General features: G+C 41.8%; 1 protein-coding gene across 3 annotated transcripts; it reads right to left on the bottom strand.

Moving 5' to 3' along the window:
* Positions 1-42,968: 42,968 nt before the first annotated feature.
* Wat (worker-enriched antennal transcript) lies at positions 42,969-71,080 on the bottom strand. 3 transcript variants are annotated; one of them, XM_031969968.2, is made up of 4 exons: positions 70,731-71,080; positions 55,015-55,144; positions 51,275-51,373; positions 42,969-44,020 (listed from the first exon to the last, which is right to left on the bottom strand). In XM_031969968.2, exons 1-4 carry the CDS (start codon positions 70,737-70,739, stop codon positions 43,995-43,997), a joined length of 264 nt encoding a protein of 87 aa, XP_031825828.1. In that variant the 5' UTR covers positions 70,740-71,080; the 3' UTR covers positions 42,969-43,994. The 3 variants fall into 3 exon arrangements, with proteins under 3 accessions (XP_031825828.1, XP_031825826.1, XP_031825827.1); XM_031969966.2 differs by lacking the exon at positions 70,731-71,080 and adding an exon at positions 69,715-69,987; XM_031969967.2 differs by lacking the exon at positions 70,731-71,080 and adding an exon at positions 69,789-69,987.
* Positions 71,081-72,089: the final 1,009 nt, after the last annotated feature.

The raw sequence follows: 72,089 nt of genomic DNA, 5'->3' as shown, positions 1-72,089 counted from the left end.
TGGTTTTCATCGTAATTTCGGTCAACGGTGTTTCTCGCCCGGCGAGTGGATCGATATGCGATTAAGGGAAAATCAAGGGCGAGCCGGCGAAATGGCCCGGAACTGATAAAAATGTGTCCATTCGGTGGATTAAACTCTTACCACCTTTCTCGCCCGACGATCCCGACCTCCAAGCTCTTTTATTAATTAACGGGATCCGTTCCGCGAGTGGTTCCTGCAACTTCGCGTGCCTTTTAAGGGCGGATTGCGAGAAATTGGGGCGGGATTTTAATCTGCCTGTTTGCGGGACGGTGGAACTTTCCTGATGGCGTTTTACGGATTTCTCTTCTCTTTCTTTCTTTCGTTTTTTAACCCATAACACTAAAACTACCAGACGGATTAAAATGACTCATTTCTAATGTCCTTTTTGTGCAATTATTACAAAGATAATAAATGGTTCTGTGAGAAATTATTAAAAGATCGATTCTGCGCCATGCAAATTGAAATCTAAATCAATGAAAGTCTCAACAGATGCACCCTTGGAGTTTCTATAGAGAAATTTCAGAAACTCTATTTAACTGTTCGGTAGTCTTAGTGTTAACGAAATAATCCCGTCATATAAGCAGCATGGCACTTTTACTTAGTTGGTCCAATGCCTTCATATGGCGGCAAAAGTTATTTTATTATTTTCATCACTGTTATTGTTGTGAGTTTATTGTTAACGCGTTAAGTATTGTGCCAGGTCACTTCTGTGAATTTCTTTCCGCTTGTTATCCATGTTACGGTATTTTCTGGCCGTAGGTAAACTTGAAATACTTTCAGTCCGTTAAGGGTTAATATTGTGTTTTTTGTTAAACGTCGACTTCTGGACTCCTAACGTGATAAACACAAGAACGATCCGTCTTCTTGTACTCAACGTCGTTAACCCTTATCTTATCCCTTATCTCAAATGTCTGCGCTGCCCAACATTTTAGTGTCACAATATTTTTGCGTTCTCCATTTTTCCTTCTATTTTATCTCATTCAGAAAAATGTTTAAAACTAGAAATCCAAAGCAATTTCGTCAAATTTTCAAGAAGAAACAAAATTGCCTAGAAAGTTTCAAAATAGGCGCCCGTTTGTCAGAGTCAACAAACTCTTCGTTAAACAGAGATCGACGAAAAATCTACAACAATAAAAAGGAAAATAAGAGATCGTACTCGTTGAGACGCGAGGATCAAATCAACTCACCCTTCGCGATCAGAAACTTCGGAGACTTCTCGAGAAGCGTCGCCATGCATCGAAACCACCCCGATCTCTCTCAAAAAATGTTCCAGCGAGAAATCTCCGCGACACGAGCGTTTCGCGCGACTCTGTAAGAAAGTGCGTGTCTGACTAACGAGAAATCGTTGTCGTTGGGCCGTATATCTGCGAGGGTCGACATCCGGGAACACGAGGAGAAGATTCCTTGGCTGGAACATCCACTTGCACGGCAGTAGCCCGTGAAAGTGGGTGACGCCACTTTCACCGGAGAGAAGGATATCCGCGATATCCGCGTGGGAAAGGGCCGTACAGCCACCCTCGTGATTTCCGGCCGGCCCTGTCTCTCTCTCCTGGCCTCTCGCGGAAACTCGTAATGCGACGTTGACTACACGACAAGCCGATTGGGACGGCCCCACCCCGCGTCGAATTTATGGCGCGCGGAAAACTCTTAGGCGAAGGGCTCGTAATGGCCGATACACCGGACAATGCACAGGGTGACTTTCCGAAAGTACGAGTTCTTGGTGCAAGGGTATGTACACGTGAAGCTGACGATAAGTGAAGAATATACAATAACATTTCTGTCGTAAGAAGCTTTGTTCCCGAGATAATCGATTTCGAAGTGTAATTGACATTTAGAAAGTGGACGTGGAAGTTATGGATGGATGTATAATTAGATTTGTATTGAATAGTACTATGGCATAATAGTAATCCTTACACACGGTTATCTCGAACATGAAATATTACAAGGAAAACTATTATTGTATATATACAATTTTCAAACAAAGTATATATACTTAATTTTCACTAGTTAACCCTCTGTACTTGAAACTTTTTCGCTAGAGATGTTGAGAATCTGACGGGATACGGACATTTCTCAAAACAAAGTCAATAAGAAATTACACATTAGTTAAGGAATAAATTCATTTCAATGTTCCATATATCAACCCTTAACGGACCGGAAGCATTTCAAGTTTACTTACCGCCAGAAAATATTGTGGCATAGATAACAAGCGGAAAGAAATTCACAGAAGTGACCTAGCACAATACTTAAGGCGTTAATTGTAAATATTACAATAACAGTGATAACAATAATAAAATGATTTCGGCTGGCATATACGCGGCATTGGACCCACTAAGTAAAAGTGCCATGCTTAAGGGCTAATACGCTCCACAAAACTCAGTAGTAATACTAGAACTGCCGAGCATTTAATACGATTAATATGTAATTCCTATAAAAATTGTATTATTTTCAGTTTCTTCAGACATTCATTATAATGTTTAAGGAAAACTATTTATTCCCAATACATTTCGAGTATTCAATGCTTTAAGATATTTTTACTGGTACGAAAGTTCTAGTGTTAAATATCAAACAATCTAATTGTCCCATCCCAAAACAACTGACAACCAAAAGTATCTTCTCAAATACGAACGATGAATATACTACTATTTATATAATACATAATTCCTTATCCGCCACGATTTCGGAAACACCCCGTACATCTCGACCCAGCTCCCTCCGACTGTTATTATATTTTTGCGGGTAACAGTGATTTTATTGGAATACCTTCTCCCCCGACGACGCAACCCCCAGTCCCGATTCTTCTTCGTTTATTTATCGGCGTTCCTTGCGCGGATCCGCAGCCGTAACGGGTATTAATAACTCCCGGAGAATCGATTACCGGATTGATTATCGGTAAGATTGCAGCGACGCGGAAAAATGAGATTCCTGGACGGCGTCGCGTTTCTATTTCGTTTATAGTCACTGTAGGAGGGCGGAGGGGCCCAGGGAGGGACGAGATCCTCCCTGTCCTCGGATTCCACGGGATTATTGGCTGCGGTCTCCCGTACACCGGAATCTCTTGATCAGTTATTCCTTAGTGTTATGGATCGGGGCGGGCTACGGGGCATTCCGAGGCACGGGGGATACGCTGCGGGGAATTTCTTTGCGATTGCGGGAGACTGGGGGCGTTCGGGCGACCCGTTTATCGATAATAAGCGCGACGTGATCTTGCTCCCTTACAAATCGCGGATGAATTGTTTGTAATGGAATTGGGCGTGCAATGAGATCGAGTGGAGGGTGTGATGGGTCAAAGTTTCTGGAACAGTTGCGTAGTTGAGAGGATTTGATTTAAGGGAAGCATGTTTATGTAGTTGTTTTTGTTAGGGATTGAAGATGAATGGAATTGAAGGAGCTTGATGACGAATGATTGAGTAAATTAGATGTGGTTTTGGAATGCTTTGGGGATTTTGTATTTTTACTAGATCTGGGAGAGTGTAACGAGGAGAGAGAGCTTTACGTAAGGAATAATTGAATAAAGATCTTTAGACATTTCTACAAGTTGAGTCACTTTTAAAGATACAGTAAACTCTATATTTCGATAATAAAAGCGAACATAAATTGAAAAGTACTTTAATAAAGACTGATTCGAGAAAACGAAGGTAGTGCTGAAAAATCTTTAAAAGTAATTCTTTCTTAAAGAAGACACTTCGCCAACCCCAATACTCGACCCATAATTTCCTAATAATTACCCGACGGATCAGTTCACCAAGTAACCAAGACCATTCCCAGCCCACAATCATTCGTGCTCCTTGAAAAATAGCTTCTTAATTCAACCGGTGGGGCGTCGCTTTCGACTTTTTTAAGAGACTCCAACCGTTCATAATTCTCCCCACGATTTATTACCGGGAACGTGAGAGAACCGCTTTCTTCCGTATTTCTAGCGAAAAGTAAAATGGCGGGCCGCGGCAGGAGCGTGAGAGTGCAAAGGTGAGGAATGTTTCGGCCGAGTGGCCGAACGTTATCGCCGTCGATCGACGAGAATTAGAACGCTAAACGTTTCCGCGGAAACGGAATTTATTGGTTTGCGTGTTGCCGACAGTTTGAACGCGATTTCCGTCTGCGACAGGGTAAGTAATTAAGGAAACTCGTCTCTCCGCTCGCCCTTCATAGGGGCCCGTTCTTTCAGGGATGCCGGTGACACGAGGTCAATGAGATATTTTCTTCCCTTTAATTATAATTACTAACGCGCGGCGCCAAGAGGGAGAGGATCTCCAAGTTTAATTGAATGAGCTTCACCCTGAGAGATCTCTCGTTGTTGACGCCGCGCGACACCCCTCTTCCTCCCCCGCGTCCGAACAGCAATTAAAGCGAAATTATTAAAAAGGGAAACAATGGTTGCTGCTGTCAAACTTCGGGACGACTGGTGGAGATGCGACGGGACACTCGCGAGATGCAGTTGACTTTTATATTAGGAACTATAATGTTTGCATTCGTTTGAAGATTCGTTTAAACTGTTATGGCTTGGATTGCATTTAGATTCGTGATTAGGGAATAGGAGGAAGGAAAAGGTTTGAAATGGCAATATAATAATTGAGACAGTATTAGATTATATGGATAAGAAGGTGATATGAGAGTAGATGATTAATGTCAAGTTATTAATAATAAGGCAATAGTACGATTTAAAGTATGTATAATAATAGATTTCTATAAATCCATATTTTCAGAGTGTAATTAGATATAAAAGGTTTTGTCAAATTTTCAGGAGCACGTAGCAAATTGCGCAGAAAATAGAAAAATGGGTACTCGAGTATGTAGTTCTTAGCATAAGGATTAAAAAACAGCGAAGATAGGTGTGAAATTTCAGTTGATTCAGTCAAAAAGGAGATGCCAAGGGAACGCGTGCTTCGGGCAACAAAACGAAGCTAAGTGTATCGCGACAGGAGGATTTATCAGTTGCGTGCGGCCGACAGTCGGCGTGATTCAGGACCGGGCCGGGGTAAATAATTAGAGGACTTCTCGGGGGTTGGTTCTTGCCGGATGGCACGAGGTCGAGAAGGCGGACAAAGGTCCAGGCAAACTGCGTTCACCGAAAGACAGAGAGGAAAAGTGCCCTTTTACGAGCTCCTGGTTAAAGAGGGCAAACTGGCTACCGGTGCCGAAGAGGGTATCGACGCTAGGGGGTGTGTTTCCATCCGACGGAAAGAAAAGAAGGCGCAAGGGTGGGAGGAAAATCTTGCTATAACTTTTCTCAGTGGGGCATCGACTGAAAGCTGGAATTGCAGCCCTTTTAGGTGGAACCTTCGCCCGGGGGTTGAATGTGAAAACACTTGAGCCACCCCCGAGTGTCTAAGGCTACTATAAAACCATTAACGCTTTTGCTTAGCCCTTGCGCCGGGACTCTTGCGTCCTGAAGCTGTAAAAATCAACTACACGTTCACAGGAACGTTTTAATTACACGACTCTCGTAACGTTTCAAGAAATATTTCACAAACTGCGCCCCTAAAGTGAATTATATTAATTATCATTTCAATCGAGTTGCTAAAACAGCCCTTAATATAAACCAAATACAAAATCTAACGCGAATCTAGCTTATCCTAACCTGAGAACAGTAAAAGAAATATGAAACTGTTCAGTCAAACGTATTCTACGAATTCGAAAGATAAATGATTACTTCCATAAGGGTGGGACAAGGAAAACTTTCTCTTTTAATCAAAAATTAATTCGATATATACATACTTCATCCCCAAGGGAAGTCGAGGCTCGCGAGATCAGTTTAGGCAACCCCAAACAGATAAATCCTTGTCCCGAAACAATCTTCGGAAAGCGGCTCGCGACGTCTCGTATCGCTCGCGCGTCCACGGCTAAAGAAATATGGGGGTTGCATCGTGGGGTTTCCGTCTAGCAGAAATAATGGCGGGACGCGGCGGAGGGAGAGGGAGAGTGAACGGTCGCGGTCACCGATCGCGTCGCGAAATCTCGCGTAAATCAGCCCCAAGGAGTCGAGGCGAAGTATAAATCTTGACCGCGACCCGCATTCGACCCCTTCGCGCCCCCGATTTCGGGATTTATCGGCGACCGGGTCGCAGGAGTGAATTTTACATATCGATCAGAAGTCCCTGCGAACCCTTCGCACGCTTTGAATACGTTCGAATTCATTCGGGACGCACGGAATCGAATTCTAGAGGGGGCGTATGGTAGAAACGAAGATAGGGGGTTGTTATCTGGCCAGGAATGCCACGGGTTACGTATACAACCGGCCGAATTACATTCATTCGTCAATCTGTCGGCCCCGTAGACCTCCCGGCCGAGACCTAATTCACGTTTAACGCGCCGCGCTGCCACACTTTGCCCTCCGAAATCATTTTTCCAACGGATTTTCGGGACACCCTGGGCCAGGGATGGAACGGTCATTTGCTATCCGCCGACGATAACGCGAATGACTAATGAGAGGATCGATAGCGGACGACGTTAATTATTTCGAGCCAGTGGATGACGGGTCCCGCACGATTAGATGTAGGACATTTTATCTTAAAGGGGATGGTAAATTATGGGGTAGACGTGGTTCATAAAATCAAGCCAATCAAGCGTTCTCTTCTTTGTTACGTGTTACTTCTATATCGTCAATCTAATTCGAATTTCATTTGTTTTTGTCTTTATGATTGAAAATTTGAAACAACCCCTATTTGTACTTTACCCCGATATTATATAAAATATGTACTTTAATTACTCGATTCATTAAATATTCAATTATCGTCTTACATACATAATATTACCAATGATAGTGCCATTTTGTTATCCATCACCAAGGCCGTTACAAAAATAACAAAATCCAAGGTTCCACGAAATTCCGCAGACCAATAACAATCTTCCCGGACACCGAAGGACCGACTAAATGCTGGAAAGATTAATCCGTCGATAAAAAAGGGAAAGGTAGCCTCCATTGTAACGGAAAGGGGGTGGATAGAGCAGCAAAATCTCCCTTTCAGATTCTAAAAACCGAGGTCCCGTCCTCCGACTGTCGGGGGATGCGGCGGAGCGTCCGCTCCCGGCCACCCCTTTATTTCCCCGTATTTCCTATAAACTGGGATAAGCATAAAAAATAGTCTAGACGCATTCTGTATAGTTAGCATAGAGCGGCCGGGCCGGCTCGGTGATCGATACAGGAGAGAAGAGAGACCACCGGACCAGGGCCGTACGTGATTCGAAAGAACGAGTGCCCGATATTCAAAGTCCCAGCCCGACAAAGAAACAATTGGACCGAGGTTGTTGCTATAGGATGGACATCGAGGGTTGTGCATCGATAGCAGAGGGTGTATTCGATGGTCAAAGCATCGTGCGCGCGACTGCTGATCCGACAACGTTTTCATTTTCCCTGTTTTCCCTTTTCGACGATCGGGACCGGTGGTTGGTTCACAGGGACTCTTAAGGGTTGGAAATTTTACTTTCTGACGGATCCGATGACGTTATTGAAACGAAAACAAAGGGTGCAGCTGCATTTCTCTAGAAATTGATTGTCGGTTTCTAGTAGAGTAGAATTATCTCTAATAGCTTGCGATACTCTTTTTACATTGTTCAGATAATATATGATTTCCACTAACTCGTGAGAATAATTTTCTTACATATCTCATAAACTGAGTAACTCGTGAAACTCTGAATTTGTCTAATTATTTGTAATTACCCCAGTTTCTTCAGTTGACTTATGTATTCCCGTCTCCACTGGTCGAGAGGAACGTTGACATTTGCAACCTTTTACACGCGATTGAACGTATTCTCCTTTTTGATGCCTCTCCCGTTTCGTGTTGTTGTTCTTGTAGGGAGGGTAGTCCCCGTCGATGAACAAATAAAACAAGAATTCAGAGCGCAGAGCGTGCGAATGAAGCGCATAAATCAAACGGTCCGCCGATACGGAAAAGGAGTGACGATTTACGGTGTCCGTTCGAACGGAATAAAACTCGCGCAGCGTTACGGGCGCCGTTCGAAAAATATTTCACAAATGACAATTGATTTCACGCGTCCTACGCGCCCGGGGTAATTGATTGCGCTCTCGGAGGCGGTGCCGTGCCGGCCAGCCGGACGCGAGCCGAGAAAAATTGCGCTCGAGGAGAGCGGCACGGAAAATACACGCGTGTGCACCTGTTATGAACAATAACAATTTTCCAGGAAATAAAGCGACGATTCGATGAGCAATGTCAATGACACAGCGCGTGGAGTAATTGAATTTTTCGAAAGCTATCCTCGGAAACGGAAAAAATCACTCGTGGAAGCATGAATTTTGACTTACGTCGAACTGAGTTTACACTCGGATTGTAAGATACATTATACAATTAACTTTGAAGTAAAACTTAGACGTTTCGAGCATTTAACATTAATCAATTTGTGATTTTTTCTGTTACAATTACTGAAAAGTTAAGGATACCTCTTTGAGAAATGATTAAAGAAGCTAATCGATTAATCCCTAAACTGAAATATAAGCCAATTGAAATCTTAACACTATTTCTATCGAAAGTGTACGAAGATACCTTTCGAAATTTTCACTTTATTGGAATCGTCGGAAAGTTAATTTAGAATGTACGACTAAACTTAATAATGTTAACTGAAACTTTCAAAAGCTGTCTTCCGACACCTTTGGTAGAAATAGTGTTAACAAACTCACTCTTGCAGCTTCTATAAAAAAACTTTCATCATTTCAAGTGGCCACTAATTCCACCGTTAACATACACAAAAGTTTCAAGCCGCTTCACCATCTTTCTCCACTGTTTCACCTCCAATCTCCCACCTCTCTCAAATATCACGCAACAAACATTCCCATCCAACAAACCAAACTAATAAAAAGAAGTAATCCTCGAGCACCAATCGTTTAACAAGCAATTCTCATTCCCTAGGGAAATACCAAAGTCAATCGAAAGGAATCTTCTCCAAGAGTAACGAGAGTGTTCTCAGCGAGCGATAGCCGCGCAAAAACTGTTTAATCGTCGTGCCATCGATCACCGTCGCCGGATTAAAAATAAAACCGCCGGCTAGTCGATGAAACCGGGCGACGCGTCCCCCGAACCACCGCCGAAAATGATTCGTCGCTTTTCACCCCGTACCCGGTGTTGTTCCGACGACAACAATAAAAAAAGAGGAAAAAACCGCGCGGACAGAACAAAAAGAAAGAGAATGAACAGGGGGGGGGGGGGGTGGAGGGACGAAAAGAGCCACAGTAAACAAACGCGCCGGCCTTGGCCGTGAAATAATGGAATTTCATCGTGTTTCGGTGGTTTCGGGCTCCGTTGGTCGTCGACGTCGCGGCGAACTCCTAGACGGGGACGAGCAGACGAACGACGGAGAGAGGGAGGGGGGTTTGAATTTCAAATTGCGCCGTCGCTTCCCGTTCTTCCTCTTTTTTCTCCCCCTCTTTCTTCTGCTGCCGCGGACAATGGGCTCTGTTCATTTTCCGTGGGTTCGTTACGATGCCCGGGGAAAACGGTTCGTCGGGGCGGGCCCTCGATGCTTCGAAAACCGTCGCGACGGATCGCCGACGAGCGTGTCCGACACCGACGGATACTCCAGACGTAATTGCGAATATAATGGAGCCGCCGCGGACACCGGAAATTATGGAGTAATATTTTCCGCGTGCCCCGTGTCTGGGTACGGTTTGATGGCTCGTGGATTAATTAAGGAAAATACGCGGAATGTATTCGCGGTAGGCTCGGCGATTCGTCTTAATTGGAAAATTGATTGGTTTCGGTCGTGTGTTCTTTTTGCGACGCGTTTCTTTATGGAAATGAATTTTTCGAGTGGATGTTGGGGTGAGTGTTAGTGCTTGATCGTCGACGGTTGTTTGTAGTTGTAATGAATGTGAAGTGTTGGTGAAGAATCTTTTTTTATGATGACGTCGTTATTCGTAATGTTCATAACCGCAGTTGCCGATCGAATTTATCAATTGTAGATCGTTGGTTTGTAATGACAACGAAGTTATATAGGAATCAATTCGTATTTAAACCTTAATTGTTCAATCAAATTGTTCTATCAAATTTTCTCATCGAATTACTTCAGCGAATTCTTCATTAACCCTTTGCACTCACTTCTTTCCACGTTTACTTTTCCATAATTCTATATTACCTAAAGTACTTTGCTTGAAATGTACTTCGAGAGACAATTAATAGCAAACTGCGTAAACAGTCTTTTCTATCAATACTATTGAAATCAGTATAGCAACGTAATACAATTCAAAAATCTCACACTACCGAACAAATCTACTGTCGAGTCGTATTCGACGTAGAAGCGCAAAGAGTTAATTCACGAAAGTCTACAACATCCTCGCCACTGACCCAAGACACCAGTTCAAGTAGAAATATCCAATAACGCGCAGACACACCGTCCAATCCCGACGACGCATTCCCAAGTTACTTTTCCACTCGCATTCGCCAATGTCCAACTTCCGCCGCAGTGGCAACTGAAATTTTCAGTTCGTTTATCGTTTTTACGAGCCAGGGACCTGTTCGGTTCGCCTGCGTCCGACTGAATTCGAAGTTGGGCGGAAAAGTGGCGTCGCTCGCTTTGCCGCCGGGTTCCGGGCTAAAGTTCATCGATTCTAGGACTCCGGCTTATTATACGAGAGTTGGTGGCGGGCTCACAGTCTGTCCGGATTTTCGCTCTTTTTTCGCCCGGTGTTTGCTCGAAGAATGTCGCCGCTCTCGGCCAGGATCTGTAAGGCAGGTTTAACCTGCCGGCTCTTTCGCCGGTGTTTGCTCTACGATAATTCGGAGCCATATTTGCCCAGACGAGACGAACTCCGAGGCAGGAGAACCCGGCGAATTATTAGTGAGAACAATGCACCTGTTTTCGGGGCGTCTTGATTTTTCGCCCCTTTCACGGCCTGAAAGCCTCGCGGATCTCGGAACGCCTTTCACTGCACTTCGCCGCGTTTGTGAATCGCTTAATCTCTCGTTAATTGCGCGGTCAATGCTCGGAAGTATAAAGTCATGTACATCTTGCTTCAGCCTTTTCTGTTTTATCTTCATTTTATCATTGTGTAACATGTGAAGAAAGGATCATTGAAGTTTACGAAGTACGATAATTTTTGTTTCGAAATGAGAAATATGTAATATACATTTTACAATATTTCATTATATCTAACATAGAATATTAGATTTAGAAATTAAATAAATATTTCTCATTTCAAAAGAAAAATTGTCAATAAATTCTGAAAATAGATAGATTCATAAATTTCGATTATCCTTTCAGTCTTCTAAAGTATCAAAAATAAAGATTGATGTCAGACAAAGTAAAATGCACTGACATTATACCCGAAAGTCATACTCCTCTATAATGAAATTCTGCTAATTAAATATCACGCTGTCAGAGAGGAACTCTCTGCATACATTGTTCCGTCATTAAAATCGCGAAATGTGTTGCATATTCACTAATTGCACTTCGTAATTCATGAAGCTTCAGCTTGAAAGGTGATGTTCATTGTATCGTTCGTATGACGGAATGTTAAATGCATTGAAAAGGAGAACGCAGCTTTTTCTAGGGAGAAAACTCGCGGAAACTCATCACGATGGGGCGGGCAACGATCTATCTTTGGCCAGGTAATTAAGTGGCAGTACGAACAGGCGGACAGGTAAGAAACGGATAGGGGCTCGAGGGTTCGGCGAAGCTCAGCGACCGTTAGAGCATCAACCAGCTAAACGGATACTGTTGCAACCGGCAGTCAGAGCGCAACCGCATTCTCGCCCCTCGGATTGCTCCACGGCCAATCCCTAACCGCTCCGGAATTAATTGCGCCTGCTAATTACCTCACGTCGCCGAAACAACGGAATCCGTGATTAGCCGAGCATACCTTGACCCTTCTGCGAACGAACGAGAATTTAATGGAATTGCCGGGGAAACCGAGTCTATGAGACTACGGGTAGACTCCGTCTTCGGCTCTCCGTGATTAACAAACCGAATCTTGCTCGTTTATCGCTCAGAAAGGTACACGATGAATAATATTATGCGCCTTCACCGAAGTCCATCGTTAATACAGAAAATCTATTTTTCGCTTACTTTAGATTACGAAGAATGTGTTGAGAATTCATTGTTTAACCCCTTGTTCTACAACAACGAGTGAGACTGGTGAAGATTTCCAACATGATTCAACAAATATATATATTACTCAGTTCATTCGGATTTGAAGTAAATATTATTACTCTGTAATCAGTTATTATACCTAAAAGGAAATATAGGCATAACATATGCTCAGAATTTTTCTCTCTTTCCAATAAATTAATGACAAAGTAGCCGTATCGATCAGAGTTGAGAAAGAAATCATAGGCCAAGGGGTTAATGATGAAACGCCATTTTCTATTGTTATAGAATTTTCTGAACAATATTAGAAGATATTGTAAGTTACTATAACAATGATACTATTCAAATATACAAATATTACAGATATTACATTGTCAAATTTACTTATAAGATAAATATTATCTTTATTTTGTAATTCGTTCGATTACATTTGAATTGTTGTTAATAGAAATAATTGATTACATGTATAGGAATTATCCCGTACGAGTCCTCAATGTTGTAGGATATATCCCGTACAAGTCGCAAGGTCTATACAGATTACTAAACGCTCGCTCGCCGATTTCGCAAAGTGTCACCCCGAAAGTCTCGCATTAACGTCTCGCTCAAAAGTCTCGCTGGAATATCACGCACAAAATGTCTCTCTCAACTATCACGCGGCCACGCATTCCCACTCGCTTTTAACGCACACCCCCATTCGCTCTGCCTTTCTTACACTTGCACCCTTCTCACTCGCATCTTTCGTCCATAGTTAAAATTCAGGCAGTCACGTACACGCTTTTCTCACGGCTCAGTCGCTCAGTTCCAGACATTCTTCCTCGTATTCTTTCAGCCACTCGAGATTTTCTAAACGCAGCCACACTATTTTCCAAACATCCCGGCGCCGGTCCATCGCAATATGACCTGACCGCCCGCACGCACGCTCAACAAACTATTCATCCCACACATGTAGATTAATGAAATTATAAATGGTACTTTCGTGGATTGAACAGTTAATCTGATGGATACTGCGACGCGTTTCTAATATCATGGACGAATCAATTGCCTGAAGTTCAAACTGTGAAGTAATTCTGTCGAGTTCCGTGGAATGAAGACGTTTCCTGTCAATGGACTCGAGTAGATAGTCTCGTCCAATTACATAGATTTAATTACCCGTCCCGCAGGATCGCGACGCGGGGAACTAGAAGAGTCTCGTCACGCGTGTCCGCGGAAATAAAAGAAGTACACGGTTCGCGGGGTCGTTAAACAATTTGCATGAAAATGTCCGCGCGGCGTCTACTAGTTTTCCTGGAGTCCATGAATTATTCAGCGACGGAAATTACGTCAAAATTGCTTCCGTCGCGTTCGAGGAGACCGCGCGGATCGAAATGGGATCGAATTCAATTTGCATCCGAGTGATTTCGGAAATCGGTGATTAGCTACCTTGCGCGAAAACTTCGTCCCTCGTGCTACGAAGAAAGAAAGGGGAATGTCCAGGATAACTCCGAAAATTCGTTTGTGACTGTTAATTAATTATTCTTGTTCTTCGGTTTCAACCTATTCGCAGTTGTCATTTCAAAAAGAGGTATTTTTTGTATATTCTTTTCATATTCTTTGTGTATGTAATATGAAAATACTCATCTGATTGGGAAGTAAAAATATTTGAGTCAACCGTTTGTGTATTCTGACAAAGACAAGATTTTAATTAAGAGAGAATAGTAGGTAAATAGGGAATTGTTTGAATTCTACTTAATTAGTAAAAGACAGTAGATAGATAATTAAATTTCTTAATTTTCCTTAATTAGAAAAAGGTAATAGATAAATAGAAAAATTTCTTAACTTTACTTAAGTAGATAAATATAATAAACAAGTAGAACAATTTTTTAATATTACTTAATTAAAAGAATGTAACAGTTAGAACAACGTAAAGTTTCAAGACAATATAACAAAATAGATTTTAAAATCAGCTAACATTCTCCGGCGACATATTTTTTTTTAATCTCGACATCAAACATCCCAAATGAAATTTCTGGCCCGAAGTGTCTCGTGCAATTTTATTCCCGCCTCCCAAAATTTTCGCACGATCGCTGGAACACGCACGAACCGGTCTCCCTTTCACGGACCACCCGCGGAAACGAAATAACTTTCCATCAGCTGGGTCTCGGATTCGCGTCGCGTGCCAGAGATTGGATTTAGCGCTTTACGCGCTCGCAGCTTCAATCTTTGCTGAGAAAACAGGATCTACGAGACACGAGCGGAAGCGAGCTTGTCGTTCAACGTTCCGCAACCTTGTTTGCATAAGAAGACGTCGCGTTTTATCTTCGAACGACCTGTTTTCCTGCCCGCGTTTTCTTCTGATCGATTAATAAACCGTGGAAACTAATTTCCTACTGTTTCTTCTCGCAATACTCCATTAAACCTTGGTCCATTCTTCGTTAGAACATTCTGTGCACTGAAAGTTACAAAGACAACAAAATTGTATGAGATGCATCATTCATTAGCATTTACTTATTATTCACTCACAACATTTTGTCTCGTTTTTAATTTAAAAGAGGCTACGAAAAAGAGTTTCCACGGAAATTAGTTTGTTAGTTATTATAAATATGAACTGTCTTACAATTATTTTCAATTTTCAAAGAAACGTAGTTTGAAATGAGATAATTGTATATGAGTTTGTATAAATGTTTGGGGTTAGAAATAATAACGTTTCGAATTTCGGTCAATGTTTTTTGTGTACGCCTTTGATCGTTGCCCCTGTAATAAAAACGGATTAAAAGTACTATCGTTACTGACGAGAGGATCGCGTGATCAAGGAATTACAGTTCTTCCCGCGGCCGGCTTGCCTGCGTGCGAAACATCGATGAATATTCCATTGCAGGCGCCTGCAACATTCGCCATATGTTGATGATACGCTTGCTACTCTGCATGCACCGTTTGATGCATCCGGTACGTTGAACCGTTCCATTAACCAATTAACCGGGGACGAGTTAATTCGTCGTTCATATTCAAGTGTGTTCCCCGATAACATCGCGTCTCATATTCGTCCATCCGACGATTTTCTGCATTTAATCGCGTTGCATTCATCGCAGTTATGTAAAATTCATACAGAGCACGCAATTTATTGCGAGTCCCGCTTCCGTTTGTTCCTGATAATATTTAAATGCGTAAATATGAAGGTGTATCAACGAGAAGCCGTTGTACTAACAGATTAACGTGTTAACAACAAGTGTTTTGTTGATGTAACATCTCAATCCTGAATATTTCCACTTCATTTCCATGATTAAACTCTGTTTTTTAAATATTGTAACAGTAACAAGGGATGTATAAAGGATTTACTCAATTTTTTCCCTTATCTCTGCCACCCTTTTCTTACAATTTTTCAAATTTCGATGAGCAAATTTATACAAATTACAACTGAAAAATGATTTCTTTATAGAGGACGCTAAAATTGTAAGGAATATATTATTATACCTTATTCTAGATAATCAAAATCACTACCAACACACGGTACCTGCCTCCAGTTCATAATCGAAGGCTCCAACTTTCGTAAACGTCAACAGGAAACAGTTTCTAACTCGATCGATCCATTGAACCCACAGGGTTCCTCGATCGTCCAACCATTAGGTTACGAGGTTATTGGATTGCTGGGTTATTGGAACGCCGAATGGAGTGGTAAATTAATGGTCCGGGGGACTAGGAATTAGTGGGTTAGCGAACTGATTGATCGCGGTAATTCAGAAATGACCGACTTCATCGTCACCGGACGGGTGACAGTATCATCGAATGAATCAGCCATTATCGAGCGATAATTACCATCAGACTTTCAGAAACGATTCACAAACGTTCAAGAAACATCCATGAGAAGTTCGATTATTCCTCGAGCTCTCCGGTAGTCTAAGGTAGGAATAAAAGTTCCGTTTTTCGTATAAACGATTGAATTTTCCAATAATGGTCGGAATATATTTTTCATTTTTCGTAAACCTGCACATTTTGCTCCACCTCCATAATTTTCTTAACGTATACATCGACAAAAATCATCACCCAGCAATATAAATCAAAGCATATACATATTGCTAAAGAAACGCACAATCTTAATATAATTTCTCAACTCGCTATTCAATAACAATTTCCAAGGAACAAGAAAAAAACACGCGACATTTTCTGCTCTCGAACACAAACGAGATCATTGCACAAGTCACAAAAATGCTTGAAATCCAATGAAAACGCTTGCAATGTTTCCTAATACCTGTCTTCACAGAATTCTGCGTTGCAACGAAAAATCAATTGATAAACAAATAATAATTTTCAATTCGGAACTTCTTACCCAGGAGTGTTAACCGACTCCATCCTACTCGTATTTTTATCTCCGACCGTTATTTTTCACCGAACTTCCCTCATTTTCCCCTCGATCTCGAAACAGCCGCGTGATTTATTCGTATAAATTTCCTCGTTAAACTCCCCACAACCCAACCGCGCGAATTCCGTGATGCTTAATTAAGATTCCGTCGGTCCGACGCTCGGATTCGCCGCAACAAAGATGAGACGAACGGAATCTCGTGACCTCGGGTACCGGAGAACGCTCTTTTGTTTCAAGACGGCGTTTACACTTTGCGTTGCATCCTCCGCCCCCTTATTTCCTTTTGTCTAACACCCCCGAAGCCTGGGCCGCTGTCTTCTCTTCCCTTTTTCAGGGCCACCTCGTTTGAATTATCATTCCCCGGCGACGCGACGCGACGCGTCGCGGACACTTCGCTGTTCCTTCTCGCGCTCTCCGCTAAGTGGTTCCACTTGAATTTTTTCGCGACTAATTATCCCGGCGAGCAGCTGCCGCTAGCACGCGGAAACGCGACTTTATTACCACCGCCGCGTTAATCTTCCTCGATAATCTTCAACTCTGCAGCACTCTGCTCGCGGAGAATCCTTAATCTGCGGATGGTTTTTGCTGCTAATGCTGAGACGATTTCTTTGGAGCAGGAGAATCGGCAGGAATTTTTCGGAGATCATTTGATTTAGGTTTTGCGCCGTTTTCTTGCGGCACTGTGAGATCTAAATGTTTCAGGGTATTTTATGTATCTATGGGAACATTTTCTATGTATTTGCAAATGAGATTTTCGAATGAAGGTTTTTAACACTGGAACTACCGAAGCAGTCAAAATGGCGGGTTTTAGTTTGCTTATTTTGTAATTATTGATATTATTGAAATCAAAGCTACACTTTTATACTATAACGAATGTTTCTAGACATATGAAAGAAACCTAATTTTTATAAGAATTACTTACCAACTGTATTAACCCTTTGCAGTCAAAGTCGAATATCGAACTTTATAATTTCACTGCATCAAACTAAATGGTGACCCTAAGTCGCTCCTCGACCACAAAGGATTAAACTCGATAGTCCTACTGTTAAATGAGACTTGATAAAAGAATCTACAAATAAGACCTTTGAATTAGTTTCTCTACCGATCTTCCCAAGCGAGATTTGTAAAAGACATCAAATAAATTAGGACAGAATAGAAAATCGGAAATTATTTTCCGATAGTACTTTCCTCGTTCCACCAGTGTCTTTAAAAGAATTGCAACATAGTCCAAAGAAGCGTAAGGAGATTGACGGAAGATCAAGCGTCTGGCACGTCGCCAGGCTCGCGACGGTTTTCCAGTTTGAAGGAAACGCTTTCACGCAGGGAAACAGAGAGTCGGCGGGTACGCGATCGCCTTACGAAAAGTGTATAAAATTCCATTGGAAATTGCCGTAGCGGGGACCGTTAAAGCGTCCGTGAGACGACGGCCTCTACGCTCTCGCTTTTCTCATCTCGTTCCGATCGTAAAACCAGGGAAGGGGTCGAAGTATCCGGCCGTATCGGAGGATTTCGCGGGCCACGGAGCCGCCGTTCCGCGGTGATAAAATGTGTAACATTAATGACGCAGTAAAAAAAAGTAAATCCGACGGTATCGTCAGCTCGGCTCGCGAACCAGCTGCTGGCGTGCGTGGCCGCCGCCATCGTCTTCGGAGCCGGCTTCCTCCGGCGCGGGAACGCTCGAAGCTCACGAGACCCTCGTTAAATTGGATTATTCAATTTCCGTCGGCCTAAAAACTCCGCCGCGGCCGCCGTATCGGGAATAAAATCGACCTTCCTGGAAGAGTGTCTCTTCGTGCTGGTGTCTGAGGAATCGGACCGTCGCCGAACGACTACTTTAATTTCTCAATTACCCTTGATTGGATTTGTCTCCTTTCCATTGGACGCCACCCTTTTACGAATTTATTTATCGCCGATCCAGGGTAACGGATCGCCGACGGTACTTTAATTTCACGGTGGAAATGAAGTGGATCGACCGATCGATGGACGGTGAAGGGTATTTTTATTTTCGGGGTAAGCTTGTAAATGGTTGGGATAACTAGTGAGAGTTATATGTTTTTGGATTAAGATTCTTAACGGATGGATTGTCTGGATGTGAGTGAGATATGAAATTTTTCAAGGAAGAAAGGAAATTTGTAAATTCGAATTTTTTGTTATTATTATGGTTAGGAGAAGGGAAGGTGTCAGAAAAATATGACAAAGTTTCGAGCACAGTAATAAAAATTGTTTACGATAATAGAGGAATACGATAGAAAAATAAAACTGAATTTCAACTACGATACAAAAATACAACAAAAGGTTTAAACTACAATAGAGGAATAAAACAAAATTTCAATTGCAATAGAAAAATAGAACAGAAGCTTCCAACTACAATAAAAAAGAACACAACAGAAAATTTCAGCTACAATACAAAAATATAACACAAGTGCCAACTACAATCGCTACAACCTCCAAATAACCATAAACTATTTCTATGCTACAGGGGTTGATATTTTCGATTGAATAGTTCTCGATAGTGACAGCGAAAGGGTGGGTACCTCCGGGTCGACTAGCGATAGAGGAAAATTCAGCGGGTCTAGTATTACCGGGAGAATTTACGATGTTAAGCGCGTTGCCTACTTACGAGTCCTCCGCCCCGATGATCGATAACTGTTCGACGAAACATCCGGCGAAGGCAGCGAGCGGAAGCGCCGGATGGAAGGTCGGAGGACGAACGTCGTCGAGATCGCGACGGGGTTTCCGCAGGATTTGGGGTTCACGAGTTCCTCGGTCGCCGCGAGCTCGGGGCGCGCGGAGGGTGGTCCTGTCAAGCGACCCCGTGGAAAACTCGGTGAAGGTTCGTTTCGACGTCCATTATGCCGTTCTTATCGGGCGACACGTAACTTCCCGCAGGGATCCAACCTTGGTCCCCATTCAGCCTTTTTAAATCTGTTTAACCCATTGGCTTTGGGCACACGACACTTCGTGATTTATTTTCTCCTCATATTTCTGCTCTGAGAATGTCTCGAGGAAGATGTTGGACTTGGAAATATTGAAATCAGATGACAACAAGTTCCATCAACACTAGAACTACCCGTCAAAATGAGTTCCAGTTTTCTCATTTCGCAATTATTGGTGTGTTAAACGTATGAGTATTTGAAACGATTGCAAAAATAGTTTCACTTGAATACTATAACCAGCACACGAAGAAACTGAGAAAATCTATTGTTAGAATAGATTTTTGGTTACAACAAATTTGAAAGTTTGTCTTTGATAATTGAGCTATGCTGGCGATGAATTAATTAGTATTAAAAAATCTAAACTGTCTTTTTACTCGAATTAAGGAAACAACTTTTATACAGACACTAAAATCAATTTTCCCAATAAATTGAAGCAGCTATATATCTCCAGACCCGCGATACGCAGGAAAAGCTCCATGAATTTACAACCCCTTTCACCCAAAGAGAACTCGCCGCACCGAGTGTTCCAATAAACGCAAACCTTTCAATACCACCGTATTCAAAAACAAGATCGAGATCGAGCCGTCTAATCTTTTATCAAGAATCGACGCGGGCAGCCGTAAATTCGCACGAACAACCCTAATTCTATTTACGAGGAATTCCGAGAGCGATCCGAGACCGTTTCGCGAGGAGCCTCTTTCGTTATTGAACCCGGCGTCGCCGGAATCCGATGGCTGCCATTAATCAGGGAATTAAGGAAATCTAACAGAATATTACAGAACGGTCGGCGGGGAAGAGGGTGGCTGCTATTGTAAAGCCGAGGAGTGGTATTGATCGTTACAACGGGCGCGCGTAGCTGCAGAAGCCGTACACTTTACGACTTTACACGACGCTGCGGAGGGCCGGGGAGGAGGTAACAAGAGTTTGCATTAATAAAGCGCCCTCCTGGTCGTTCGGGGCGGCTGTTTATGATCGTCCCGCCACCCCCTCGCCGCCCGGTAAACCATGGCCCGATACCGGAACGCTGTAAATCCGTGAACGCCGGATCGAGACAGTTAAGACGATTATTAACGTAAGACTTCGCGCGAACGCGTGTCCGCGCGGCGTTTTATTGGGCCATATAATGGCAACGCGTGGCGTGTTACGCGCGGGATTCCCGGTTACGAGTTTTAATCTCGAATCGAGCCGATGGATTACCGGGCCTCGATATACCGGAGGGATCGAGCGATGATGATGTATGCTGAAACTCATAGTTGGTGTTCACCTATTTGCATTATACGAGATGAATAATGTACCTATGTAGAAATATTTTTCGTTAAATCTGAGGGCAGTAGGATTTTAACCCTTCATACCTGAAAGCTTTTCTCTAGGGACATTCAACATTTTCCGGTGAGAGATAGATGACATTCTTTGAAACTAACCGATGAGAAAACATACATGGACTAAGAAATAAAAGTATTTTACATAAATATTTCATTATTGGTGCATTATGCAAAACTTAGTATTGCATATAACACTTTCTAATTTTGTTATATGAAATTAAATGACTGAGAGTCACCATTCGAGTGGAAAGTGTGGAGAAGTGATTCGTGAAGTATATAAGTAGAGGGAAATATTGATTAATATTTAATTCATTGAATTAATTCATTGAATTAAGTATTGACAAATAATCTATTCTGTTTGTGATTATCAATATTCGTTTGTAATATTAATAGGCTAATTACAGAAAGGGGTAATTGCTTATCGACAACAGACGGGACCACTTGATGGATCGTCTGAGAAGTACTGAGATATTTTGGTTTTTTAGGGTACTGGGGGATAATTGAAGAGAATTGAAAGATGATTACAAAAGATTGTATAATATTCATTGGGGTTTTGATTAATATTTTATCGATTATATGAGGAGAATTTTTAGAGAAAGAATACTGAATTTTCATGTGCTTCCAGGCCTGGCGAATAAGATATATTTGCATAAATTCCGGAAGACTATTAATCAAACGTTATAGGGAAGAAGATACAGAACCGCGTATTTAATTCAGTACAGTGTCGTTCCGCGAGGGGTAATATCCAGTTCGAGCTACGTTTCTGCTGGAATAATGGGGCGCCGTGAAGATGAAAGTCGCAGGGAGGAACATAAATCCCCTCTACACCATTTTTCCTTGCCATTAAAAATAATACTCTGCTTGGTTACCAAAATATATTGAACTTAACGAATAAAATATGAAATACATATTTATGAAACCATCATTTCAAACATAAAACTTCTTCCCCGAGTTCCTCGCTAAACATAAGAAAACCTCTACTAATACCCTCCCACCATAAATTCTTCATTATTCCACCTTCTCTACATTCCACTCTATTACACAATATTTAATCCTTCCACTCAAAATAACCAGCATCTCTTCCAATCCACGGGAGAATTACTTTCGAAATAAACATCAACAACCAAATTCACCGTTGATAACATTCAAACTACCCCATCCCAACCCCCACCGCTCAGACACCTCATAACCTCTATAAAGACCGTTCCACATCGGTCGATCGGTGCGACAAAAGAAAGCGATAAATTATTCGCAAACGATCAAGTCGAAACGATTCGATACCCTCTCCCCTTCGCCACCCATCCACCCACCCCTGTCCCCATCTGTCGTACAAATGACCCGACGGCCCATAACTCCCGCGTGACTGGACACGTCGCCGTAACCGTTCGATGGTGCGTGGCCCGCCACGGTCATCTCCCATGGGCTGGCCAAGACGTTGTAACCAGCGGCGAACGCCTGCACCCCGTTTCACCCCCGGCTTTCACGGTAAACCGGTGATCCCCGAGGCGTCTCTTTATATCAGACCCCCCGTAGGTACGTGACGCAGATGGAGGGACACGACCGCAATATCTTCATCCCTCTGGACGCGGGAACCTGGCTGCCGTTTCCGCGGGAACCGAGGAATTTATATTTGATGGGGGACCAAGGAGAGCCGCGAGGCCAGTGAAAACGTTCGTCCACTCGCGTCGATGACCTTTCCACGGTAAACGCGAGCGTTCCGCGTCGCCACGGGTCCGGGGATCCGGGATCGAACGGGGAAAATTGAATCGGTCCCCTTTCACGACGTTAGAAACGGTTCTAACGTTCGTACCCCGCACGCTCGTTATCGCTTTTGAGTTTCGATGATCGGGACAGAACGACCCTTGCCCCGTTCCTTGTTGGAGTATTTTAGGGAATCAGGGAGAGGATATTTCTGGGCGTCCATTGGTGGAAATTGTTATCGCCGACGATCGAGTGAGTTTCTATTTTTCGGGAGTAGAGGAAGAAGTGATTGGGGGCTGTAGTGATGATCGTGGATTGTAGAAGTGGGGAATATATATTTTCGTAGATATGATTGGAGGAATTGTTATTGAACAGAGTTTGAAGAAGATTATGTTAAATTCTATTGATGTTAGAACTAGTAGTAAATTTGGGGTTCTTAAATTTTTCTGTAGAAACTGCAAGGGTGTCTATTGAGATTTTAATTAATTTATAATTGAGTATACATATTTGTAGATCAGTTTCTTTATTCAGTGATGAGAGAAGTATCAATAATTTAAAAAAGAGGAAAAGAATTTAGGAACGAGTTGTTTTGACCCATTTAGTTCTACTGTTAATCCCATTTGTAGTATAACTCTATAAAAATGTTTAGAATCTACGAATCTATGAACCTTTATATTTACAACCACAATCTAACCAAAATATGTACAGCGGTATCATCCACCAAAACATTTCTCCACTCTTATTACCCCTTAATTCCATAAAATACTCCGCTCCGCGGATTTTCGTTCTCCATCATTCCGGCCATTATCAAGCGTCAGCGGCGAAGAAACGCTCGTAACGCAATTAACCGGTCCCCGAGAGCAACCCTGCACCCTCTGGCCGCGAGAGACCGTCGCGGCTGATTTGTTCCATGCCGTGAATATACGGCCGGGCCGACAAAAGCGTGGCCATAAAAAGAATCTTATCGCGCGGCGAGCCTTATCGCGTGAAAGACGGCACGTTTCGGGAATTCAGCGTCGCAGGAAGAGGGGTCGGCAGCCCCTTAAGACCATAACGTTCATGTAGCCTGTGTGTAGCGAGTTCTCCTCCCGGCTGGAAAGGGACGCGGAGCTGATACGGGACGCAGACGCGGCGTTGTAACGAGAAAACGCGTGCCGAACCATGGACAGCAGCCAGTCGACACGATCTCCGCGCGATGGGGGTGGTTTCTCCACGGTTATTTATTGTTTACGCGGTGGATAACGCCCGCCACGCGCCGTTTATGCAGATACATTCCAGCCCCTTAGCATAACCGTGACTAAATCGACCGTGCGATAAGACGGACCGGATGAGGCTGGCCCACTTGTTACACCCCCTCGCCCTTCATCCCGCAGCGCTTCCGAGAAGAAGTTCATCCCGGAGTCGAAATGTCGAATATCTATTACCTCGCTGTATCTACAATGAAAGGGTCTCTATACGCGGGAAAGTCGAGCCAGATTATCTTTGGTACTTCCTACGGTTGGGGAAAGTCTATGGCTGGCAAACGGTACCGGTTTTCTATACCCTTTTTCTTGAACCAGGCTGAGGATCACCGGGTGTCTTACCAAGTACGAGATAACAGAGAGATTAGTACTAGAAAATTGATGAATATGTAGCGATTTGGAGATTGTGACGTGAAATTTGTTTGAATAGTAATTTTCAAGCGACAGTAATTACTGAGTAAACTTCAAGATTCAAATAGTGACAATCTCGTTCTAAATAGCAATCAGGGAAGCACGATTTTATTATCTAACAGGAATTTGTATAAACTATCGATTATTATCCCCAGCAAAACACGAGGGATTCTCAAAGCCTGGCAACTACAAAAGAACGATCACTCAAGACACCGGGAAGGTATAGAACCAGTTCTATCGATCGTTATCGCGGTAGCCTCGCGAATTATCCGTGGCGGGCGTGTGCACGCGAGGGGGTTGATCGAATAAACGAGCGTGTCACGTTGCCCGGTGGTGTCACGAGCCTGCAGCCCTGACGAGATCCAGTCTCTGTCTTTCTCTGTCTCGCTCGACATCCCGCCCCAGTGTCTTTCTCTCTCTTTCCAGCGGGTTTCGCCCGGTAACGGTGAAAGCGCGCGGCCTAGGTAGCCTCGTGGGGGCGCCACGCGGCGGCGGTCGCGAGGGGGTGAGCGTCAGGGGGGTGCGTTCGTTTCTGGAGCAGACGAATCGATGCTCGTTGCCCGTCCTCCCTTGCAACGAGTTCAATGTCTCGCCCGGGCCGGCCGTAGCCCCCGCGGTCGTGGCCGTGGCCGTCGGACGGCGCCCGACCCCCACCCCGGCGACACCGACGCGCACCCGACACCCCTTTCCGTCTCCCAGCCGGCCGCGCGTGTTTTCTCTCCACCTTTCGGGCGCGGTTCCCGGACGGTTTTTGTTTCCCCTCGCGCGCGGCCCGGGAAAAAATTAATGCGTCTGTGTTTGTACATGGTTTCCTTCGATACTGGGAACATTTGTTTCAGGTAGTCGGAGACGTTCCAGGTTTGGGGGTGGCAAGGTCGAAGATGCGCGAGGTGCCGTCTTCTTTCGAGGGGAATGGGCGGAGGGTTGATACACTGGTTTGTCAGTTTGAAGTTGTTGGAATTGGAAGGGGTTGTTAGAGTGGACGTGTGGAGGGAAATTTTGGTGAATATGTTGCTGGGGGTGTTGGAAATGTTTAGGTTTTGACTCTTTTATAGTTTTAGATTTCTAAATTTCTAGATTTCTAGATTTCTGGATTTCTAGATTGCTAGATTTTTAGTTTTTTAGATTCCTAGATTTCTAGATTGTTAGATCGTTAGATTGTTAGATTGTTAGATTGTTAGATTGTTAGATTGTTAGATTGTTAGATTGTTAGATTGTTAGATTGTTAGATTGTTAGATTGTTAGATTGTTAGATTGTTGGATTGCTAGATTGCTAGATTACTAGATTGCTAGATTGCTACATTTCTAGATTGCTATATTTCTATATTGTTAGATTTCTAGATTTCTAGATTTCCATATTTCCAGATTTCCAGATTTCAAGGTTTCCAGTTTTCGAGATTTAAAAATTTCGAAATTCCAGATTTCTAAATTTACATACATATAGATTTCTAGATTCCTAGATTCCTCAATTTCTAAATTTCCAAATTTCAAAATTCCTATATTGACAATTGACAAGAATTCCGACAGATCCCATTATATCACCCACCCAGATACGATTAATGCGTCTACGTTTGTATTAAACTCCCTCCATTCCCGACGAACTCCTTACCTTGTCACGGTGTCGGCACTTTTCGATTGCACGAGTCTCTCTGTTTGTCTATAATATACTTCACGATCATTCTCAGTCCTTCATCTATCCACCCAGCATCCCTCGGTCTCTAACCCCGCGCTTCAACCCTTCCCCGACATCCCTTTAACCGATCGCTTTCTCGTACCGAGATCACTCTCTCGCTCTATCTCGCTTTCCACGGGATTTCTCTCTCGCCTCGACCTTCCTTTCGCTCTCGTTCCTTACCTCCACCCCGCCTCTCACCTTCGCGCGCGCCGGTTTCCCTTTCACCCCGACTCCCACCCCTATCTCACTGTTTAACCCGGCGCGCAACCGAGTGCCGGCGACCTCTCGCGCTCCGCCACTGTGTTTGCCGGGCGTTTGTCACCGTCGCGAACAAAGTCTCGCCGATATACACAGCCTTCCACCTTCTTTTCCCGTGAAACTTTCTTCCTCCGTCATCCACCCCCTGAGTCTCCCACTCCTTCGCCGCCAATTCTGTCGCGATCTATTTCGCGCACACTTTGTACCACGTACACCGCGCGCGGCTTTCTTTGCCGCCGCTCTCTCACTCGGTTTCTCTCTCTTTCTGTCTACCGCCCGTTTTGAATCGATGGAGCTCCACGCGGGCTTCCGACGGGGGGTCGCTTCTCTACGTTCCCCTCCTTTTTCTGCCAGACGCCCGGTTTTTCGCAGGGATCGGACGGGACTGTTCGAATTTTCAATTCGGCATGGAATAAGGGAGCATTTAGGAATGTTCTTTCTTAGAGAAAGCTGTTGTATAATACAGATTATTAAGACAGACTTCTGTTACGTACATTTTTTAGCAAATAAGGAACTTTGTGTTTCCGAAACTTTCTGGAAAAGTTCAAGTTTATATAAATAGGTATTTTAGGAACGTTGCAGGTTAGATAGAAACTGAAGATGAAGTTCAGAATTGTTTAATAAAGTTCTATTATATCAAAATTCTAACCCGCTTTCTATTCTCAAAATCGAAGTGGCAATATACAAAATAAATGTTAATCTGTAAATCGAAGTGACGTGAAAGCTAATATTATAAAATATTCAGTATTTGAAAAAGTTTGCTTCTTATTTAGGAAAGCTAATCATTTTATTCGACCCTTCTCCAGTCTCACGCGTATCGATCGCAATTCCATGCTATTATTTGGATTCAACTCGATATTTGCGAGTCTCCGTTCAATTATAAATTACAAAAGGGAACGTAAATTTCGAAGGGTTGGGGAAACACGGCCGCGACAGCGTACGGTGCGTCGCGGTTGAGAATTTTGATAACGATACGATCGAAGTTTCGCCGCTACGCGAGACTTTCTTTATAAGGGTCGGCCCGTTGGGGTGGAAGGGACGGGCTGTGGACCTGCAGGAAGTTCGATTCGGTCTATCGACGTGAATAATACATACCATTACGACGGATAGGATTGCCTTTGGTTTTTTTCTGCTCTCCTTTCCCCAGGACACATATTGTTACGATTTCGACAGACCCGTTTCGGACGAGAACTTCTTCACGCAAAATAGACTCTTACGTTGCTCCACTTCCAACCCCCCTGCACCATCAGGTTCTCCGTGGAATTGATTGTATCTTCTACGTGGACTATGTTCAACGATGGCAGATGTTCGGGGACATGAAAACATTCCGATATTGCGAGCTACCCTTTTGGATAAGTCAATTCCTGCGAATCTACTTACTTTAATTGGATATATGAGTCTTATAGAAGAAATATATTACAGGAGAAAATAAGGCTTATTTAGGGTCTATATCGAAATGATCGGTTATTGGTTATTTAACCCTTTGCACTCGAGAGGTTACTCTCTGTCGTTATTTAATTTAACGTAACAAAATCATAAAGTTCCATATTTAATATTGAGTTTTGCAACAAACATCGATGTAAATATTGAAATAAAATATCTTCGTTTCTCTGTTTACGCGTGATTTCTTGATAAGTTAGTTACAAAAATGTTGTCCATGTCCCATTAGAGAGCGTTGAAGATTTGTAGCGAAAAACTTTCGAGCGCAAATGGTTAATTAAATCAGTTATTAGTTATTTTGTAATAGTTTATAATTTATTTAATCTGAATATAAAATATATTCTTGTAAATGTAGTTACTTGGATATGTAGTCTGAAAATATGAAATGATAGAATCAGTCTTTACTGTAAAATAAAATAAGTTTCATTTAATAATAATTTAAAAATTCTGATGTGATGAATATTTATTGTAGAGATGCAACGAGAAAAATGAATAAAAGTGTCCCATAATTTCTGGCGCAACGAGAAAGGGGTGTTTTCTTCGGGAAAAACGATAGAATAAATATACAATACGATAGCGTCTTCTTTGCCGCATTATTTTCTTCGCAAGCCGCTAATAAATTCTCGAAGAGCCCAATATAGTCTGTTTCACGCCCCAAAGTGCTGCTCGTTCGTTCTACACCAAGCACACAGCCCCGTAACGGAGGTGCTCGTTTTTGCAAAATTTCCCGGGCTGCCAATTTGCATAAATAACATCGCGCCGGCTGCTCTAGCTACGGAACGAGCGTCTCGTGAGCCTTCACCCGTTTCGATCTTCATTAGATCTTAATCACGGACTTCGTTAGACGTGGAGCAAGTAGATCCATCCCTTACTACCCCCTTCCAATACTCCCCCTACGATCTCTAATAGTATATTTAATACTAAATTCATTCTAACCGCACCTTTCTTTGATTACGTTTTTATTGCGAGATAAAAGTGTGTATTTCGCAACTTTTAAACATTTGAAATTGAAATTTGAAAATTTCAAATTAGAATATCAAATTCACTCTACAGAAAAATTGAAAAAGATAGAAGAGTTTAAACAATCGTCCCTAGCAAAGGGATGATAACAAGAGAATATAATAATTCAAAAGTTCACAGTTAATAGTATTATATTCCGAAATAAAAGTATAATATATACGATAATAAATCGTTTCTACACAAGCTGCAAATATAATTAATAAAAACATAAAGCAAATGATACACCTTACTTATTTTAGAATGTCAATTAAAATAATGAGAATATCAAATTAGCTACAGTCATGCAAAATTCGTGGTTGCTTTTAAACAGGGTTAGCATTCAAATCAACCCCAAATGTTTCTCGGAATCTGCTCCAAAACCTGAAAGTAGAAATGGACCCCGCTTGACGATCGCAGATTTAAATTAATATCCATCAAGCAAAATAAAACGGAAACGGGCCACTGCGGAAGAGGCTCGACCCCGCATATTTCCCACGGGAAATGGGAACCCGGGGACAATTTCGCCTGCAAAATCCACGTCGAGCCATTTGTCTCGTGAATTAAGTTTACTCTCTTCTTTTCCCATATTCAACGACGCCGTCTGCTTCGACAGGAGACCTAAAGGGGCGAGGCGGCGGAGAGGGAAAGGGTGAACAGAGATGAATTGATATCGGCTGTCCTTTTTTTCTTTTCCCGAGACCGGCCGAGCCACTTTTTTCCACGGAGCAAGTCGAACGAACGAATTATCTTTCCGAATCGTTAATCTCTCCCCGAAACGAGACGACGTACCGAGACGACGAACGGGCGACCCTCTTCCACCCCTTGTTCCCTCCTTGTTACAGGTCGACGTTTACGGCCTGATAAAAATGTCGCGACCGTCCCCTGCCCCCTTCGCCGTCTAATTATTATTTTTCTCGGTTCTCGGGTGAGCAAGAAAGAAATCTCTCAACGATCTCTCTGCATCAGAGTTCTTTCATAGAAATGGAGCAAGAGGATTTCTGAAGGTCGTAATGAAACTAAGTACACTCGTAGATTCGTAATATGGTAACGATTAAATGCGATACGATATAAATGAAATAAATGATGTATCAATTTATAAACCATTTATTGTATAAATCAAACTACTATTTCTACAAGTAAAGTTGATTTATTTCATACCAAATAACTTCCAAACTTTGATAAAACTGTAGTTGATCTATTCGACACCAAATAACTTTCACTCGCGAAACGTTAATAAAAACACGATCGATTTATTTGATATTTAGATAACATTCATTCTGAATATTTCCCTGTATATCGAATATTCTACAGGTAAAGTTAGGTCGCACAGTGAAATAACTCACCCTGTATACTGCCGGGGACGTCGAGATAATTCCTCCGAGCACAGCATTAACGTCCTCGTTAACCCATTAACGCATCGATCATAACTCCGAGGGAGCGACGAGATACGACGCGGCCAATTTTTATCTGGCCCCCTCCAACCCCCGTCGACCGTTTGTTTTTTTTATTATCGCCGGCCCCGGGGGTAGGGAGCGCTCGGCGAAACAAAGAAGTATCGTAAAACCGGCCGTAAAGGTGCTGCAGATAAAACGTTGCTGCAGCGGCCGTATACCGGCGGTGCGCGCCGGAAAATAAAGAACTTCGTTGCGCGATAGAACGCGCGCCGGTATGTTTGAAAACGGAAATAAAGGGAGAAGCAGCGGGAAGATAGGGAAATGCGGGGACGAGAGGGGAAATTTCAAGTCGACGAATCTCCACGGTTTCCGTTCCCCGGGACGAGCGAGCGGTTTTCATCTCGCACTTGTCATGAATATTTTAATAACATTTACTTGTCCCCGGTTACAGTTCCAGTCGGGTTTTGTGTTTGCGATGTTCTCGCGGTCACACCGGGTTTTCGTAGCGTGTTTGAGGAATGATGTTCGCCGGGCTCAGCGGTCTGACCTTCGACCGTCTGCATCTACTTTGCGGGCGGAGCTGTGGCGAACGAGTCCTCCGTTTTGCTGAGTTTATTACAATTTTGGTAGTGGATACGAATAATAAAGTTGTTGATGATTAACCCTTAATCATCGATAATATGACCCATTCCTAACGTCTTCTCTGGGCAATTATTAAAAAGATAAATGTTTCTGTGAGAAAGTATTAAAGAAATTGATTCCGCACCTTGCAGACTGAGATATAAGCCAATGAAAGTTTCAATAGATGCACTATTGGAGTTTCCGCAGAGAAACTTCAAAAACTCAATTTAACTGCTTTAGTTTTAGTGTTAACGGAGCAATGTCACTATATAAGCAGCATGGCACTTTAATTAATAGGTCCAATAACTTCATATGGCGGCAAAAATTATTTTACCATTTTTATCACTGTTATTGTCGTGATATTTACAATTAACACGGTAAGTATTGTGCTAGGTCGCTTTTGTGAACTTCTTTACGCTTGTTACCTATGTTACGATATTTTTTGGCGGTTCTGTATTATAAATAATGCTACCCAATACGATGATGTTCAGCTACACGAACGTGGAATACTATAATAATAATGCTAACCGATCAAACGACTTAATATTATATTTCTTCCATTTTTTCTATTTTCCTCTATGAAACCATGCGGCGTTCAACGTGTTAATCAATAACAATGTAAACTTCTATAAACCCTGCTGGCCCACGATGAAAGCGAATTGTTTTACGCGATAACAGTAACTCAGCTTTATGGGGCAGCGTTCCAAACAGAGGGTTAACGAATGATTTCTCGAAAAACGTCCCGACCGCCGAGACAAGGAACGTTCGGAGCGGCGACTCGCACCGACGTTAACTATCGGCGAGACCGTCGCGTCTCCCGCGGGAGGCCGGCAATAAAAACGTCCGTTCCAGGACTTCAATAACTACATCTCACCGACGAAAGACGCGGACCGCTCCCTTCATCGGCTGTGGCGGGCGTTCCTGTGTGCTCGCCTCTAATCACTTCCAGTGATATTAATAAATTGTCCCCCGAGGGGTGTATTTTCTTTCGTTTTCTCCCCGGGGCTCGGCGACGATGTTATTATTGTTTGCTTACTGCGGGCTTCGGGGCGGCACGGGAAACGGGATCTCCATCGAGAGGAATCCGTGGCGAAAGAAGCGAGAGCGGTACCCACCCCACAGTTTGCGGATGTATTACTTTGCTGCGTAAGTTCTGTCCACTGGAGGAAATGTCTTCCAGAAATTCGATGTTTTTCGTGCTAGTCTGTATCGAGTCTTTGCACTCGAAAGTTTTTTGCTGGAAATATGTAATATTTCATCATGAAATATACATGATATTTGATGAAACTAACACGAAGAGAAATCGCACATAAATTAAAGTGTTTGATGTTAAGTGTTATAATAATGATTAATATTGAATATCGAATTTTATCATTTCGGAGTGTCAGATTAAATGATGACTGAGACTCAACTCTCGAATGCAAAAGTGTTTAATTTAAACGTGTCATTAATAAAAATGTTTCATTTATTCTGAATTTTAAATCTAAATTTTGAAACTAGTTTGAATTCACGTTACTTACACTTTCAAATTCGACCTCCAATTTGAGAATTACTTAGATAATCCATGGAATATTAGAGTGCTTAGCTAATTCACGTAAAAGTTCTTCTATTGATCTTCACAATTTCAATCTTTCTCCCATCAACAAGGCACAAAATATTCCAGGGATTCTTCCAATCTAGCAAACGTCCTATTTCCAACTCTCACTGCACCGACTTCAATTTGTCGACAGAATGAATCACCAGGAACACTCGCATTCACCCCAAAAATAAATTCCCGAATCCTTTCCGCGAACAGGGGACAGTACTTATCCATCGCCGCGACACTTCCACTCCTCGCGACGCAGGAATAACGCCGACACGATTTACGGCTAGGTTTGCTCGACGTAATAACCGATTTAAGCCCTGCCCCGTTCTCCCTAATCCAAAGTTACGAGGAGACCCGGGCCCGACGATTTAGTCAATCGTACCGCCATAATAATGCCGTAATATCGCGACCTGCAGCAGGCCGTGCGCCCGGAGATACCAACAACGGCGGGCCAATAATAAACAAGTTTATTGTTCGAAACACGCTGCTACCATTAACCACTCTGTCGCAAGAGAAACAGCGGGAAGGGGTAGTGACGGAAGAAAGGGTTGCGTTTGGTTCAACGTTTCTCGAAACGCGACTCGATGGGACCCAATGAATCGACTGGAAGTCTGGCTAGGGTTGTCGAAGTGTCCACTTAGTGGCGCAACAAAATTCAACACATATTATTGTTTTAACCCCTTGTCCTATGATTTGTTTCTGAATCTAACTACGTTCAATAGTTTATTGAAAATAACCGAAAATTCCAGTATTGTACGTCAACGAGTGCTCTAAGGTATAATCATTGATAACAGAGGAATAGTATGTAATACGCATTCAAACAAATTGAACAATATTTATGTTTGTTAAATCCTATTTGAAATCTCCACGAGGAATTTGACAGGATATTACATGGCAAGGGGTTAAAAACGAATCATTTACTTTCATCAGAATCGCAGGTCAATATACAATTTCAGTTCAAACCTTAAATAAGGATTAAAGAGAGTTAACCCTTCAAACTCCATGTCGTTTCAGTTATGCTACAATATTTAATCACTGAGATCATGGATAATTTCTATTTCAGTGTTGATTTACAATTCATCAGCAGCCTGTGTAACCTTATGTTACACTTAAGAGTTAAATAAGGTTAAGTAAGCGAGACGAGAAAGCTGTAGGATGACTCAGTCCTGCTATCATCCGATTGGCAGCCAGATAACCCGACAAATAAAGTTCAAACGACTAAAAGCATTATTACGAGCTGCTTTGTAGGAACCTTTATCTTCGCTAAATCAACCCAAAGCGACTGGTTATCCAACGAGGCATTAAAGAAAGATATTTTATCGCCTGATCAACGCAGGGCTTAGCTCCCATCGCAGCTCCGCTGTAAACGCACCCTAACCGTTTCGTGTGGAGTTGGCGTGTTCCAAGGCTCCGGTAATTGGGTGATCGAGAAGGAAGGGTTATAATCACTTTAGTTTCGCTGCGATCGGTGTGTCTAGTTTGCGACCCGCGATAAACTTTCCTTCGCCGCGCCGTGGCGGATTAAGGCGAGAGGAGCCGGGGGATCGTTATTAGATCTATGTTTCGAGCATTCGCGTGGCGCTCCCGGGTCCGATGGTTTACGATATATTTAACAACGGCCCTCGGCGAGATCGTTCGCGGCTAATTGCTTGTTCTCGGGCGGTTTCCCGGTTTCTCGTCTGTTTCGGACGTGGAAACGGCGCGCGCGCGCGTCGGGGGCACGAACTCTCGTAAAACCGAAGGAAGCCCGGCACGAGGCCGCGCGCGATAAAAATTCTGTCGTGTCGAAGGGGAAGGACGGGGCACGCGTTGCGAGAACGCCACGATAATGGCCACTAAAGTTGAAGTAAACGTTCGCGGGACGTTGCCGCGCTAATTGCCGTCGTAAATTCCTTCTTTCCTGATACCCCAGCCGGCGCTGGTTCCTGGAGATTCTTCGCGAGGAAAAGTTTGTTGATCGCAGCTTTTCCGGCACCTGTGGTTTTTAACGGTAAGTTCGTTTCCTGGTGGAGTGATCGGGGTGAATCGTTGGTAGAGTTTGAAGGGCGGGGGATTGTGGAAATTGGGATGCATAGGGGAAATATATGGTGTCAACGAGCAGTTTATTGTTGTTGTTCGAAGTAATTTATTGTAGTTGTTTAAAGGAATCCACTGTAGTTATTCAAAGTAATCTATTGTAGTTATTTAAAGTAAACTATTTTAGTTATTAAAAGGAATCCATTGTAGTAATTCAAAGTAATCTATTGTAGTTATTTACAAGAGTTTATTGTAGTAATGCAAAGTAATATATTGTAGTTATTTAAAGGAATCTATTCCAATAATTCAAAGCAATCTATTGTAGTTTCAATGAAACGCCATTTCAACATCTTCCATATCTCCTCCTTACTCAATCCCTTGCTATACAGTGTCGAGTCAGACTCTCGAGGAAGTTCTCAAACAGAAATTATAAAAATGAAATTTCACCCAGTTACTTTGAGTTCAATTCAAACACTATTTTTCGATTTCGATGAATTGCAAATTTTTCTTTGTTTCTTGATAAATTATTAAGAACAAATTTAACTTATCGAGCGCAGTTGAAAGAATTCACAGGCATTCAAACGCTGCAATAAGCTGGACATCCTATCGTTATTCACTCGTCGAGCCCGCCATTCATCAAACTCCATTAAACCAAAAATTCAAATACAATCAATACGACTACACCAAAAACAACTATAGACCAACCCCCTCGAAATCGCTACATTGATAAACCCATAAAATTCGCTTCCAAATAATTCCACCCTCCCAGAATTCTCCCCAATCTCACAAACATCCAGTCCCACCAAAAATCAACGAAACCCGAGGCGAACCCAAAAAACTAATTTCCTAGAATAATTTTCAGACACTCCGCCCACCGAGAACAAAATTAATTCCACAGAACACCGTCACCTGTTCGATGCCAGCGCGCAGTCGAATGAAAGTCGCGTCCCCCTCGCTCAGGGTTTACCTCGACAAGTGACGGGTAAGGGTAACGTGGCCAGACGGGGGTTGAAAACGGAAGGGAAAAGGAACCGAATCTCTATTTTCACAGGCTCGCGCGGTAGCCTTTGAATAGACTCGATAAGGATCTTATAACCGTACGCACGGTGGGGAGCTATGGATGGATGGCGGGGCGTGTGTTGTGAAATATAAAGTAAACTACCTGACATTGTCGCGATACGAAGAGGCGCATCGTCGCTTGAATATTGATGGAAAACCGGGGAGAAGATGAAAGGCGCCGGCCGCTGCTTTCGCTCAGGCTTTTTAATAATGAATTCGAGCCTTCCTTCCCCGCCGCGGATTTTCCGCCTTGAACGTACCACGCGTTTTCCTTTTCTCTTTGAATCCCCTCGAGAACGGGAACGGATTGATCACCCAGACGATCACAACGTTGACCTTTTCCACTGCGCAATTGCTGTTGCACTGTGTTCAAGCCTATTTTTATATTCCCTTACGTGGACGCTACAACTATGGGCACGATTTGTTAAATTTTTTTAGAATTTTAGCAAGTTGGAAGTAGTTTAATATTCTGGGGTTCTTACGAACTTTTCTGTTGTTTGTATTTCGTGTACTCATTTGTTGTAATGCATAAAATGTATATTGATCCGTTCAAATTTGTTTATTGTGCTTAACGATAAGGAATATTGAATTTTAGTTTTTCAAGTTTATTTTATTACGCGAATTCACATTTTGAAATATTATGATATCTCTTGAGATAATTGTGAAGAATTTTCTATGATAGCAAAGCTGATATTCGGTGTGAAAAGGGTTAATGGTTTTCAATTAACACTGAAGCTACCAGAGTTAAAATGATCCATTCCTGATTTCTTCCCCCTGCAATTATTAGAAAGATAACAGATGTTCCTCCGTGAAATTATTAAAGAAACTGATTCAGCAATACGCAATCTGAATAGTAAATCAATTAAAGTCTTAACAGATGCACTCTTGGAGTTTTCATAAAGAAATTTCAAAAAGTCAATTCAGCTGCTCGGTAGTTGTAGTGCTAAATGTTCGTCAAGTACTAAAGTGTTCAAAATATTTGTTCAAGACCTCGTTCGAGCATCAGGCCGCCAGACTCGCACCTAAAATCGACGTAATCGCGTCACGGGCTTATGCCCCAGTCTAGAACCACACTTCCAACCCCAGAACCAACTGATAGGCTTCGGTTGTCCGGTTAACGTGATTTCATGTCGTCGACCTGACCGTCGCTGACGGTCTTCCACGACGGGCGGGCTTTTCTAGAATTTAGGCTAATCAATCATCCAGTCTACCCTCGAAGAAGTAAATACGAAAGGGAGGAAATCTGACGTTTCTAAAAGGAACTCGTTCAACGATTGAACATTAAAATACCAGAGATTTATTTCGAATGTTCGATCGAATCGGGACAATTTTTTATTGCCATTCACTTTTACAATATTCCTAAATGGAGAATGTTTTATACAGGCCACGACATCTGTCAGTGAGCGTTGCAGTTGCTCGCGAGGTCTGCTGGATCGATGTTACGATGGTAAGAGAAAGGTTTGCACGGTTCTGGCACTGCAGGGTTTAATCAAATTATTAGAAAAGACGGTTAACACGTTGCATGCCGCACGATTTCATAGAGCGAAATACAGAAAATGGAAAAAATGTGATATTGACACTAGAAATATCGAACGAGTCAAAATAACTCATTTCTGATTTCTTCTTTTCGCGATTATTAAAAGTATAGCAGATGCTTCCCTGGGAGTTATTAAAGAAATTGATTTGGCAATACGCAAATTAGATCATGAATCAATTAAAGTCTCGATAGATACACTCTTGGAGCTTTTATAGAGAAATTTCAAAAAGTCAATTTCAGTACTCGGTAGTTCTAGTGTTGAATCAGTCGATTGAATTGCATTATTATCATTATTGCACGTTTGTCTAGTTAAACGTCACCGTATTAGGTAGCATTATTTATAATATAGAAATCTTTTCAAATAATCTTCGTTTAACTGAGTGAACTATAGTAATTCAATTTCGTTCTCCATTGACCCGCATGGTATGTTATTAAAAATATTATACCAAAGCAAATCAATTTTAACCTAACATCTTCTTCTTTAGTATACTTCAACAAATTCTAATTTTGCGCAAAGACCACAAAACTATGTATAATTGTTTTTCATGTACACATCAGCGTCGAGAATACCCGTCTTTCATGTTCAATTCAAATGTACAAAGTAAGGATAATAATTTCCTTCGTACCTTTTATCAGGAAAAATCAATGACACCCTGTCAGTCAGGACATCCTGAATATTTCCTTTCCGATTACCTTTCAATCCGAATGCGATCCACGCGACAACAAGAAGATCCATCGACACCTCGAGCGTATCGGCAGCTTTCAAGCGGCGTAATTTCGACACTCTCGCTATCGCTCCGGGAAACGTCAGGATGAAATCCTTCCAATTCTCATTATCGCAACTGATCGGTTCGATCCTGCCAATTCGTTGTCCTCGGGACAATGCTCACGCAAGGATTCTCGCGTTCTTTCCGCTGATCGAGATCACCGTTTATTGATCCTGGCGCGAGTCTGTCGAAAGTTTCGATGACTGTCGTGTGGGTCGGCTGCCAACCTCGTTGGAAACTCGGAAAATTGCATTGTCCTTATCGCTATTTGAAACTGGCTGACTGTCTCGTATAGACTAAACTAGTTTCGAAGAACATTACGAAGCCACCGTTCTACGAATTAATTCTGGTAATGTAAGCGTTCGAACGAAGGAACTTTAAGATAGCCGAGTCTACTCGCTACCGAATTTTATACAATTAACAGTTTCTTTGATTTTTTTAATATTCAAAATACCATCTCCTTGTATCCTATTAAATTACATGAATCTTTCATGTATATAATTGAACAGAATGCTGTAATTCAATTTTCATTAATTTTCAGGATTAAAATTAACTTGATCAAACCGTTTAGAAGACAGAGTTCGAAGTTATTTTAAACTAAAATGATCTAGATACTGGATACTTTATATTCACAATTCTTGTTTCCATATTTTGTGATTTTTCATCCACTTCTCTACAGAATGAGATTTCAAGCGCTAAGAGTCCTTCGATACATTGTATTAATTTTATTAAATGTATTGTATTCATCGATATGTTTCATTATTCAGCCCAAGTTATATCTCAGCTTTATCTTGTTCACGACGTTTTTGGGCATTATTCATCCGATTTTTCGACCAAAAGCGATTAAACTTCTCCGAACTTTCGAATGGCGAGGTGGGTCCACATTTTCATCAAAACGCCTCACGGTTCGATGGCCATGTAGGTTTACAGTTCAGCGCGGGCCTCGTGTGATTAATTACATTACGTAACGCGCTAATAATATGCGACAACGCGCGAATAACAAGTTCCGCGTGTTAAGTGCAGTGTTTAGGCGGTGTAGGATTGCGGATCGATTCGCCTGGTTTTCGTTGCAAAACACAGGCGAAACGACTAATTATCGATCATAGATAAGAGGCGTTTTCGGTGGTCGGGACTGGCAATTTCCTCGGGATATAATTTAATAAAACGTCGAAAACAAATCTGTTAAAATACGAGGCCTCGATTAGGCCGCGTGTTTACGAACCGTGACAATTCTTCACGTGACCAGAGAGACTGGTTTACTTTGGCACAAATATTTTATTTCCACCGGGTTACCAGTAGCTCCATTCCCGAAATATACTGCAGCTCATTTGAATACTCGCCTTTACATTCTCGCTATAATAATGTGTTTATTTCTTGCAACCTCACCGAAACCTTCTAGACTATTTACTCGAATAACTTTTAAATTATTGTTTCCTTCCAGAGATAGAGAATCAATCTGTAACTGAATTAATCCTTTGCAATCGAAAGCTTTTCAATAAAAACATTCAACATTTTCTGATGAGACGTAGACGATATACTTTGAAACTAATTAATGAGAAGACATACATAAATTAAGGAACGAAGATGTTGTACTTCAATATTTCATATATTGATGTATTATACAATATTTAGTACTATATACAAGTTTATCACTTTGATATATCATATCGAGTGGTGACTGAGATTGCAACAACTAGAATAAAATCTAGTTCGATTTCTCACACTAATACTCTCACTATACAAGACAATCTAAAACCTTATTCAATTCTATTAACCTTTAAAAAAATAACTGAAATATTTAATACGAGTCAAATAAAACTAGTAAAATCGTAAGATTATCTAGAAACCCGTATCAACTATATACATCCATACGAATCTGCTAAGAATATTTCAATCCGATGAAAGGAAAAATCCGGTAACACAAGTTTCCTACGAAGACGGTAAAACGGTAAAAATAAAAAAGAATAAATGAAAAACAGGAACGTGCACGGTGGTAACAAAATAAGCGAATGTTGCTCCATGCGCCGCGTAACGTTGCCGATCGGCGCATAATCCGATCACCGAAGTTTCCCTGTGGCCCGTGGCCCGGGTGTTTACTTATTCGACGGGCTTCCGATAAACTCGTTTCGGTGGAAACCAGCGAAATGCTCGGCCCCCGGGATGATCGATTGGCCGTTTGTTCGGCAGACTGGAAGTTAGCGATACCGATTGCCGGTCGACGGGCGAGCGCCTCGCGATACGGCGAGCCGTGTTGCCTCGAGTCTCGCGTTGGAAACAGCCGACGGGAGTCATGCGGGTTTTATATTCGGGACACGAACTGGGCGGCTGTGATTGGCAATTGTTGCTTTACCCTCGCTCCGTGTCTTTCGTTATTAACCCCTTGTTCTATGATTTCTTTCACAGCCGAGTTCGGTAAAGCTAGTTTATCGTTAATAGTTTATTAGAAGACGGAAAGAATTTTATCGTTACTCCATGTGTACGTTTGGTGTGAAGGTTAACGACTGACTATGGGAAAGTAGTATTCAATTTGTATTCGAATAAAGTGATTTTGTCACATATTGTCAGTCTATAATTCTGTCGAAGTCAGACAATTTTAATTAATGCCTGGGATCGACTTGTAATTGTATCTGCTGTAGGTCTTTATTATAATTCCCTTCATTTTTGTATCTTTTAATTTTGAAAATTTGTTAGTTACGATATTAAATTTGTTGAATTAGATTTTATCAGATATGTAGATGAATTAGATTATTCTAGTTTTCGGAATACTTGAAATTTTAGAAATAGTTATTTATGAAGATCTTCGGACGAGAGTAAATTTCTATAAAATATTGTGGAACATTGAAGTTCGGAATTCATAGAAGCTGAAAGACACTGAACAGTTTTCATTGCCTCAGACAGATTAGAATAAAACATTGTCAAGAAAGATCACGTGAAAGGAAACTGACGTGTTCGTTACACCTTTCTCTATCAGGAAGGAGACAATGGAGTAAGAACCGCAGCGCTGTCAGAAGCGGTTCGAGATCTGAAGTAGATACGGACGCCACTGGTCAGACAAGCCTAAGCGTTCCCCTTAAAGAAAGACATTCATAATTAAACGCACGGCGTTTCGAGGCGAACGCAATGGAGTCCCGTAGATCTCAATGATCTAATGGACGCCACGTTAATCATTTACCGGAGAGATTAGCGACGCTGACTCAGCCATTAGCCGTCTTGCGACGCACTGAACGTCGTCGATCCTGTTCCCTGCGGGACTGGACGTCGTATTAACGTTCCGGTCGTGTTTTCCAGTGTTCGTATAAGTCTTCTAATGTCTGACCTGTTTGCTTTTGCGTTGATTAAGTTAGAGTGGCAACAGAGATTATTTAGGAATAAATATTTAGACGCTTGATACCTCAAAATAAATAATCTTGATCCTCGTTTCATCTCAACTTCTGAAATGATTACACGCGTTATATTTCTATAAATTTGTCTAAAAATTTTGCAACAAAATTTTATAGATAAATTTATGTGGATATTTTGCAACCAAATTTTATACATAAATCTGTCTAAAAATTTTTCAACTGAATTGTATACATAAATTTGTCTAAAAATTGTGCAAGCAAATTTTATAGATAAATTTATCCAAAGATTTTGCAACTAAATTTTTAATTTACATAAAAATAAAATTGTACTTTCAATAATTCTATTACAACAAAAGAACGAATACATATCATTCGAATTCTCTAATCTTCTCTTCCGCGCTATCAAAGAGAAAGATTCTCACAATCGTCTCCAAAAGTTTCGTTCAAAAGCCAGCCGCCGCAAACGACGAAAATAAAAGTAGTCCGGATCGTAAAAGAAATTGCCTCTTCCTATATTAACTTATATGGACGGCAAACTTTTCCGATAAACTAGCTGTTACGGTCGACTTCACCGAAGATCGAGCGGAATTCCGCTGGAACTTCAAAGAAGCACTCGCGTAACTTCTCTATTAGCATGAAAATGCCATCGATGAGTCTGCGAGATCGTTGCCCATTATCCGAACCGGGTGTCCGAGCGCGACCCGGAGAAAAATAGAGGATAAAAATCAACGATGATCGTTGAAAGGTAATTCACCGGCGATCTACGCGCTGTTCCCGCGGTTGTTCAGCCCGATAACTGACCCGTGTATCAGTTTCCGATCGCGTGGCCGACGATTTCGCCGCGGAATTAATTCCCCCGCGCCTGCGGGATAATCCGCGTCGCTTGCAATTACGCTAACGAGACCGTCGATTCGATAATCAGGCGCAATTACCTCATCCAGGCAAAACGGACGCGCCGTTCTTACATAGTTTCACCTCGGATCGAGCGAGTGAGAGCCATTGCTAACGTTGCACAGCGAACTTTCGCAAGCGTCGCTGAAAAGAAAAGTCCGATCCCTGCGTCGGCGGGCCGAAGCTGGCAGAATTGAATTTGATCAGTAGACTGTAAATTTTAATGGATTTATGGAAAATTCGAAAGTGCAACAGTTTATGCACCTGCGAGAAATTCGATGTTGCAACGGTCCGTGTGCTCCTGAGAAATTTGACGTTGCAACATTTTCCGCGTTTCTGGGAACTTTGAAGTTGCAACATTCTGTGTATTAATGGGAATTTTGAAAGTGCATCGTAGTTTTAGTTTTGCGGTTGTGTGGTTGACGATTGGAATTTTTGCAGTGATTTATGGCTCACTATTTACATATTAGGCGTTATGATTTGAGTGTAACAATTGATTTGATTATGATCTTTCGTGGTTATTGGCGTTTATCTACAATTCAGATTGAAGAGATTATAGTGTATACACTTTAGTAATTACTAATTGGTAGTTACATATAGTGATTTGCAATCGAATGAGATTACAGATTAGATTTGGCTCAATATCGTCGAAACTCAGTTCCGGAAGATAGGACTATCTCTGTTGCCGTTATCGCAATGTTACCTTTGCATATTTTACGTTTTTACTGCACCGGTGATTTCCTTCCTCAACTGGGGTTAAAACATTACACCGAGTGCCTTTCTTTGGTTTCTGACAAGCCGTGAAATTCGATTCTTCACGGATTAGGTAACGTTGATTACAGAATTCATTTGCACGCTGCGTCATCCTGCTAGCGATGTGACAGTGATGAAAGAGCAATTTGTGGAAATATGAAGATTGGAAATGTAAGAGTGTTTTTCCTTCTATTTCACTTTATTTTACAGTGAATTACTGTTGAACGTTCGTACGAAGAATGAATTTCTCATTTGGTGGACTGTTCAATTAACCAAGGTATAAAGGAATTCATTTTCTAGAGTGAAAAGTGAAGTACTGAATCGAATAGTTTGGAACTATGATGTGAAAAATTGAGAAAGAGGGGTGGTTCACTTTAATTATTGAATAATTCATATAATCGTCGTTACAGTAAGAAGTAGATTATCATGAGCAGATTGGTCAACTTCTAGTCGCAGTCAGACAAAATTTGTACTCAGATTTATTCAATTTATTTTCAATTATTTGTACGTTTCAAATTATTATGTAATTATACTATTTTATACATATTATTAGAGATTACTCCATCCATCCTGCAAATAAATATTCAATAAAATAGAACATCCTTTCTCCCTCCTCCAGTGTACACAGTTTTTTAAACAACAATCAATTTATTGCACCAATATTATGTACAATTACGAACACATAATATACACAATAATTAATAATTACCAGTCCGCGATCGATCAACGGGAAGAATGATCGACAAAATTTCGCGAATTTCAGCCATAACTCCATCGATCCATCAGCGTCATCGATTTTCAAGTGCACTCGTGACGAAGCCGATCATGTACGAACACGATCGGTCGAGATACGATACGACAGCGCTAGCTAAGCATGCGTGAAACGCGGATCACGCTTGGGAAATCGCGAGATCGAATTACGGAAATGTGTCGGACCCCCGTAGATATCGTTCCTTTCGTCTCGATCGGGATCAACGGACCGGTTACGCGTATATACACATTTTAACTACACACTCGGAGCACCGGTAAACAATCTTGGATCACCGGTTGTGATTTCAAGCGCAACCGACTCGGCGCGACGCTCGCCGTAAAATTTTAGCGGCTCGCAAGAAATCCTCGACCGTGGGCTTTCTCGCGATCGATCGATCAGATATTTCGTAAACGATAAACGATTCTCGATAAACCTCGATCGCGCGAATTAAACATTATTATAACGAGAGGAAAGTATATGTTTTATTAATAATATTTTCTTCAGAAATTAAAAAGAAAAAGTTCAAAGGAAATTTAATCGTTCCGAGTAATTGATTTATTAACTTTCGGGAGAGTTGTAAATTGATTATGGATATTAATGCAATTATAGTGTACGAGGATTGTTACGAAACTTAAATGTTCCGTTGCCAATAGGTTGTTTTGTTAATTCCGTCGATCGAGGTGATTAAATTTATTTCTTATCGGTATTTGTAATTGTATATTAGACATATATTAGCTTAATTGTCTAGATAAATACTGTCAAGAGTGCCTTCGCGCGCCATATTGGCACTCCCATCGCACTAAATGGATTAAAGGTGCGCAATTGTCTTTGGAACTCTTTCCTAGTCAAAGACGCAGCGGATGTGACACTCGAGTTGCTCCGTTTTCACATAGCCCTTCAGATTTCCAGTTAATAATAGAAGAAACTGTAAAATCCTGCAACATAAAAGTGATAGTGTTCGAAATACTGTATTTAATCTTAACTGATAAAATGAATGCCCCAGTTATTAATCAAACCGATTTCTTTCTATATTAACAAATGTTGGAACATTTTAAGTACCATTTCAACTCACCGTATCAACTCCTTATGAAATCTTCACAAATACCAATTAAGTTTGTTCTACTTTATAATTAACTACGAACCTAATTTAATCTCAGGCTAAAGATTAATCATCCTTACCGGGATGATAAATGGTAATTAAATCATTAATATGTCACGTAATATTGATCCTAACAAGAAATAACACATGATATTCCAATTTGTCTATTCCCGTGACTATAACCCATCATTCCCCTTAGCATTAAATCTCACCAAGGCGATGAACCTTAAACAAATCCTCAATATACCAAATGACATCAACCACCGCACAGAATGATCCATGATATTCCAATTTGTCCGCTCCCAAACCCACAATCTATTCCTCGCGACATTAACTCTTACCAAGGCGATGAACCTTAAACAAATCCTCAATATACCAAATGACATCAACCGCCGCACAAAATAATCCATGATATTCCAATTTGTCTGCTCCCATACCCATAATCCATTTCCCGTGGCACTCAAGCAAACCAAAGGAAAACCCGTAGTTCCCAAACAAACCGAACGCATCCCCAAACAAAAGTTCTCTCATTTCCTCGGGCTCGTTCCCCGAGAGCCTTCTTCAGCCCCGGCGGCCATTCGATCCGACCCTCCCCCGCAAGGGTTCGCGTCCAGGACAACGCAGGGCCGGTCGGCCTGCAAATCCCGCGTGATTTTCATCTACGATTGCTCGGCTAACTGGCAAAGTCCCATTTCTGCTGGTAATCGCCGGGACACCTGACCGCCGGTAATGAGAACTCGGCCCTGGACCACTTCAAAGCTGTTAATTAGAGGACCCTCGTCACCTCGCCCCGACGCCCCCGGCCCTCTTCAACGGCGTCTTCTCCCTTTGATTGGCAAGCGCTCGGTTTTCTGGCCGCTGGCCTCCGCGCCGCGATTCCGACAATAATGTTAGCCGCAAGCCGATATGACATAACGTACAATGTGGTCAAACGGCTGTTTTTTGGATAAAACTCGGTAATTTAACCCTTTGCACTCGAAGGCATATTGCTTCAAATATTCAACACTCTTTGATAAAATATAGACAACGTTTGTTGCGACTAATGTAAGTAATTTAACACGCTGAACGTCACGGGGGTCACCGGCGACACCCGACTAAATCCAATTATTATAATTCAATCAATTAAGTGATGATTATTTTGAAACATTTTTATATTATAAATAATGCTATTTAATGAAGTGACATTCAGCTAGATGGACGTGCAATAATAGTAACACAATTCAATCGAATGATTTAATATTTCACTTTGTCCATTTTGTGTATTTTGCTCTATGAAATCGGCATTTAACGTGTTAATCGATAAATCAAGGAACAAAAGTATTTTACTGTGTGATTTCTCATAATGACGCATTATATAAAGTTCAATATTAAACATCAAACTTTAGAATTTTACCGTATCAATCCAAGTGGTGGCTGAGAGTCCTGAGTTAACCCAAAGGGTTAACATTCACCGTACCGGGAACCGGTCAAATGACCGGATTTAAAATTCTAGGTCTTCTTTTGTTCATTTGATTTTATATCAGTGCCTATATTGTCCGATTAATTGGTCTTTCAATTTTCATCCTTCGTTCTGTTTCTGTTTCCAATAAGAAAAATGTATCATCTAATTCGTTTATCTCTATTTTGTAGCCAATTAAATTGACTTTTTGAAAATTCTCTCTAGTAACTCCAGGAGTGCATCTATTAAAGTTTTAATAGATTTACAATTCAGTTTGCGTATTACTGAATTAATTTCTTGAGTAATATCTCAGATAAATATCTGTTACCTTTTTAATAATTGCAAGACGAAGAAATCAAGAATCATGTTGACCCGTCTGGTAGTTTTAGTATTGAAAAGTATGAGTGATACAAAGAAATGCTTCAGACAAAACTTGTAAGGTATAAGGCTAAACGCATGGTGGTTATGGTTTTCTTACATTATAGGAATATTATGAAGTTTTTCAATGACAATGGATATTTTGCGTTTCGATTCCAACATTATATAAATTGGAAAACGGAATATGTAAATTATATTACTTGGTAAACGTTCATCTCGGTTTTGATTGATGGAAATACGTGAATATGCATCCTGATAGTTTAATTTTAAATCCCTAATTTCCACGATCTAAACGAACATCAATTTTTCTAGGAACAATATAATAAACCGCACAATAAACCTAGCGTTAATACTCATATCTTTCGAAACCCCTTTTCGTTAGGTTTTCGGTTTCTTAGTACCATTTTGTTTGTACAGTCTCGTTCCGTTTATCTAACATTCTCGATTCTCTAATTCCCTAGCGTTATCGATAATCCTGACTTTGGCGACACAAGGAATCGTTACTAACACGTAATCTTACTTTCAATTAATCGAGTCTCCTCAGAACTGAGAATCAATAATCATAATCAATGCTCTCCTATTGTCTTCACATGGTTCCCCTTTACAACCAACTTTCTAATAGATTCAAATTTCATAATTGCCCACGCGCGGGATGTCCAAACATCCATTAATAAATTTCTCCACGCACATATCTAATTCGCACCTGTATAAAATCCATTAACCTCCTCAATGAACACAACTGAATCCACCGAACAACCTCCAAAGGAGAACAAGCCAAATAAAATCACAAAAAATCCGCCTATAAATGTAGACACGTGTGTTATCTGAATCAATCAATTTGCATAACGACCCATCTGTCGTACCATTAATTACATGTAGAAACCGTGGAGCACGCCGAACGATCTCGCACGGGCACTTTCGCCGCGGCGAGAATCGTAACGAGTCGCGTATCCATACTCAATGCAACTGGAACACGCAAATTACACGGAACTGCCCGTATAATTCAATATGATTACAGGACTCGGTCGTAAGAGTCGCTGGTTCGAGGAACCCGTATTAATAGAATATATATGTACACACGCCTGGCTGTTCGGAACAGTATGGAAGAAACGGGACGAGCGATTTGTTGCAGGTATCCGATTCCGTAATTCAATTCACTGTTATTACACGAAATCACGGTACTCGTAATGATTCAACGGGCGAGCGAGCGAGCGGCCGCCACTCGTTCGAGACCGTTCCTTTATCGGATAATCCGTCGTGTACACTCGCCGGGCGATAATTACGCGAGCGGCGCGGTGCTCTTAAAAATTCATGGCGGATTAAACAACCGTCCGTTACGTTTATGCGAAATTATATCGCGGGCCCTTTCACGCGGACCGGCGAGAACGCACGTCGCCGCACCGGGCGATTCGTTAACAGGCGCCACGCGATAAAGGGAGCGACGGGAAGCCTAATGACGCGCAATCATGCGCCGCCGCGCACCGCGATTATAAATCCTCGAATTGCCGGGGACTCCGCGGACGGCCGTTCATTAGGCCACTCGTAAAACCGCCTTTATACGACCGGCGGGCTAGCTTCTGATGGAAAAAGAATGCAAATCGAATTCGCTTTTATGAACTATTACCGGTAAAGACACGTAACGCGCGGGGGAAATAGTACGCACGCTATTGTCTTTTATTATTCGATGCTATCATTACCCATATTCCCGGTAATTAGCTTGGAAAGTAATTCTACGTTGCTCGCGGCTGATCGGATTCTTGTGTAATTGCTCGGTGCACGGAATTTCTTCGGTTTCTTCGGGTGTGTTACGGTTTATGTATCCAAAGGTGTGTTTTGTGTATGCTTTGTCGTTGTGAGTTGAACTTGAATGCAATGAAATTTCGTTTGAAGTAAATGATTACTGGTTTTTAACCGTTTGAGTGGTAAGCGGCGCGATCGTGCTTCTTCGTGGCGTTGCTTGATAGTGCTAGCTTATCGGTTCATGGAATCGAATTATGTTTGTTTATTTGTTTTACTTCTAATTATTCATTTTCGTTTCTGTTATTGCCAGCTTGGAAATGAAGAAGCGAAACTTTCGCACGCTTTGGAATTGTTTTGGATAAAAATAGAAAAGTGTAATTCAGTTTCTGCATCGAAACTTTATGCGTTACTGTTCGAACTTTATGCGATATTTTTATCTAGATTTGTTTATTTTTAAAACACTAATCGATTTGAAATTTTCAAATGTACAGATAAATAGCAACGTTCGAGTGCCACGGATCTTTGCGAAAACCCGCTCGAAGAGTGCCAAACAACGCGATCTCGCTGCTTTCGTTGCAGTTCAGCAACTGAATTACACTTTCCTATTTTTACATAAAAAAATCATAAATAACGCGATCGTTCTGTTTTTCCACTTCTAAATAGGTAATAGCAAGAATAATCAATTAGAAAGGAAGCAAATAAATAAATTTAATGTGACTCTACGAACTGACAGGTTAACACTTGTAGACAGTGTAACGAACAATCGCGAACGCGTCGCTTGGCACTCAAACGCTTAAGCGATTTTATCAAACTTTCATGAGAATCTACCAAACTGTTTATTAAGAAGAACAGAAAAATTGATACTTAGGTAACTAACTACTAACACACAAGTTAATCATGAATACTGCGATCTCTGTAACCAATATATTCAATTATCTACTTTGTTATTCGTTGTTACAGAAAATAACTATTTAAAGATTGAATGGAAATCTATTTCAAAGTGCGCGGGAACAGGGAAAGGGGGTTAGGCCTGAAATCACAGAAAATCGAACTTGACCGTGACAGAGAATCATGGAACGTTGATCTCGCGCGTCCATCTTCGGTCCGCCGAAACCGAGGACCTTGTTAACGACCCGGCTAACCTCGTAACACCTGTTACGCCATGCGAGCCAGCTCGCGTAAGGTTACGCGCAAACGAGTTTAAGTCACGAGGCCGACGAAAACACTTTCACTGACCCGTCACAAAGCGGTTTCTACCGGCCAAGTGAATCCCAAGGCTGTCTCTTCCTCTGGGAAACCGGTATTCCGCTGTCTTCCGCTCTCCCCACTCTGTATCTTTCACTTTTCTCTGATTCGTCTCTCGGCTAATTACCGTGTAAAACGTTCATTACGGTTTGATAACGCTGGACGAGGTGTAGAAGCTGGTTTATTGGAATTTTTCGATCATGACATTGACTATCTCGACGAGATATCGATGGAAAGGTTACACGAACTGTGCCTGTACAACGAGAAGTGCTGGAACCAGGATTTCTAAGCCTTTGGTTGTTCATTTCTAGGGATTATCGTGTGTATTTTCGGGATTGTTTGTATTGGGAGCTTTATTATTCGAGAATATTTTAGTCACATCATTTTAACGTTTGAATATTACTGCAGGAAATGTCTCACCTGCGAGGTCTTATTTACAAGGTAACACAGCGACGGTTTGTACAGCGACTTATTTTTAACGGATTACCGCGGATTAGCACAAGTATGTACATGAATTAGTGCGTGACTATTTGACAAGTAAACAGCGCGTGTTTATGCAAATGTGAGTTAGTGGAGGGTTAATGTGTAGCGGCATAAATTAACAGGTTTGGCTATCAGTAAAGTTTAGACTCTTATCGAAGACAGAACGTTCAATTAATAAATTGATTTATCGAATTTCTGTTCGGACCTTCGGGAGACGAATGAAATTTTGGAATATTCATTTGAATCTTCGATAGACGAATGTAATTACCAAATCTCTGTTGAAATCATGGTTAATTAAATTAAGTTACCGAATTTCTGTTGAATCTTTGATAATCAAATGCAATTACCAAACCTCTGTTCGAATCTTCGATAATTAAATTAGCTTACCGAATTTCTGTTGGATCTTCGATAATCAAATGAAATTATTGAATATTCAATCGAGCCTTCGATAAACAAATGAAATTACCAAACCTCTGTTCAAATCTTCGATAATTAAATCAAGTTACCGAATTTCTGTTGGCTCTTCGATAATCGAATGTAATTATTGGTTACTTGATCAAATCTTCGATAAAGAAATGAAATTATCAAATATCTGTTCGATTTTTAGTAGATCGATCCTGAAACCTCCACATTTGCATGAACGCCTGCAGTTTAGTGATAAGTTAGCGTTAAACGTCCGCGTTCACGGCTCGCGGGTCTGGGAACTCGCGCGGAAGGACGTTCAGGCGACACGAAGGATGAATCCTCCATTTGCATACCACGATCTTCCGTGTTACAACGAAGGCAGTGGTATTCGTTGCCGGCGAAAGAGGAAGAGGATGCGTCCTCGACGGGTTCACGATCACGAGCGAGACGGCTCCGACGTTCGCGGAAACGATCCAAGGACCGATCGCGGCCTCCGCTCGGATCCTGGATCCGTCGGGGATCGTTCGATCGCTCGAGAGTATTGAAGAGGATCGATGAATCTTGAAAGATTCCAATGAAAGATTTCGTTCGTCGAATTCTGATGAATATAAATATCCTTCGAGATCCTCATTGGGATCTGTTGACTCATTCATCGTGGATAATTATGTTAATCATATTTCGAATTATTGCGAAAGGATTCATTCGATGAATGTTCATTTGCCTGCGAATTCTGTCACCCAAACGCTTGATTAATTACATCAATTAGGAAATGAATAAATGTGATTCCTACGGTTTTGAAATGACGCTTGTTAGATAAATCTTTGGTTATTGTATCGAAGACACCGTGATTATTCATCTGATCGATTTGAACGAACGAAATCTAGATCGATGCGTGTAGACTGCAGATTTTATGCACTTATGGAACGAGAATAAAATTGAGAATTTTCGTGAAATTTGAAACGACTATTCTTCGAGCTTCTTTATAAATTTGTACATTATCTTCTTATTAACGAGAAAACTCATAAAAATTTGGAAATGCATAAAAATCCTAGGTCCAGTGATGTGCAACGAGGAACATGAAGGGACGTGGATCAGTCCAGGTGATCTGACGCGAGTGACAACAAATAAATAGCGTTTTATTCACAAGTTAGGTGCACAGGAGTGACGAGAGTGATCGCACGATCGAGTGACAGTGCTCTGGGATTAGTTTCACCCTCATCTTGAACCCCCGAAAATGTTACTCCTCGCCTTGGTGAGTCTTTGGTGGTTTGGCAGACACCTGCGCCTTCCGCTGCACCCTTTCGCTCATCTCCCGCCCTTTTCCGTTCGTTCTCCGCGCGTTTATGGAAACAACAGCGTTTCGCATCCCACTTGGCTCGGTATCCGAGATCGCCTATTTACCTTGGTTGGGTGGCACGAATCCGAATCCGCTCGCGCCCACGATCACTCCGCTCGAGTCAGCGTTGTTCGGAGGTGGGCCTGGCGGGAACAGCACTGGACCTGTAAACATGACCGGTTTTAAACAATTTTATACATTTATATTTTGATATAGTTTCACACACTTATATCTTTCATAAATTTTATAAATTTATATACGTTAAGAATTTTATAAATTTATATGCACTAACAATTTCATAAATTTATATCTTTTATAAATCTTATAAATGTAAGCAGTTCCGTATCTTTCATAAACTTCATTCCTGAATTTCCTAGCTGAAGTATATAGCTCAATAAATTCTTGTTATCCACAGATGTCTTCCCAATCCAAATAGAAAGGATAAGAAGAGTCTAATTTATTTATTACGAAAAAGATCCTAAACCATTTCATATCTTATGCTTCTTCCTTCCAAAACTTTCTATGATCGTTCATATTATTTCAATAGTGAACTCAAAAAAGAAACAATTGTTCAATTAACCATTTTCCCATTTCGTCGCATCATGGAGGGTATGCTGAAACTATTGCAGCAAAACTTTCGACACCACTTTCGACGAAAATAAAGCATCTTTCGTGCATTTCGCTGAAATATTTCTCAATTAACAGGTTCCTCGTTCCAACGGTAAGATTAATGGCACCGCTGAATGCAACGGAACGGTTCAAGACACATCAGTCATCGCGAAACGTTAAACGTCATCTATCAGCCACTCCATTAAGCGCAGACCACGATGCCCAGTTACCATTCGGATCGGCGCGATTTCGATCTACGCCGGAATTTTAATCAGAAACATATTCCCCGCTATTCCCACGGGAGTCGGGGTTACGTGAAAAATCATAAGCAACGCGGTCTAACGAGCTGTAAAAGGGTAATCACGACCACCAACAGTTCGAGCCACTGTTCCTTGCCCCAATGAGGATAAAGGAACACCTGGGCCGATCGCGATCTCTAGATCAGCCAAGTTTCTTCGATCTTTATCTGCAGCACGCGAATTGTTCCCGATTCGCGAATTCGTTTGCGCAAGGATCGTGCTCGCGGCCTTCACGGTCGTTGATCGACTAACATGATCGATATCCGGGACCCCCACGAAGTTTCGTTTCTTTTCGGATGTCGCTAGCAAATATCAACAGTCTGCTCGATCACGATCGAAAATCGATGCGTGATTTATTGCACCGCGAAGCAAGGGGATCTCCGTCTCCAGATGGTACTTCGTTTCTTCCGAACATGAAACCAGGGAAATTAAACAGAATTTATTGCTACTGAAGACTTTGAACTTTCATGATCGAATCGTGGATTTTATGAAGTTACTGAATATATGGTCTTCTAGATTTGTGTACCCTCTGGTGGAGAAATTATATTTATTCTGAGAGCTGTGAGTGAAAGAGGAATATTCATTGTAATTAATTATTGACATCCATTATGGTTGATATTCGTTAGTTTTCGGGGACTTGGTCGATTTTAAAGATTAGTGGAACAGCTAATAGATTCACAGTACCACTCTTCGACGACCATTTTATAAAATTCACAGTCCAAAAATTAATATTTACCATTTGCAAATTTGCAAAGTTTCTACGTTATGAACGATTCGAATTTTCAGGAACCAACAGTACTCTCTTATAACGAGGAAACCATAAATATCCATCTCGTAAGAGTGGAACGAACGAGTTTACGAGATCGAACGCTGCATAGGCGTGACACGAATCATTAGGATCGCGGGAAAAATTCGCACGCGTTACCTAATACTAGTCCGTGATCGGATCGACCAGTTCCAGTGCGACTCAGCGTTTTGTTAGCATTGCTTTCCCGGCGATATTTATTGTGGCCGAGTTTGAACTTGGCACCCATTCCGGCACGTACGCGCACCGCGTTCCACACGATCGCAAGGATCGCGTATCCTGGTTACGTGTGCATCGACACGTGCCGTAGTAAATGCCACATCGACTGTATTGGCTTTACGATAAACGGCAACCGACGAAATCCTTTGGTCTCCGTTACCGAAACGTCTGGGAGAAATCTTCGTCTTGGGAGCAAGGAACTATGGAAGGACCAAAGCTTCCTTTCAACACATTTTTCAATTCTTATGCTTTCCATAATCACACCTTATTCACCAGTCACCAGTTAACTCGTATTTGGAGCTATTCCCGAATTAAATTACGTTTGCAATTCATTCATTTTTATCTGAACTCGATATCGACGTTTATAAAAGCGTTTCATGTCGTATTCATTATATTGAATCGTTTTAATTATTCGAACATGTTACATGTAAACGAAATATGCACGTGGAAGTTTACTGAAATAACTTTTTGATCAAATTGTTGGCCAGTAAGGTGATTACGTAGAATTTCGTTGAGAATAACTTCCTTCTTTCTCTTGTAATTTTTTAAAAATAATTATGAACATATGCTTGGGATACTTATTTTACCTATGGTACAAAGTTATAACATTCGAGGCATGTGTATGTCGATAGAAAGTAAATGTGTTTTTTACTGCGTTTCCACTATCACAGATTTTTCAGCTGTCGAATGAAACTTTTCTCTTGCTTTAGTTTTTCATGCAATCAGTTGCAAGTAGATATCGAGCTGAGAAAATGAGCATTGAACTGGTAGAATAATCTTTGCTACCATGTAACACTGCTACATGTATAACAGTGATAATAAATTGAACTCGGTAGACCAGAATTTCCTGCATCCGAGACCGCTAACTTCCTTCTAAAAGCAACCAGTGTATCGAACCGAGTTCCGGTAAAAGTATCAGCGTTCAGAACTTAATAGGTATCGCGATTACACCGTTAGTGTTCTCGCTTCCTCGATCGCCGTAACTCCTGCGCTGAATTTTCGCGATCTCGCGATAATCGTCTGATTTCAAGCTTCGTCATGGTCCAACGGCGGTGTTGGGTAAAAGCTGTTCAAAATAACGAATAAAGGCTGACGAATAAATTCATGATTGTTCTTTGTGAAAATCGAGTAATTGAACATACTCATAACTCACAGATAATAAATCAATTGAATTTATTCGTTATTTGGAAAAACTTTTATCTAATTCTCTATGCAATAACAAAGAAAACTTAACTCCTTCACTTACAATATCGTGTCAGACCCGTAACGAAACTTTTGAATCGAATACGAGAACTCTAAGTGTTATCTATATTTTTTAAACATAAATCAAATATTAGTTTTCTATTATTAATCATTAACCTTTGACTTAAACGTAGACATAAAATAAGCATAAAAATTGTGCCTTTCTCTAATAAATTATTAACGATAAAGTAGTTGCATCGGTCACAGCTAACAAATAAATCATAGGACAAGAAGATAAATGGCATTGCTTTGCTGTCAATGGAATTTGTAAATACGAATAAGAAATGACGAATTGTAGATAATGAATAAAAGTTCCCCACACGAATAACGAATAACTCGAAGAACAAATAACCGAGTAACGATTAATTATTCATTCGTGATTGTTTCACTCGAACAATTTCCAACGTTGTCCAACGTGAACGTGGGTAAAATTTAATTAAACAGTAAATCCGCGAGTCCAACACCGCCGCACGATGTTCGTTCACGCGACGGTGAATGCTCCTGACAGGTTTCAGATGGAAATCGAAGATCACCGCGATTGAACAGCGAATCGAGGAGGGAGAGAGAGTTTGTCGGAGGCTCAGCACTATCCGAGGGACAGCGTGATCGACGCCATATTTGTTTTACGCACCCCTGTTCGACCGGGGATCTCGCATCCCTGCGGATTGCCTGAGGTACGGGCCGAATCCTGCGAATAACTGGCTGTAGTCCTGGGCGGAGGTCACTGCCAGGATGGCGAAGACGAACGCCAATAGTATTGTCTGAAACAGAAACGAAGAAATTGATGATATTTCAATTGAAATAACGTTGCAGATTTTTGAAAGCGATAATATTAAATTGGGAGAATTCAGGCAATTATTTCGTCAGATATTCATTTGAAAAATAATTTTTAGATTTATCGAATAGCAACGATCATTGTTGTTAATCTAGTAATCCCTGCGATTACTCTAGTAATAGTAATAACAAAAGATATGAAACAATAACTTACAATTAACCTTTGAATTTTAACGACAGTAGAATTTGGAAAGATTTGAATTTAGAATATTTCTTCTTTTTATGACGATAAAAGCAGTTTGTAAACGAATTGATTCGAAGTAGAAGCTGTTGTATAATCACCAAGAAATAAATCAGTGAAAAGGACCTGTCGAATGAAACACCTCGTCTATTAATTAGCATCAAACCACGTTCCACAGGTTTTATCTACTCGATTAACACGTCAAGGACGTCAGACGTACCATTGAAAAGTAGTTAATTACGAATCTTTGGCGATAGTTTCACTCGGAACCGTTCTTTCTCAATCCACGAATACAAAAACGGTTCGAAATCGAGAACAAAGACTCGACGTACCGTTAGGTCCTAATGGGATCACTCGTTGCGGGTGGTTTTAATTAAATCCCCCCCACTGGGGACAATTTAACACGGAGACCGTTTCCACAGGTGCGGTGCACGGCTCGGAATCTCTCCGCGCCGGAAGCTTCTGTAATTAATGCCGCGAATTACAGCTCCCGCGGCCGCGAAAAATGATTAACATGACTGCGGCCACTTCGTTAGCCGCGCCTGAGAACGATCGTAACCGCGAAACGGCTACCTCGACCCGATGATTGATAGTCGAGTTGCCCTTTTTCTACAGACGGCAAAGAACTCTCTCCAAGAACAAACAGAAACGTTTTAATTGAGTCGTAAAGAATATAATTGAATCTTCGGCCTGTAAATATGAAAATTTCCAATCCACAAGTATATTATATACAATATCAAAATAATTTTCATTCTTAAACCATGGAGATACTCGGAAAAATGAATTATGATCAATCTATAATTACGTTAGTGTTTGTAAAGTTTATATTATGTACAAAAATGGAAGGAACTAAAATTCAAATGTTCGTTCTCTGTGCAAGGTGGTTAATTTTCTCTATGAAGACATTTTTCAGGTGCAACGTCCTCGATTATGACGAATAATTCTCGTTTAATAGGGATGACAAATCTCTTTCGACACGGATCTCGGATTCCTTCCTCTTCCGACACCCCGTAGACCGGCCGGGAACAACTCGCAGGACAATTTTTACGAGCGGTTCGTTGGTTGGTTAACAATGCATGAAAATTTATGAGCCAATATAGTCGGGAGAATAAAATCAGCGATGGAAGTGCTCATTTAGAGGCCGTTAGTTCCCTCTAACGTTTCTATCGGATCAGAAAGCCACTGTTCATCGTCGTGGACGCGGTCTACTCGTAAAAGCGTTACTTAATAAATTAACCCGGGATGAATTATGGCGGGCGTCGGTAGCCGAGCAGGAACACCCAGTTTAAAACCCTATTAAATCGGAACAGCTCCGATTGTTAATTGATTATTCCCGACCGGCGAGCCCGCCGTAAATAGTAATTGATGGCGAGGTACGTGGGATGCTGATAACCGGCGACTATTTATCGGTGAAAGTGTTTCGTCGCGTAATTTACTATCGTTTCCAGATTGTGAAGTAACCCCGCAGATTTCACCGGGAATAATTTCCCCCCGTTACAAGAGAAATCAAATTTTAATTGCTCCATCAACGGAGGGTCCTCGTATCGACGTTACGACACCTGCGCCCGAAACAGCGACAAAACGTCCCAGCCAGTAGCATCTTTGGCAATATCTTAAAATAGAAGCGAAACTTAAACAGCCAGTGTGTGCGCGAAAATTACGCAAACACCTCGTAAATCCGTGCTGGTTTAATCCGATTTCGAGCTGTAAATTTCGTTCGGCGTTGCGCAAAATTTTATTTGGACGAGAGGTAAAAGCAACGGCTAATATTGTTACTTTCAAAAAGTACGGTTATGTAAAGGGGTAATTTACAATGGTGCCTATTACATATTTTCTATTGAAATATTTTGTGATCTCGTATCGAATATAAAGTTTTATTAAACTGCTATTTGTATTAGAGAAATCCTCGATCGAGTGTGTTGTTAAACAGCGTAATTACGTAAAACGATCGTTTACGAGGGAATGTACAGTGTATTTTTTCATGTGTAATGCTGACGAGAGTTATGCTATAGAAAAGCTGAAGGTTGGAAGGGATGATTCGAATCCCGTGACATCGTCTCATTTTCCGTTACGTAAAACCTGATGAAATCGTTATGCCACTTAACGATCCCTCGGCGCAGATTCCATCGACGTTACAAGCCGTGTACGCGCTTGGGAACGAGCCCCGTTGTCCGACGAATAATTCCGCGCTCAGATCATGCCGATCATCGATCGCAGCCGGCTCGGCTGCACGCGCGTTTCATTCTTCGATCGGTTTTTCTCGATCGAAAGCAAGGTGAGCCGCGGCTACGTCATCGCCGCACAATTTCTTTCCCTTGTCGCAATGTCAAGGCGATTAATTGCTATCCCACCACCGGCTGGCAACCGGAATGATAAACTGATGATGAATGACACGATAATCACTGATAATGGGAAATCTTTAAACGCCGGACGCACTACTGGTTCTATAAGCGCGTTCACACGCTGACTATGTTTAGTCGAACTGGTAGCTGGATTCTTAATCTTCCTGAGTCACCGTTGACTGCCACTGAAGAAGGTATGCAGAAAGGAAAATTTTCATACGGTGTTTTGCTTCAGACAGTCTATTCCTTATGAAGTATTAAAAATATGTTATTTTTCCCCGTAGAATCCAGAAATAGAATTTTCGGTTACCGTTCCATATGTTCAAAGTCGATATTAAAGTAATTAGGACGAGAGAAAATACAATGTAGCACTGACTAAGCTACAATTTTCTACGCGCAATCGAATCGGTAACCAATCGTTCAAAGTAGACAGTTTAAGTCGTCGCTTGAAATCGGCGTGACTCGCGAATCAACAAATTGTACGGTAAGCGAGACTTAATGAATCTTCGGTTACAAAATATGTCGGTCCCGTGATTGAGGGCCGACGATCGCGAAAGAGTTTTGCCGACGTAACATGTTTGATATCAAATTAAAATAGGTCACGCGCCTATTGCGCGAATCGCGTTACGGCATAGTGAATTTACTTGTCGCAACCGCGGATGATGTTGATTAAAGCGGGAAGGGAGACAGCGTAATGATACGTTCATGCTGAGTGCCGAGCTCCCTCGTTGATTGGCACCCGATTTAATTACCGACCGCTGCCAGGACAAATAAACCCGTAAGCATGCAATTTCCGTGTCTTGAGGCAGAAACGCGCAAGAAACATTCCTAACGATACTATCGCCGATTTCCTTGAGGTACGGTCAAGAGAAAAAATATGTTAAACCTCCGCCACGATTCGAAATTCCAACTATCAATCACGTTCTCTTGGTGCCCAAACCCTTCACCGCCTTTTCGAAATTCCGGTCAGTCGCGAAAATCGTAAACAGCTTGGAAATCGTTGTGAAAGAGCAGGTAAGAAAATGGTTTGCAGACAGGATAGCAAGGTCGAGGCAGCAGGGTGAAGGCAAGTACTGGATCGTAGATCCTGCCGCGGGAAAACGTGCGCGGATCGATCCATCAACGACGATCGAACGTAATTTTTCATTCATGTATTCCTGAGGCGCAGCCATGGTAGTCTTCTCCCACGCATTGACCAGGGATATTCAAGGGAGCCTACGTCAATGAAGTTTTCCCTAAAGAGACGGCTAATTATGGAGTGTCAATTAGACGAAAGTGCAGTGAAGGTTCCCAGGGGTAGAATTTCAATGAAGCGCCGTCTAAAACGTGGAAGGAAAACTATGCTGAAGGTGGCTACAAGAGAGTCACGCGCTCGTTCGATTGTGGGTACCAAAGGCACGAGGTCGCCCACAAACCGCGGCACACATGTGCGTACAGCGTGACGGCAGATCACGCCGCCGTGATATCTGAGCCAACGCGCGCCGATCATCGCGAGGAAAACCGTGCGTGTAGCTAAAGGATTCAAGGAGGGGAATAATGTATAATGTATGCTTCGCTGCGTTGCGAAATAATTGTAGACAGTCGCATATTTGCCAGGGGTGCAGCGGTAACTCGAAACGTTGCAGGTATTAGATACTAGAACGGATGGAGGAGCAGAAATTTGTATGGAGTAACATGTATGTACCTTCTTGTCGGTAAATTAACCGTGTTCAGATTTAGGAGATTGATTGGACAAGACAGCGCAGGTTTCCAGCGAAAGTTTTCTGTGAATGAAACACGACGATGCATGAAATATGTGGTTCATGTTTGGCTTGGATTTGATTTAGTTCAACGTTTACAAATCCTAGGAATTTGACACTGAAAAACCGGAATTACTATTTTTGAATTAACCAGACCTGTTGAATACTATTCGGATTCTGAATATTTTATCATAGAATGTTCCATATGTAGAATTTTTTGGATAATCAGTCAATCGTTCAACCACCAATCAATGAATTATTTTAATCCCATCCTATTTTCTTTTTTTCTCTTCAGATCTAGCACTAAGGAATTCTTTGATTATTCTAAATGATGTAGAATAATTTCTTGGATATCATCGATTATTTTTGGATAATTGATGTTAGACAACAAATTCTAAATTTTAGAATACTAAAACGCGAATATTTAGGATAAGATAAGATAGTTTCTTGATACTATCACAGGAAAATAGGAAAATTAAACATAACCAAGAAAGGAAATACCGGGGTGGGGCTGCCCTCCCGGTAATCCCCATCCTGACGAAGTACGCGGATTGTAGTCGTTTGACACGCATGATCGAAGAACAATGCCTCAACCACCTGTATTGAAGTGACCAACGTCACTGTTATATAGTTTCTAGTGTAATCATAGCTGTTACTATCTCTTTCTATCCTTGAATACTTTATTTAAAATAAACTGAAATGTTAATAAACAAATTCCTGTAACCCAAAGTATACCTTCATCGATTTCACTCTTCAATTTTACTTTTAACGTATCTATACTATCGAACACACAGCGCATTTTTCCTCATTCCCCACTGCCATTAGATATCGGAAGTACCTGCGAGTACGCAACAGCTTTTCTTTCTATATCGTTCTAGTCACGATGAATATCGCATCGGAGCCTAACTGAGCGGATCCAGGAGCACGACGTAACGATTACTTTCCCCGATATCGATCTCCAATATGATTTATGCATTCAATCACGTGAGTATGATGGCTATCAGAGCGTCACATAGAAATTGAATATGAAATATTTACATATCTCAACAATCCCATCGAATCGAACGCTAACTAATCCGATGAATGGCCGATAAATCATTTTACTTAACAAAACTGTTACACTTCCTCACACAGTGTTTCAAAAGAAGGGAAAGCCGAGCGATTCCTGATTCACGATCGAATTCACTATCGACGCTAAAAACCGATTCTTCGGAAACTTGAACTCCGAACCGGAACACTTGACATTGACTGCATCGTGCAACATCGATCGAGGAGAACGACGACGTCGGCGCGAGGGAAAGGCCGTCTCCACGTCAAAACAATGATCTTTAATGTCGTACCCGGTTTCTCGAGTTTCACCGTCGCCGCGCATACACGATGCATCTCGAGTGCATAATGCACGATCCGTTAGATCGACCAACAAAATATGCGGCCTGTGCACACCGAGAGAGTCAAGTACTTCCGCGTTTAACACCAAGAGAAACGGTCTCCCCTTCAAACCACATCATTAATATTAGTCGTTGTAGCCGGGTTGCATCTGCAAACACACCGTTGCGCAACTTCCGAACATGTGTCTGACGAATGTTTTCCAACGATTCATGTAAATTTGTATTATGCAGAGGACAATTTGTAAACGGTAGAATTAGGAAGAAGTTGGTCTCATCAATTACAGATTTACCATTTTTCGAGTGAATATTTCATTGAACAACATTCTGTGCAATTTTTAGCTCTTCCATCGGAAAAGTTCGACCTACCTTTCAAGACTGTTCAAATAAAGAATTTTTGAAACACAGTGTTACTATCGCCTCGGGAAATTCTCGCGCGAAATCGGCTCATTAAACCGCTGTTGAATTAGTCGGAGTTTCTCTTTTTTACGGCTTCTCGGTTAATTTTATGGAGACTTCGAAAGTGAAATAACTGTTTATCCTTTTTATTTTTTATTTTAATCTTATACATTCGCCCGGCGATTTTTTTCTTGTTCATTGTCACGGGTCCCGGGTATCCTGCGTAGACTAGCTTCATTCTTCTTCGCTGACAATAGAACGGGGACGTTAAACGGCTCATTCGCGCCCGTATCTTAGAGCAGGCTGGAATGCACATACGTTACTTGCACTTGGTGCACCATTGTCAACGCGCCCACATTGTTCCGGCGAAAAAGTATTATCTGTGCTCTTACTTTTAGCCTCGTGGTATGGGGGCGGTCGTAAACCGTTCGCCGTAAAATTCTTACCTTTTCTTTCCTTTTTTTTCGTTCGTCGAGCTTACGATCCCTCGAACTAATTAGAAAACACGGCCGAACCGATTTCCACGATTTTTCGATGTGACGCGGATTTTGCAAGCTGCATTTACGACACGGGCCCACACGGTTTCCACACCGGGGAAGATATTACACGCGTGGCGCGTTGCAGCGCTGCGCTCAAGCTTGCTCAACGCGTCCGATCGAAATTCGTTATCCCGCAACGATGCTACATACCAGCCTGGTGATTCTTTCCATTCTAGTCTTAATTACTCAAGCGCATTACTAGAATTTTTCTTGCCGACAGCATCACGTGGAAGGATCATGTTTCGACTATCAAACCTGATGCATCATTAAATATCAAATATTTATGCAAACACGAACATTGAACATAGTAGTATATTAAAATTCAACAAATGTTTATCTAATCTTTAAATGATCATAAAAATATTCAAATGAGATCGTCTCGTGAAATCTTTAAGTTTGGAGCGTCGACAAGGAATCCCAGAAATATTGCGTCGCCGTTTCAGAATTAAAGATAGGAAATCCTTTTTTGCCATTCCAATTCACCGAGATCACCAGATTGCTGGTATGCTAACCTAGTTCGCGAAGTGGCGGAACAAAAACGGCCACGACCAATTTCTTGCGATTGGCGAACGAAATCCACAGGGCGCTATCCACGCGGCAGGATTATCGTAACGAGCGATCGACGATGGCCGTTCAGAAAATTCGAGGGAATGCACTGCCCGAAGGAGCGAAACGACGCCACCGGAACGAGGTGAAACCCGGATCGGCGTCACGGAATTTCGCAGGCTGCGCCGGGGGAAACGAGAGAGCCAGGCGTAAATTCGTTATGTTCCCCTGGGGAAAATTGTATAATGCCCGCGTAACAATTTCCGAGGATATTAAGAGAGTATACAGAGACAAAGGACCATTGTAGCGTCGTGTCGTGGTTCGAACCGGGTATTGTTCGACGCTGGAGGCACTTAAACGAAACTCTCGAGCAGATGCAGCGAAACAGAGCATACGGCTGGCGCTATTTGTTTAGCTATCCGCGATTCGATGTAGATTTTCGCGCTAATCTGTTACCGAAAGCAATTTCAGGGAACAGATATCCTTTAATGAAGTTGTTTGGCTGCATACTGTGCGTATCAGGGTCATAATTATTGAATTAAATTGACGGTGATACTATTAATACTGTTGGTTAATTGATAGTAATGTTATTATTGTTTTCATTATATTAATAATATTATTATATTATAATATTTGTGATAGTGTTATAGGTATTACATTAGTAATATTATTATAATATTATATTATAATATTATATGGTAATATTATCAATATTATCATTACTAATCAATTAATTAATATTAATATCATATGAATTCAATGCTGAACGTAGAAGGCAAAAAAGATGAAATGGCACGTACTCAACCGAAATGATATAAATAATATATTATATAATCCTAATTAAACTTCATTGTGCAAATAACTAGTAGACGAGTAAATTATCTCCTTCGTCAAAACTAATAAATTCAAAAGGAAAGAAGAATATTCTAATGGAATGATCCCTAGAAAAACTGAATCTAGATACCTCCCGAGGATCGTTGCTCAATCAGCCGTTCCGCAAAAATTACAAAATCGGATCGTTCTCATTCCAGGGAGGGTCAACTCCAACAAAACCGTACCGCAGTGAAAGTGTGCATCCCCGATCGCGATTTGATGCAACACGTGTCTGTCGCTGTTCTTGCAATCGACACGAGACCCACCTTGGCTCCGAGCCAATTGTTGCGCGGAGAAGAGGGCCAAAGGTGTTAGAAAACGAACGTCTTCGTAATTAGAAAGTGGAACACCATTGAATTTCTGCTGCAGAATCCTTGCTTCCAATTCCGAACGTGTCAGCCTCTATTCTCAATAAAAAGTAACCATTTCATCGCACGCAATACTCGAATTCATACCCTTCTTACAACCCTGTTTCAAAATTGACATCAATTTCACGAAACGAGCTAGCATAAGAGCTTAAGTAACGCCGAAATTGATGCAAAGAAATGGATGTTCTTCTAATTGCCGCTAATTAGTCCATAAATATCTACGTCCACGCGAGCGATCCGGATAATCTAGCAACGAAGCCGGTCGAACGAATGCCCGTCGAATGCCCGATACTTCCGGCAAAGGAAGATAATTGCTAGATCAACCTCGAGTAATTAGAAAGAACCCCGTCGGGTGTAGGAGCCGCCATTACGTCAGCCGTAATAGTGCAACCGTGTGAAAGGGGTAAACTCGTTCGCGAGGAACTGCAAGGATACTTCCGATCGCACGTGCTGTCACGGTCCGCAGGACACCGGGAAAAGTAGCATTTCTCCGTTTACTTCGGACTTAAAACGAAAGGGAGAAGATTGGAGAACGATCCAATCGGGAAACCGTTCACCCGACACTTTTACCTTCAGCACCTTGCTGACCAATGAGTTTGCTCGAGCACTTTCCGGATATTTTTCCGGAAACGAATATGAGCTCAACTTCAATTTTACTACTGAGTCTTAGAATTAATTACAGTTCTCCGAAGACTTTTATACCCTATAAACACAGTAAGCTTCCTAAAAGTCTATTCATCCCGTTCCATAAAATATTATGTCAGACACGTGAAGATTTTAAACAAAAATCATTAAACAGAAACGAATACGAGCTCAACTTCAATCTTACTACTGAGCCTTAGAATTAATTACAATTCTCCGAAGACTTTTTCCTAAAAGTCTATTCACCCCTTTCCATATAATATGTCAGACACGTGAAGATTTTAAACGGAAATAAACAAGCATAAATATTGCTGCAGTAATGATTTCAAATGAAATATTATTCTTCTGTTATCAATTATACTTCAGAGCAAATGTATATAGAAAATATATCGAGAATTTTTCTATCTTTTCAATAAATTATTAAGGACAAAATACTTGTGTTTATTGTAGTTGAGCTCACAGTTTAAATTGTGAACGATCGGAACCATGGAAACACGAGTCAACTTGCAATCGGTCAGCGAAGTGTTAAAGCTCCACGGAGGTGGACCAACGCCCGCGGTGGCCACGAAGTTGATTCGTCCCTTCCATTCCGCGAGCTGAAAGACGGACATTCCATGGATTTTTCAGCGACAATCCAGATCATCAGTCCGTAAAATAACAGGACCCAAAGTATTTTAATAAAATGTAAATCGGAAAGTTCAAAGTGTGTAGTCTCGTAAGAGATTGGGCGTGAAGTCGAGAGACTCGATTCGACGTTGAACATGGCAGTAATACTGTCGATGGATTGACTAGTTTCCTAGTTTAATGAGCATTGAGTGGCACAGTTTTTTAGTGCCAAATCGAAGAAATTGAGTCATAGTTATGTAATAATTGTACTGCAAATGCGCTGAAAACGGTGTGCAGCAATTTGGAGGAATGTGTATATATTAACGTCAAGTTTCCCTCTTAATTTCCAATCCATTTCCTTATTAACCTAACTACACTACTGCATAATATGCTTTGAAATTCTACCAGTCAAGAATTTCAATTTTCTTCGACTTTTATCAAAATTATCATGCAGATACTCTTCGAATGCTCTAGAAACAAAAATCCTACAAGTCCGAATAGAAACCTTTCAAATACCACGCGATTCAAGATAAACAAGACACTACTTTCCTATAAACGAGGATGAAAGGGAAAACAAAGTAGAAACCGCTAAGAACAACGCGCACACCCCATCGAGAAACTCCCCCGATGACGCAACCACGTGATTTAACATCGGAGAGGATCGTGATTACCGTTTCCCGATGAGGAAAAAAGGAAAAGTATGATAAAATGACGATACAATCGGTCTTCCGGTCGTATGAGTAATCGAGATCGCTGGCTAGCCGTGGTGGGCCGCGATTCGCGCGGATCGATGAATCGTTTCACGGACGACAGGCTGATTCCGCTTCTCACGAACGCCGGAACCGGCCGCGAAACGTTCGCGTTCGGCCATCGAGCCGTTAAAGCGTGAAAGCCTCGCGACGGAAAAACGTTCGACTCGTTTCTTTCGATCCGTCTCGATAGTATTGTTTAATTTCTGTTCCAGATGTGGTCCACTTTTTTCCCCAGCGGCGTTCGCCGTTCCCCGATGCAATCGAGGCACGCGGTTATTGCACCTCGCTGCAGAAAAACACGTCGAAAACCGAGCTGTAGGTATTGCCGAAAGAACGCTTAGGATCGTAGACACGGGGACACGAATCTCGCGTGTTCTTCACGCACCAGATCCCCCGGAATGAGTCGGAAATATCTACAACACGTGAAACTCCGGTAATCATTGTATAGCCCTGGTCGCCTTTAATAACACGCAACGCTCGACAAATTTCTGTGTCCAAGCTTTTTGCGCGCATTACAGCATTGCCAGAAGTTATCCAATAATTGTCGATCCGTTGGCGGCGTTAGAAAAACGTCGATCGCGGGTATAACAAAATTATATTCGGACATTCTTCTAGGAATGCCCCGACAAAATGGCAGTTTAGTATTAGTCGGATTATTTTTTGACCAAGTTTCGCTTTGGAAAACAAAATGGAACCTAACCTTTAACGTAATTTACTTTCGTAAGTGAAAAATGCATCTTTCATTAGATTTTCCGACGCGAAACGTAAAAAAACAGATAGCTCGGCTAATATTATAGTATTAAAGAATGAAACACTCACAAGAAGAATGTCCAGTGTGTTACGCCATCTTACCGGGCGCGAGGGCGGGAAAATACAATAGAATTGAAATTACCAATCATCTTGTAAATGTCTAAAGGGTTTGAACACTAGAATCACTACACCCGTTAAACCTGACAGTTTTCCTACTTTACAATTATTAACACCTTTAAACTGTTAAATATCCGAAATGATTTGAAAAATAAATAGCTCCCCTTGATTACTATAACGAACATATGAATAAATTAAAAATAATACGAATTATTACAATTTTTATGAGAATCCCCTATTAACCAGTTAGCTGTTTTGTCCTTTTTAAAAAGTATGTCCCGTAAAAGACTCGGAAAAGTAAGTTACCCGTCATTTGAACGAGTATACTCGTCATAACATAGATCCTTGCCATTCCTTCATAACGAGTATACTTGTCAAAGCGAGCCGACTGATTAATCATATTAAACGCTCGGTAGTTCTAGTTTCAAGCTTCGAATTACACCGTTATCCCGGCTTTATTAATTGTAATTCGCGTGTGACCGAGCACGGCCGCAGGATTAACCGAATCGCCATTGGAAAGCGACACGTATCGCGCAGAATCGACGCGGGAAAAGTGGTTAATGCTTGGCCGGTGGCTCTCTAATAAATTCAACGTGCTCGCACCGAATTGCCTTCCAATCTGCGCGGTGTATCACATTGCAACAGCGACCCGGTAATATGGTTTTGCATAACCAGTCCGCGTCGTTCGACGTCGGTCCGGCCGAGACGAATCCTTGGAAAATCTCCGGACACGTGATGGTGTCGTTAAGCGTTTCCTCGGCCGGGCCGGGGCGAATATTAACATACCCGCGATACTATTTCGCAACGCACTATCGAATCCCGTGATCGCGTGAACAGAATTAGAGAGGCTGGCTGGCTTTTCGTCTTGTACGCCGCGGCAAAATGGCGCCTTCCATTTTTTCCAGCGCTCGCGACTCCGCAAACAACGATAAAACATCGGACAAAAGGAATTAAAGCGAGCCGTTCGCGGCATCGTTGCACAAACTTGTTGTTTACGGGATCCCCCGAACGACAGGTGTAATCGTTACGAACGTCAGCCGCTGGATTGGACCTTTAAAGGCGTGGAAGATAATTTTGGCGCGAAGTGGGACGTCTCGAATCGGTTTCGGAAACGTTATGTAACCTTCCCGCGTACTTAATCAATGATCTGTGACGTTGTCTTTGTGGGAATAATATTCTCGATGCATGTGAATCGACTTTATAGTAGCAACTGTAACACTGGGATTATTAGATAGGTTAAATTGGTCGATTCTGTGTGGTTTCTTTCACAATTATTTTACAGACACGGATGAGTTTTTGAAACATTGTTCAGCAAACCGATTTACTATTGGACTTTCTAAAATTAATCGATATTTCAATGAATATACCCTCGTGATTTGTATTATATAAGTGATAAAGATACTGTCGTTAAATAATACGTTATTAGTAGACCGTTTCGCCGCCCTCGTAAAAGTTTTATTATCATTGCATTTTAATCAGTGGAACAAATTATTATTATTCGAGTGCAGTAGTTTAATGAACGGGCCAATTTTATGCTGAATGAATATTCGATGGAAAGAGGGATTCAGGTGACTCACGGGGGAAGTTTCTTCGAGTGTACGCCTGAACTGGCGACCAGAAATCGTCTTCCCGGCCAGACACGACGCTACTTGTTATTTATTGCGTAATGACCGAGCAATCTTGTACCGGACAGACGCGTCGGTTCAGCGGCAAAGGTTGCGACAGCCCGGGGCAAGGACGTGGACCAGTCTCGCCGACGGCTACACTCTTGTGAATGAACCCGACGGGTTTGCGGATTTACTCGCGCGTCCGTTCAACTTCTCGTCATCCTCCATGAACTTTTTTTTTTCAATCAAACACAAGGATATGAAATCTGAAAATTTCTATTATATTCTCAATATATTTCTCCATGGGAGAATAAAAATAATTACGTGCAACATTTTCTCACTTTTTACTATACTTTAGCGGTCAGAGAAAGAAACAGTTGATCCAGTTATCGATCACGGCTAAATGTTAATAAATTCATCATGAATAAGTGATCATCAATCCGTCATGAAGAGGATAAAGAAGCATTATGGACAAGGAAGGCCTTGAATTATTAATAACCCTATTAGCAGCGAAATAACAATGTTCCCGCCAGAGTTTATGAGTACGGGAATATTAAAAAATATTTGTGACCTATATACGCCGCTATGCGTTTTCTAGCACCGCTAACAACCTGTTTTATTTACATTACAAATGATGCGTCATGATTCTATTCCGAAAGACTCTTGTGCTATCATTAGATCGCCAGAGGCGAGAAAAGATCCCGATTCACAGCATTAGCATACAAAACAAAAATGCGTAAACAGCGATAAGTAGGTGCCAAACTTGGTGAAATGGGAATTACAATTGTAAAATTGTACGAGATAAAAGAATTAATGAAATCATAGAAGAAAATGAATTTTCATTGCGTGACAGGGCGATCGAGGTTCGCGATTGTTTCCCATTACGCTTTGTTGGAGTCGTCACTCCGGAATCTCAATTACGGGATTACATAGATGAGTGGGCAGATAGCGTGGTGGCGTTGATCGCGTTGTGTTTTCGCGAACCGAGACGATGCTCTAGAAACAAGAATGTAGAAAGTTGCTGCAGAAATCCACGGGCCCTGCATTTAGTACGGTTCTACGCGAAGAACAACGAGACCGATACACCGCTCTCGATTTTCTAACAGGTGATCTTATCGCCGCGGAGCGCTGCGCTCCGAACGAAATTAAAGTCAATGCTTCGGAACCGGGGGGGCAATTAGTGTACCGATCATTCAGAATCGGCTGACAATCGTAGAAAGTTTCTGCAGCGTGAAAGGTAGCTCCGTTTCCTCATCCACCCAAAGATAACGTTCTCCTTGTACAACTCGAGAAAATAAAGTCACAATGTATTTCGAACGGAAATTGCTTCCAGTTTTTTGAAGATATAGATAAAAGTGTAACACGAAACTTTATAGATTATCCAATCTTTCGCAGCTGATGTTAGATGTAATATCTGAAGAACACTATCAAGAACAAAGATCCTCCTAATATAAAACTGAACAGGAGAACAGAAGCGTTGAAGATTCTCTTTAGATAACGCTTAATATAAAGAGGGCGGGAAGTGAACAAGATTCCGATTAGATATCGCGTAATATCAGGAAGAAAAGAATCAAGCAATTTAGATAACGCCCAACGCTAAGAAGAGGATTGATCGTATTTCTCAGCTTTAAGGGAGACAGGAATAGCTTACGTCAGATAATTCACAATTCCTGGTCACTCGATTAACGACCATAAAATACATCGATGAGAGACATGCATCCTCACTTGCAACAGATTCATCCTGTCGTCTCGGTTGTCAGTCCAGTGTCCAGCCTCTTCAACGGTCCCTAGCAGGACACCTCATGTCCCATGAGCGGAGAAAATGTGCCTCGAGACAGAATATCACCGGTCGCGTGCACCGATCGAAATCATATGCGATACGGAACCAACGGCGTTAGACTGCTGTTCGCTTGGAAGCTATCTAGTCCCGCGAAAGTCTCCCCCCACCGATTTCCCGCCCCCTCCAATTAAATCGCTGCACGAAGATCGACCGAGGAAAACTTCCCTTTCTCAGCTCACCGCGTCACCTCTTTCAAGTCGGATGTTTTCTCGCGCGGGAACCTCGCCTGCGACCCGGTGGCCCTCTTGCATAATAAAATGCGAACGTCTCAATTCAGTGATATTACGATTCGACTGTTATGTCATACGCGAATTTATGGGACTCGGAGATTTATACGTTGAAGAAAGTAATGGTACTTTTACGAGACGAAGAGGCACGTTTGCTTTAATCTGGTTTTCATGGAAAACAGTTTTAATGAGGATTGATAGTTCCGCTGAGATTCTGTTTCACTATGCAAAAGCTTTCTGAGATGTGACAATAGAATTGAATATTAATGGTAACTACCGAACCTAAATCAAATATAGGAATTCAAGTTTACTCACAAAGATCTACCATTCAACTCGAACACGTAGGAAATCTCAGTTCATCAGAATGAATAAGAACCACACTGCAGATCATTAATAACTCTCAAACTCACTAGAAGTGATCCCTTACAAACTTCAAGTCATCGTTTCCAACTAAACCCAACTGTCAATAGATCACAGTAATACAGAGACTCATCGATTCAAGATATCCTCGAAAAATTCCCCATCGATCTTTTCTATCTGCAGGGTGTATCAGCCACGAATTCACAGGTAGCAAAGAAACTCGCTTCCAACGGTACTTACGATCCTCATGTCGCGATCCTCTATAGATCCGTTCACGTGGCCGAGCGGCAGCGTTTCCCCGCGCAGCGGACACGAGCCGGGCACCGACTGCAGCCGCGTTTTGCGTCAACCGTTGGTGATTCCACGAGGTTCCGCTGTGGAAGGTGGTGGCTTGAGTCGCAGCTGCGGTTTCCTCTCTCGACGAGGGTACGTTCTGATAGCTGGGAAGGGAGGTAAAACGGTTGCGCCTCCTACTGCGCGGAAGGACGGTCAGGTGCAGGCTCTACTGGCCGGGCAGAACGCGAACGAAGCCGATAAAAGGTGGATCGTAGGTGTATGAGCTACGGTTGCCGTACAGGGACCGTTTGATGCCGGGTGGGGGCTGTTCCTGGGACTTATATGTCGCCGCTGGAGGCCACGCGACGTGCCTCTTTTTACCCACCTCCCGCCACCAGCCCCCGTGGGGCCTGTTGCTCCTCTAGACCTGGCCCTTGACGATGGTCAAGGTAACGCGTGTAAAGGTACCCGCCTCGCAGGGACAACACGCGACAGATCGACAGCTATTAGAGATCGCTTCGGGGAAATCCTATCGATATGCGCAAGGCTACTTTCATGCACACTTTGTACCTTCGCGATGACTGGTAAACTTCCTATCGGGATTGGAGATTTTGGAGGTTTAAAGAAGAGACGTGTTGGAAGGAGGTTTTTGGGCTTGATAGCAGTAAAGGAATGTGTGAAGGGATTAGTATTGTAGAAAAGTGGGAGTAGTATTGGTAATATGATGGTAGTTTTTGGGTGGAACCAATTGTAGATGGAAAGCTGTAAAAGGGTGTTATTAATAATATCCGTTTTAGGTGGAAGATTAGGGAAGTTAAGATTTGTAGAGGGTTAGTATCGATTGAATATTCGGTGAATGTTGGGGAGTTGTAGAAAGTTAATGCTTATCGAATAATTTTTGCAATGATTAATGATAACCCTGTGTTGTCATACAATCTTCGATGGATATATGTGAATATAGGTAAATCGTTTCTTCTATTGAAACTAAAACAGCAGCATTGTAAAATATACTAGTTTATTTTCATTTCCATCTTTTAAATGTTCATCTTCATACCGGAAGAGACAGCAAGTCCTTCGGATCCGAATCGACAGGATAAATGCCGTTCATCGTCATCGTTCATTTGCAAGCCTACGCTCTCCGCGATCATCGAAATAACTAAATATTCATTGGGTATGATTCTAAACGCATCAGTAAACACGGAAGTATATTTATTTACGGCGATAGCTGTCCACGCGAGACAATAAAATCGTACCGGAGGAAAAATGTTGCAAGTAAATTCCCGTGAGTCAACGGTAAACACGTATTTGCCTCATCAATTCCAC

The sequence above is a fragment of the Nomia melanderi genome, chromosome 13, assembly GCF_051020985.1.
Source record: "Nomia melanderi isolate GNS246 chromosome 13, iyNomMela1, whole genome shotgun sequence".
Lineage (NCBI taxonomy): Eukaryota > Metazoa > Arthropoda > Insecta > Hymenoptera > Halictidae > Nomia > Nomia melanderi.
Note: the sequence above shows the minus strand (reverse complement) of the source record. Positions and strands in the feature narration are given on the sequence as shown.

Excerpts from the sequence above, each read along its gene's own strand:
- Wat (XM_031969966.2), bottom strand. The coding sequence starts at position 69,765 with ATGTATTTTATGGTCGTTAATCGAGTGACCAGGAATTGTGAATTATCT. Across the intron at positions 55,145-69,714 it reads GGAATTGTGAATTATCTGAC|ACAATACTATTGGCGTTCGT; the intron begins GTAAGCTATTCC and ends TTTCTGTTTCAG. Across the intron at positions 44,021-51,274 it reads ATTCGTGCCACCCAACCAAG|GATTTTACAGTTTCTTCTAT; the intron begins GTAAATAGGCGA and ends TTTATGTTGCAG.